The sequence below is a fragment of the Magnolia sinica genome, chromosome 13, assembly GCF_029962835.1.
Source record: "Magnolia sinica isolate HGM2019 chromosome 13, MsV1, whole genome shotgun sequence".
In the NCBI taxonomy this organism is placed as follows: domain Eukaryota; kingdom Viridiplantae; phylum Streptophyta; class Magnoliopsida; order Magnoliales; family Magnoliaceae; genus Magnolia; species Magnolia sinica.
In genome coordinates, this window is record NC_080585.1 from 22,945,593 (window position 1) to 23,017,681 (window position 72,089).

The 72,089-nt window shown below is 39.9% G+C and overlaps 2 protein-coding genes across 5 annotated transcripts; both read left to right on the forward strand.

Annotated features, from left to right (window-relative positions):
• Nucleotides 1-7,519: 7,519 nt before the first annotated feature.
• Nucleotides 7,520-21,858, forward strand: LOC131223234 (uncharacterized). 3 transcript variants are annotated; one of them, XM_058218568.1, is made up of 9 exons: nucleotides 7,524-7,960; nucleotides 8,075-10,181; nucleotides 10,260-10,358; nucleotides 10,805-10,957; nucleotides 11,726-11,889; nucleotides 13,804-13,951; nucleotides 14,612-14,737; nucleotides 14,837-14,924; nucleotides 21,302-21,858. In XM_058218568.1, the coding sequence occupies exons 1-9, from the start codon at nucleotides 7,569-7,571 to the stop codon at nucleotides 21,466-21,468; spliced, it is 3,444 nt and encodes a 1,147-aa protein (XP_058074551.1). In that variant the 5' UTR covers nucleotides 7,524-7,568; the 3' UTR covers nucleotides 21,469-21,858. The 3 variants fall into 3 exon arrangements, with proteins under 3 accessions (XP_058074550.1, XP_058074549.1, XP_058074551.1); XM_058218567.1 differs by having other exon boundaries at nucleotides 7,520-10,181; nucleotides 14,636-14,737; XM_058218566.1 differs by having other exon boundaries at nucleotides 7,522-10,181.
• A 3,364-nt stretch (nucleotides 21,859-25,222) lies between these two features.
• On the forward strand, nucleotides 25,223-53,938 carry LOC131223236 (uncharacterized). 2 transcript variants are annotated; one of them, XM_058218570.1, is made up of 12 exons: nucleotides 25,223-25,376; nucleotides 29,374-29,490; nucleotides 29,586-29,686; nucleotides 30,632-30,786; nucleotides 34,655-34,740; nucleotides 34,823-35,351; nucleotides 35,804-35,935; nucleotides 46,131-46,372; nucleotides 50,376-50,458; nucleotides 51,764-51,875; nucleotides 53,128-53,202; nucleotides 53,293-53,938. In XM_058218570.1, exons 1-12 carry the CDS (start codon nucleotides 25,287-25,289, stop codon nucleotides 53,479-53,481), a joined length of 1,911 nt encoding a protein of 636 aa, XP_058074553.1. In that variant the 5' UTR covers nucleotides 25,223-25,286; the 3' UTR covers nucleotides 53,482-53,938. The 2 variants fall into 2 exon arrangements, with proteins under 2 accessions (XP_058074553.1, XP_058074552.1); XM_058218569.1 differs by having other exon boundaries at nucleotides 25,224-25,376; nucleotides 29,374-29,478; nucleotides 29,571-29,686.
• Nucleotides 53,939-72,089: the final 18,151 nt, after the last annotated feature.

A 72,089-nucleotide genomic window follows, 5' to 3' on the forward strand; every position in this document is an offset into this window, starting at 1 on the left:
CAGATTAGGAGTTAACTTGAAGTTAGAGAGTATCTGAATTCTTTGGCTTTAACATATTCTGTGGGTTCTAGCCGACTGTGGGATTTTGAGCTAATTGGCTAGTGACCACTCCAAGTCTACTACATCACCAATCTAAATCAACCCATACTATATGCATCAACATACAAATTTTATATTCTATATTATTAATACCTATATATTATATAGTGTACGCTAGGGAATGTTGTATTTACAATAAGTTTTTTAAGTAAAAATAACGTTTTAAAATTTATTTTTTTATATCTTATTTCCTTTGTTTTCTTATTTTTATATTTTAGTGATTTTCTTTATCCTACTGTGAAAATGATCAAGGAATACTTTAAACTTATAAGAGGGGATGTTTGTATAAGGCTTGAGCTTCTTTCAGGAGACATGTGAATTTTATATTATGAGAGCTATGCCTTTATCCTTAATATATACCTTTGATCACACACGCGTGTGTGAGGTGGGTCGTGGCCGTGGCCATGTAATGTGCACGAGTGCCGCACCGTGCCACATCAAGTTGAGCCAGGTTCGAGTCTCAATTCGTTTTCATTCACAACAAAAGACGATCTCTCTATGCATTTTCAAAAACTCCATGGTGAATTGTTAGTTTTTATGCAATCGGGTTTGTCGTTAAGTCAACTCACTTCAGTTTCCGTCATGCACACTAGTTCAACCTTGTGTACGATGAGTCAACTGTTGAAATGAAATCGAGTTATAATCGTTGTATCCTATAAGCTAATTGTCTATTATTTTTGTTGCACTTAGAATGGGGTCTAAGGAGGGCAAATTTAATTTTAAACTGATTAACTTAGTTACACTTCAACTAAAACAAATAAATTTTCATACTTTATTTATTATTTATTATATATTTTATTCTTTTCATTTTTTTATAAATTTTAATTTTTATCTACTATTTTCAGCACCTATATACAACAGGAAAATGGACATGCTATTCGTGGTTAGCCTTGGTGTTCGAACACAGACGATAGATTTCAAGATCAAGCCTAACTCTCAGGGCCAAGTGCCTGTCACCCTGGCAAGGCCACGCAGCACAGCTCATTGCCACCTTAATTATATTTAGCCATTACTTGGTAAGTTGTAGTGTCTCATCCACCACGCACAATCTTTCTAAAAAAACGAACCAGTACGCGTGATGTATTTTTACAGCATCTGGACTGTTCAAGTTATGGGAGCTTTTGTGCATGGAACGTGGCCCAAAATTCACACGGTCTGATGATATAAACCATTTGATGAATTTCGTTGAGATAAGATTGCTGATCATTTTAATTTTAACGATCGATTTGATGATGGAGACCAATTTGGATGGTTAGGATCTTCTGATAGGTTTGATTTTGGGCCATGCTTGTCTATATTAGGCTCTGCATTTTGAATGGTATGGATTGATATCCATATATGCCACATCTCCGGAGCTTCAGACACCACAGCAAAGAAAATAGTGGTAAACAACCACCTTAATTAGTCTCGTGATAAGATATCGCATGCATTGTTGTGCAAAAAGCGTTAGGAAGGAATAAGCGTCTGTCCCGGACGCAGATTCCCACCGACACTACCCGCCACTGGACAGTGCTCTGTGGGCCCCACAATGATGTATATGTTTTATCTACGCCGTCCATCCATTTTGGATCATTATTTTAGGGCGCATAGCTAAATATGAAGCAGATCCGAATCTAAAGTGGACCACACCACAGGAAAACAGTGGTGATTGAATGCCCACCCATTAAAAACTTTCTAGGACCCAGTGTAATGTTTATTTTCCATCCAACCTGATGATTAGGTCAAAAATACTTGAATGAAAGGGGAAAAAACAAATATCAACTTGATCCAAAACATTTGTGGGCCCAAGAAGTTTTTAACGTGGGCGTTCAATCACCATTTTCCTGTGGTGTGGTCCACCTTAGATTTTGATCTTCCTCATTTTAAGTTCATCCCCTAAAAACGAGGTGAAAAAAATGTATGGATGGCTTGGATAAATCATATGGCAGAATCTGTTGAATGATCGGAACCATCCATATGGCAGAATCTGTTGAATGATCGGAACCATCCATATGGCAGAATCTGTTGAATGATCGGAACCATCCATGTGGCAGAATCTGTTGTATACGGGATGGTGATAAACTTGTGCTGAACCGATGATTGCTATCATAAACGAATTTAGAACAATGAAAATAAAATTTCAATGGTGGGCATTCAACTATCGTTACGTTCGTAAAGAAAATATAACAAATCCCACAAAATATGGGCAAAAGACTGTAGAGCTAGCTTCAGGTTGTTGGACCATGATAAACGGTTGTAATCGGTGGTAAATGGATGAACATGGGTAAAAGGGGCTGTTTAGTTGATGGTAAATAGTGGTAAATTGAAAGTCTCCCAAAGAGCCGAGAATCAAATACAAATGGTAAGAACGGTCAGATTTTTAAGTGGACCCACTTTTATGGCCCATCTGAAACTTAGATTTTCCTTATTTTCAACAAAAGTATAATTTTAATGTATTTATTATAATTATTATGTTAAATGTTGCATGTCCTGATTTAAGGTAGTAAAACTGATTTACTTGATGCATTCAGTTATAGATACCCAAAAACATTTTTTGTATTCCAAGCCCTGTTCTAGTTATCGGCATCCAAACACAAAAAAGAATATCAATTCACATCTATTCCATTTACCAAACGATTTGGATTCCAGTGTATTCCAATTATAAGCATCAAAATGAGCTCTCACATGCTAGGGAGATGATCGGGTCCAAGCATAACAACAAGAAAACTGTAGAGCCATGTCACACAGTGAATATGGCCGAGGGATATGCTGATCGTGTTCATCTATCTACTAGGCCCTAGTATAGATGGCCTATGTTTTAAAAATCAAACCATTTAAAAATTTATTTAAATAATCAATGATAGTGTGTGGTGCACATATGATTCACATAAGTTGGGATATGTGACAACCAAACAATATTGCACACAACATGTTACTAATTCAAACAAACCCACAAGCACCTTATATGCACAATTGGTGAGCTCGAACTATGTCAAGAATTGCATGTAATAAAATTAAAGGAAAAAATAAATGGTGAAAGAAATGCATTAATACTAGGGCTGATAGTTGGGCAGGTTGGGCCAAGTTGGTGCTCAATCCTAGCCCAACCCAAGGTTCCTACCCCTCAACCCTAACCCAACCTCGGGTTGGGAATTCTCAACCCAAGCCCAACCCATGCGGGCTCGGTTGGGTTGGCCAGGTTGGTCGGGTGGATATATGCTAATATTTTTGTTATAACATTAGTCTATTAGATTTTCAATACAAGTCTTATTTTTGGTACTTATGATTTCATTATATATATGCAATTATTTATCTTAAAGGAGTTCATTTTTTCTAAACAAACAAGCTAAAATATAAGACAACTACTCTTTTAAAAGTCGTATTGTGTAGCATGCAATCTATTTGGGAGAGAGAGAAATCTGGTGCATCTTGTTAGCTTGAGTCATCGAAAATGACGTGGAACAATGAAACCCGACAGCATTGGAATTTCTTATGCCTTCTACATAAACAATCCGCACTCAATTATAATTTATAAAGAACTTATATATCGATCGGGTTTGGGTTGGGTCAGGCAACCTGAGGCCTCAACCTAGGTTTTATTGGGTTAGTGTTTGTATAACCCAAACTCGAAGCCAAACCCAATACATCATGCCCAAGCTCAACCCAATGTCAGGTCAGTCACAGGTCAGTCACGGGTCAGTCGGGTTGAACCCGCCCAACTTTCAGCCCTAACTAATACACAATTAAAATTTACAAAATCTTACACTTAGGACATTCATGACAATCCTCAGTATGCAATATTTCATTTGATATCTTTTTAATGAGTTTGAAACTTTACTAGATATTTAATGGATATTGTAAAATATCTTAAATTATTCGGTTCATAGAAATATGTCATACATGGCCCACAATTCTAACGCAAAAAACATAATATTACTAAATAGCTAGATTCATGAGCAAAGCAGCAAGTAAAATCATTCATTTCTAAAAGAACTTGATCCTAAGTTTTGAAGGCTTTAAAGAAGTTATCAATGATGAGAATTCCCATCTCCACGTTTCCTTATGTTGTGGCTCGCTTAAGTTTTAAATCAACTTATATTTTATATCACATTCTAAGTAAGCTTGGGAAAATGATGGACTCATGTTGATGTCATGCATACATGAGGTGGGCCACATGGGACTTTTTGTTTGGAAGAGAACAAAGATGCATTGGAATAATATGATAGATAGAATTACTTGTGGTTTGTTTGGTAGGTGCTTAACATTGAGCTCCAAGAAATTTTATTCAAAAATTTAAATCATTAAAATTGGATTATGTTTGGTAGACACTTTTAACACTATGGGGGCCTTTGGATCATAAGTTAATTATGCCACAAATAGCTAATCTTAATTTCTACTTATTAAGGAGATTAGTATGTTTGGTAAATAAAACAGCTTCTCTTTTGTGTCATGCATGCTTCTCTTGGTACTTTATCATAATAGAAAAGCTAAAAATTTAACTAGAGTGATTAACTACTTTTAAGTAAAAAAGTTAAAATAATCATAAACCAAACTATTAATTTGAAATAAGTCACTTATCTACTTTTGTAAGTAAAAAAAAGTAACTTATCTGGTAGTATTCAAATGGTTTTAAATGTATTCTTTGAAGCTTAAATTTTCATGGGTTAAGGGGAAATTTTTTCTCAAGAATGCCACTCAGAAATGAAAGAAAGAAAGAAAACATGATGAACTGTGGACATCAAAAGAGGGCATGGCCTGATGAGCCATCTACTATCAAAGTGGGGCACCACAGGGTGGATGGCTCATAGGTGGGCACTACGTGATGAATGACCAACATTGAAGGTGAGGCCCACCTGATCGATAACCCACATGGATCCTTAACATCAAGGTGGACCCCACGTGATAGATATTGGACGCAAAAGGTAGGCCCCGCATGATGGACAACCCACAACAAAGGCAAGTGTTGCATGATGGACAGCCACTGTCAAGGCAGCCCCATGTGGGCCCCACATGATGTACGGTCCACATCAAAGTTAAGCTTCATGTGGACGGTCGGCATCCAAGGTGGGCCACACATGATAGACAGTCGTCGTAGAAGTTCAGCCCACATCAATGGTGAGCTCTACTGGACGGACCACCCACATCAATGAGAGGCCCACATGATGGACGTACAACATCCACGTAATGAACTATCAACATTAAGGTGGGGCCCACATGATGCACGGTACATATTAAGGTCGGCCCCACATGGTGGATAAACCACAGTGAGGTGGGCCCCACAAAAAGGATGGTCCACATCAAGGTGTGCCCACATGATGGATAGTCCATATCAAGGTTTGGCCCTGATCAATGATGGACGACTCACATCAAAGGTAAGCTTGCACGATGGAGGAGCACACGGTGGGGCCTTCTTGATGGACAATGAATAATTATCATGGGTCCCACAAGATGGAAGGCCTGAGCCAAAGTTGGGCATTGCATGAGTAGTCAACATCAAGGTCGGCCATGATGGATCGTCCACATAAAAGGTGGGACCCACATGATATGTGGTCCACATCAGAGGTGGGCCCCATACGATGGACAACCCACATAGATAATGGGCTTCAGGATGGCCAATCCGCTTCTAAATTGGGGCACACAAGATGGATGATTCACATCGAATGCAGGCCCACATGAAAGACAATTGACATTGAAGATGAGCCCCACATGATGAATGGTAGACATTAAAGGTGGGTCCACATGATGGATGGCTGACATCAAAGGTAGGCCTTTCATGATTTCATTCTGTATTATGGGGCGGCCCACATGGTAGACGATCCAAATCAAGAAGGATCCCACATAATGGACAATCCCCCTCATTGCTTCCAATAATGTATAGGCCACATCAAAGTATGGCCCCTGCATTATGGATAGTGGACATCAAAGATGGATCCCAATGATAGAAGGTCAATTGTTCATAAAGTGGGGTTTACCTTTGGTTGTTATTTTCGAGACGAAAGGAGTATGAGAAATGATTTAAAATGTTACATCGTCATGTGAGTAATTTATTTTAATAATGCATCACATTGCATGACTTTTTTCTTAACACTGGCGTCCAAACAATATTATAAAAAAATTTAGTCAACATTATTCAAACAACATTTATATAAACTCAAATTTTTGGTATTAAGTTTTCAAATTTGTTTTTCATATAACTTTGATTGAAAGTTTTCTTTTTTACCTTGTAAGTGTCTAGTAAACTGGCCCAATTATAACCTGCATTGTTGCATGTAAATAGGGGAGCACCCATGCATCCCTTTGCGTGCGTGTCATGGCACATAATCTGAATGATCCACGTGATGCACCCATTGAAACCTCATAAGCCTAACTTTCAACTGGATACAAAACTCTAGTAGGCCGTGGCAAAAGGAAATAATTTCCTTTCTTAATTTGCATTTCTCTTTACCATGGTCCAATAAAATTTTGGATCAGGCTAAAATTTGAGCCCATAAAATTTCTATGGATACCACATCACATGGACTATTCAAATCCTGTGCTTATGCCACACATGCAAAGGTGCACACCGGTGATCACATGAGACGGTGGGCTGGACCAGGTAAGCATTCCTCTCTCTCTCTCTCTCATATATATATATATATATATATATATATATATATATATATTAGCCAATACAACATTAACCAATGTAACAAATATTGTCGGTGTTTTGCTAAAATAGATTTTTAAAATAATGCAATATTAACTAAAAAATCAGTAAAAATCTTAAAGGCTTATTTATCGGCCACTCTTTTAAAAAATATTTTTAAAGCAAAGTTCTATAGAAAGTAAAATTTGAACACTTAATTCCAAATATTTATTTTCCTATAATATTGTTTAAATGTTTTCATTTAACAATTAATTTTATAAAATAATATTAATATAATACATTATTAACGTAAATTAATTTTTATAGTCACATCTCTTCTTCTTCTTTTTTTTTTTTTTTTACACTCTATTATTTTAAAATTGTCAATTAAAAGGTGGGGTCCACCTTTGATGTTGGTCATCCCAAGTGAGGCTACCTTTGATGTCCACCATCTATCGAGCCACCTTTGACGTGGAACATCCACCATTCGAGGCACCTTCAATGCAGGCCATCCATCATGTATGGCTCACATTTGATGTGGGCCGTCCATTATTCGGGACCTTTTAACACCGTGCATGATCATGGTCAAATTCTCCCGATGATATCTCGCCGAGATACTTGCAGTAAAGAAATAGCAAAAAATAGATTTATACACCGAATAAACCTGAAAGGGGTATTTTTGATATTAAAATCATATGGAAGGGTGTAGAGTAGCCCCTGTTTCCTTCTTTAGATTGCAAGCATTTAATAAGGGTATTATTGAAATTAAGTTAATACAAAAGGTCAAACGTAAAACCTTCTTCTCTTCGGCCCAATATAAACCCCGTTCTTCTCTCCTCCATACCTTACAATCTCTCTCTCCGCCATGAAAGAACCTTCCCATCCTTCCCGCTATAAAAAACAGCCGTCCGCACAGAAGCTCAAGGTTCTCTGCAGCTTCAATGGCGCCTTCCGTCACAGCCCGCCATCCGGGAAGCTACGGTACGTCGGCGGCGAGACTCGAATCATCTCCATCGACCGCGGCGTTAGAATCTCCCGCCTTCTATCGAAGATATCGGAGTTGTGCCCAAAGTACCCCTCCATTTCCCTCAAATACCAGCTTCCAGAGCCCGGCTGTGGCCGCGACAGAGACGTGCCTCCATTGATGTCGATCCTGTCCGACGAGGACTTGCGGTATATGATCGAAGAGCACGATAGGATGGCATCCGGAGGAAAGAACGTACGGCTACGGGTCTTTGTCATCTGCGACGATAATGGGTATGTTGGACCCAACCTATGCTCTTTTTCTTTTAATGTTTTTAATGCAGATAGCGGTTCATTGCTGCGGGATAATGCATTCAAGAATAATATCTCAATGACTCATGTGGACAGAAATCGTAATCTTGTGAATCGCTGTGGGTTAAATGGTTCTCAACCGAAAATTGAAACGACCCATGTTGTTGGAATTCCAAGTTCAGAGGATTCGTTTTGCCAAACGGCATACAGACCACAAATCTCGATGACCCACATGGCTGGAATTAAAACATCAGGCGAGTTCTTGGCATCAGATGCTTCTCCGTCCAAAATTACAAGTGCCCATGTTGCTAGAAATCAGAATTCTGATGATTCATTTAGACAAGCAGCATTCAGACCCCAGATCTTGATAACCCACATGAGCGGAATTCAGAATTTCGCTGATTCTTGTATCAAAAACCCATCAGGACCCCAAAACCCAATGACTTGTATGACTGGAATTCAAAATTTTGGTAGCATGCATCCATTGCCAGAGTTTCAGTTGGAGCCTTCATCAAGTAGATTGAGTGAAGGTTTAGTTCCTGAAGGCAGAACAGCCAAATTTCCAAACCAGATTTATAATTCAAAAAAATTGGGGCATGCACAGGTGGAAAATTTGAATAGGGACAATAGTATGCTCTGGAACGTTGGTCGTGGTCAGATAGGGACTTGCTTAGCGCCTGTTTCCTGCACTGGTCAGTTGGGTAGAAAGGTCTCTCCGTTCAAGTTTCTTGTTAGAACTGATGGGATTTTGAGCAACCCTCAATGTAGGGTCAGGAACCATCGAATTGGCGCAGGCAATATCAGACACTATCAGATTGGTCTATATGATGTTCGAGGTCATCGGCATGGCCCGCACGATGCTGGTAACCAGCGAGTTAACTGTTTGGATTCGAAGCCTTGTTATGGCAAGTGCAATGTTGGGCTCAGGCCAAGGTCAGACATTTTGAAAGTTGGTCAGATTAGATCGTTTCATGCCCGTACAGTAAAGGCATGGTATGGGGTACATGAGCATGATATGGAAGGATTTCGAAGGATGGCAGACACTAGCAAGGGGACTCCACTTCTGTTTAATAATGAAAATGGTAGAGGAATATTGAGAGAATGGGCCGGGCAGTTGACTGATGGGAGATGTCTAGTTGATCGTTTTTGTGTGCCGGGCAGTCTTCAAGAAACGGAATTTGGAAACTTGGATTTTCACGGACACAGGGGGCTGCACCATGGTTTTGTGGGGCCAAAAAGCAGTTCTTGTCATAAGGGTCTCTGTGCTTGCTCTCCTCATGTAGAGAACCTGGTTCCATGTGTTGGGGCTATGACAATTAAGGAGGATCTTCAATGCAATCAGAATCTTGCGAGGCATGAAACTGAATCACAGCCCATGTGCGGCAACCCTTTGAGTATTTCCCACCAGTTCTCAGAAGCATGTGAGAGTAGCTTCCATCATCCTGCAAGCAATGGACCTCATTGTCATGATTTAAATAGGGAACCTGGCCTCAATATAATCTCAAAGGGAGGCAATATTGATGCTGCTGTCATGAATCCATACTTGCCAATAAATTTACAACAAAATGCTATAAAGATCCCTACCTTTTCTATTGATGTGGGCCACAACACTGGGTCAGAATCAGTAAATGGCATAATATCTCCTCTATATAATCAGAATATTCAAGCAGGCCATGTATGCGAAACTCCTGAGGCAGTGATCATGGAGTTAAGCAACGATTGTTATGGCCACAATGATAAGTTGTCATTGGATCTTTCTGTTCACAACCTTTCATCGTTGTCATTAACGAAAGTTGCTGCCCCGATGCATGGTTCTTCTCTTGCTCCTAGTGATGATTTGGAATCCAATGGTGGGACGCGAATGTATGGTCAGAAAGCCACAAATGATACTGATATTTCAGGGTGCCATGATGCCTTACGGGGCCATGAAATGGGAACTCAGTCCAAGCAGTTGGATCTAATGGACAGCAGTCCCCTAGTTGAAAACTTGACTGAAGTTGGCACGCATATAAGGGAAGATTATTATTTAACTGGCCCGTCTGATGGTTCCTTCAAGGATGTCCCTGAGTTGGGGTTATCACAAAAATTATCAGGACAATCATACCCAGCTGCAGTTCATATGTCCTGTAGTGCAGTGAAAGATCTTTCTTGCAGCAAGGAGAATGAGCAAAAAGGGCTATCCAACTCAGGCATGGAAGAAAAGGTATTTTCATTACCAATTTTGGCATGCAAGTCCCTTGGCTTTATTTGGCATCACTTAACTAACAAGAGGTTTTGGCAGGTTCATGGAAAAGGATCTGGTTGCTGTTCTGAGGTAGTTGTTGAAGACAGTAGTGACTTTGCAAAGATCTATACTCATTTAGCTACTCAAGAGCTGCAGGTACTTAATTTTATGTAATTTTGGTCTCCACAAGCCATATTCTTTATGAGGAATTCTATTATCTGTGACCTGAGGAGATGCAAAGCATCCTCGGACCCTGTCTGTGCAAGTGGGGTCCATGGTTCATTGATGTGATGGGCTCCAGTATGGGTTGACCACGTTCCTAACTCTTTGATCAGTGGCCTGCACTGCAAATAGATTTTTTTTAATATGGCATTGCTTCCAATTTGCATTTGCACATTTAGATATAAAAAAATTTGGCTTCTCATCTGAACAGTTTGGATTACTGAACCATGGCACCCTGTTGCAGACCTGAGGTTCGAGATGCTATTCATATATGATCGAGGATCATTTATATTAGTTCCAAGGATGTGGGGCAATGTAACAAAAATGCATGTTGTCTTTGCTTTAGTAGCTAACTTTTGAACTTTTTATATTGTTTCCAGACCATTCAAAATTCAGATCTGGAAGAAATACGTGTGCTGGGATCAGGTACATATGGAACTGTTTCCTATGGAAAATGGAAGGGCTCTGATGTCGCCATCAAGCGGATCAAGCCAAGTTGCTTCGATGGAGGTGAAGTGGGGGATGATCGATTGGTGATTATTCTTTCTGCCCACCTTTCTAAACTTTGCAACTGATTCATTTTATATGTATTTGGTAGTTTGAGCAGTGGGATATTTTTTGTTCTTTACTAATTGATGATCATTCACCGGATATAACAATTATCCTCATCATCAATGTTCGACAACTTGGATTCAAATTGGCAATCGATCTTCTGATTTCTTATTGTCATTTGGCCAAGAGTGGAAAATACTTGCATGTTTAATAGAAATTGGTCAAGCCAGTCAACCTTTCTTCTATAGAGGAAACATATGAATTTGAATAAGCAGCCTGGGTCAAATTAACAATTTGTGTGAAGCCTTTTTTTTTTGGTCAAAATTATCATTTGGTGTGCCCCATGGTGGAGGGAGATGCCCCAAAAATCTCCACCATCAGATGGTCCTAACCATCCGACTGCGCTTCCATTACTTGTAGTTGTCCCCCCTTTTCTTTATAGTGAGGATCATCTGAGAGGAGAGATATCATGGAATGCAACCATGATGTGGCCCACCAGATCAATGGCGTAGAGTACCATATGATGTTCCCCACCTGTACCATTTCTAGGTCGAGTGAAAAGGAAAAAGACGTTTCTTTAGTCATGCATCACGCACTACTTCTTTATAAGATCAGAGTTTGGACTTCACTCAGAACCTGATGACTGATTTGTGCGTGCGTGTGTGTGTGTGTGTGTGTGTGTGTGTGTGTGTGTGTGTGTGTTTGTATTCTCATTATATCTGAACTTTATCTGTTTTATTGCCTTGTAGGTTGCGGACTTCTGGAAGGAAGCTCACCTACTAGGCCAGCTTCACCATCCAAATGTGTTGGCATTCTACGGAGTTGTCAAGGATGGACCCGTGACAAATTTAGCAACTGTCACAGAGTACATGGTGAATGGTTCCCTTAAACAAGTTCTACAGAGGAAAGATCGGTAAGGTTTCTTACTATTTGTTTTTCCCTTGAAAGTAGTGAATAATTGCCAAAGGAAATTTAGTAAATTCGTCTCTAATGCTTTCCCCCTTTTACTTGCTGAAGACTTCTAAAAATTTTGTACACTGCATGCCATTTTCTGACTCCTAGTTTAGTTTGTCAACCCAGGAGACTTATTTATCAGGTATTTACGTTATCGGGTCCCAATGCATCTAGATGCATACTGTATCATGATGTCTCCAGTCTGTTCAGGCATGGTCCATAGTTGAAGATCTAGACTGTTGATCTGGCTGAAGCCGCGGAACACACGATGGATGGGGATTTCCCAGTCTCTTGAAGGTTGGAAGATCCTAAATTCCTAACCTGTTGATCTCTGGCCTATGAATAGATTGCTAAGAAAAAGCAAAACAACGCTCAAAGAAAAAGAGAAGGCCAAAGATCCTAGAATCTTCAAAACTGGAAACTTTTTGGGGCACCCCCTGTCCAAGTTGGATCTCATTTGATCAATGTTTTGGATCGCCAAACCATGAGGCCCACCTGTACAGAATGGACACATTACAGATAATTCCTCTCTGCTGATACAATCCAAAGAAGATACTGATACAGGACATGGCTGGACATTTCTTTAGCTGTATCTCATATATGTATAGATCACGTTGCATTGTCATTATGGATCATGTTCTTAGATTTTTTTATCGTCTATGTTTTTCGGGGGTGGCAATGGGTTGGTCAACCCATGGGTCAATTGGACCAGCCAAAACCTTGCTTAGAAGTGGGTTGGATTAGGTCGGGTCAGGTTGCAGGTCGGACTCGGGCCAAAAAGTTAGCCAATTTAGATTAACGCGTTTGGGCTCGGCTTTAGGTCAGTCCGATCTGACCTGGCCCATATAATCAGTGGGCCAGGCCAAATGACCCAACACAACCTAATCCATAACCCTTCATATATATATATGTGTGTGTGTGTGTGTGTGTGTGTGTGGAAATGGTTCTATGCGGTCGACCTCATGGAAACTTCCCATGAGGTCGAGCTGTGTGGGCCCCACTGTGATGCGTGTTGAACATGCATTTGATGGGTCCCCTTTAAATTATGGGATATCCCCCACCTGAAATTTGGATGCGTCTGAAACTTGGTCTGACCCCTCATCCAAGTGGGACAGACATAATTGATGGGCTGGATTTGTGAACCACATCTTGGTGCGCCCAATAAATTATTATGAATGTTTTAATGGGAGGGTAACCCCTCTCAAGTTTTGTATGTGGAGTGGCCCACACGAGTCATGGATTGACTTGATTTTTAAGCCTGAGGCCCACCATGGAATGGTGCATCTGAGTGATGGGGTAGATGTTCGACATGCATCATGGTGGGGCCCACACAGCTCGACCTCATGGGAGCTTCCCATGAGGTCAACCGCATAGAACCATTTCCCATATATATATATATATATACCTTGACCACTTAGACATTTTAGCCATTCACTTACTGCATGTACCACAACAAATGTTGTTGGCTTTGTGTCTATTTTCTTCTTTGATTGAAAATTACTAATGAATGTTTAAGAATTCATGTGAGTCCATGGTTTAGGAATCCAAACCATTGGTTTGTTTAATCCACCATGGATGGGCTATGAGTGTGTGATGGCCAAGAAGGCAAGATGGGCCAAGAAGCCTAAGAGGTTGCAGTTAGTATATGGGTTGGGTTGGGCTGGTTAGGTGAGCCCAACTCGACTGCAATTAAATGGGTCGGGTCGGGTTCGGGCTCAGGCTCTAGAAATTTTAAGTGGGTTGGAATAAGGCCAGATTTCTTGACCCATTTATTAAATGGTCAGGCTTGGGCTGACGGTGACCTGGACTGAACCCGATCCATTGCCAGGCCTAATGTTTTCTTTCTAACCCTTGCAAGCTTTGGATTTGACAGAACTATTGATCGCCGTAAGAGGCTAATTATAGCAATGGATGCAGCATTTGGAATGGAGTACCTTCATGAGAAAAATGTTGTCCATTTCGATCTGAAGTCTCATAACTTCTTGGTGAATATGAGGGACCCACAGCGACCAGTATGTAAGGTAATTACAGTGGTGAGATCCAGTCAGCTCACATAATTGACGCTAGAATATCTTCTCTCAGTTCCAGATTCCTGTACTCATCTGCATCAATGCTGCAAATTTGCAGTGCTTCCTCAAACCAATGGACAACTTCCTTCTATAAGAATGATTACGTTTTGCATTCGCCGACGTTGTCAGATGGTGGAAACTCATCCTCTGTAGCATGTGTAGTATACATGTAGGTCAATCCAGACCATGCAATATTGGAGGGCCTCTTGTGTATGGAGCATAGCCTGAACATTACGCTGATTGGATGATCTTAAGCATCCAAATGGCAGCCTCTGAGAGGATGGATAAAAATAACTTTGTCAGCAGTCCAGATTCTATAACTGAGATCTAATGGTGTTAAGATCTTCCACTCACCATAATGGTCAGGTTATGCTCTGTCATGATTGGCCTGTGATCTGGGTTTTATGGATTTCCATACAGGTTTGCCATATGTGCAGTGGATGAGTCACCACCATCTAGAAAATGGTGGTGAATCCAGACAGTGGTTTATCCCCTTTTTCATTCTTTAATCATAATTATTTTGGGCATGGCTGCAAATATCAATATAAGCCCTACATTATTCTTCACTAGACTAATTTATATTTGACATTTCAAATTTCTCATCTTCTTCAGATTGGTGATTTGGGCCTGTCGAAGGTGAAACGAAAGACCTTAGTATCTGGTGGGGTTCGAGGAACCATACCATGGATGGCTCCTGAGCTTTTGACTGCAGATAAAAGCAGCATGGTAACCGAAAAGGTTGTATTTTTCACCTACATATTTAGAACATTTATGCTGTAACTTTTTCTCGTTATTGTTACTGGTTAGAACAAGAGCTCACACTTCCCTTTTCTGTAGGTCGATGTTTACTCATTTGGGATAGTCATGTGGGAACTTTTAACTGGAGAAGAACCTTACGGAGACATGCGTTCTGAGGAAATAATAGGTATACTTTTATTATGGAGGTGGTTATTTCTTTTGTTGCATGTGCCTTTCATTAGATGTAATGATATAACAGCAAGTGATGCTGGAGGAATTATTGGGATCAGAATTCAGATGCATCAGGACGTGAATAGTGCCCAATACACCAGTTCTATTCTAGCAGGTTGGATCAACTGTGGATGGGGGATGTCCGAAAATGATTCCGGATTAGAATGTTGCAACTCTTTGACCAGTGGCCTACAAATGGATGGTTAAGAAAAATAATACAGGAACAATCCAGGAAAGAGGCTAATGCTTGGATTGCTGGGGATTTCCAGTCCTCAATATTGTTGAAGCATCCCCATCCCCAGTGGGTTCCATCAAACCAACGTCTCAATCATTAAACCATGAGCCATACTTGTATGGAATTGGAGCATCCAGACACTATTTACATCCTGATGTACCATGACATGATAACTCATCTTGATGCCATTGTCTCTCACATGAAGAACAATTCCATATGTGAGGCTCAAATGAGGTGTCTCTTAGATTGCGTTTTTGCATGTTGTATCTAACCAGTTTTTCCTATTGGGATATCATCTTTAAATGGAGGAAGATGATATTGGTATTGGTATAGCTCTATGTGAGGAAGATGATATTGGTATTGGAATAGCTCTATGTCCACCTGGGGAGGCTTAAATTAGCTTGTCAATGGGTACCCAGACCTTCGGGTACCCGCTGGACCGGACCCGATAAAGCAACTGGATCAGGTTCGGATCTCATCTTTTGGGACCCGATTAAATCTTGGTCTAGTTGGGTTCAGGTTGGGTCCAGTTAGTTTTAATATTATATTTAAATATGCATTGTTCATTATAGCAATGGAGTAAGGTTTCCCCACCCATAGGCATGTAAGGGAGCCATTTACACAGCATGCATGTGTCCAAGTGGCAAATGCATGTGTGATCTAAAACCATCCATTAAGGGGCCCGACCATGTAAATGCTCTTATATGACCCAAACCAACTGGAAACTTGGACCTAAAGATCCAATGGGTAACAGACCAGATCTGATCCAGGTCTGGGTCTTCAAGAATGAGACCTGGATACAGCATGAGCTGAACGACCTGGCCTGTTAAAAGCCCTAAAAGAGATGCATGTTTGTTATTTAGTGGGTTGCATGTTATGTTTTTTTTTTTTTTTTTTTTTTTGGTTTCTTCCTTTTAACCATTTGACTTTGGAGCAAGAGAGCACTTGTATAGCTCTAGATCCAACACTGGTTGTATGTTTAGAGTGTACTTGCAGGAATCTTCTGGAGTACCATACCCACTGTGGAATCATTCGATTCCTATATGATTTGGTTAAACGTAAGCCTTTTCTCTACTTCAGCACTCAATAGCAGTTGTTGATCTTTATGAGTAGAAGGTTGGCAAACATGTCTTTCAAGGATGATGCCTTTCTCCAGGAGCTATATGGTTTTAAGCGTGTGATTCCTAAGAATTGTGTAATAGGAATATCATTAAGTTAATGGATTATATGGTGGCATGGGCTGGGTTTGGGCCAGGCCTGAAGATGCCCAAGCCCAAGATGTGGCAAAATGGGCAAGCTTGAATGAGGAGGTGCGTCCTTTAATAGCTTCCTTGTCTTCTTTATCTCCCAACATTGCAAAGCATTTTCTTCGTTCTTCTTCTCTGCTACCAAAGAAAGGAGAAAGACGATAAGGGTTGTGCTTAGGCATATCCAAGTTGTTAAGTTGAGATGGAGAGGAACACCATCAAGTCAGGGGTGGGCCTTTACCTCTAAGCTTTTATAAAGAAGGGCAGGGGCATTGTTGTCTTTTAATCATTTTTCTTGAAGTTGGATCGCTTGCAGTTTAAACCATAGGTTAACTATTGGACTAGATTGACTTGCAGCTTGTAGGATGAAGGGTAGTTCATAGACTAGCATATAGATATTGTTAGTGGATGGCAATGACTTAGTGTAGAGTTTTATGATTGCCTCATTGCATATCCTATTTAATTTGACACTTGATGCATTAGCAGTTTTGTCTTGGCATTGTACGCCTGTGAACAATTTGTGAGAACACACACTCACTTTGGGGGGGGGGGGGTGTTGGTGCGAGAAAAAGTGTTCACCACCTCGGGTGGGCCTACCATGATGTGTTTCTCAAATCCACCTCGACCCCCAGGTGTGTAACCCAATTTTAGGCCCAAGTCTTAAAAACCAGCCCCATCTGTGATTCAGGTGGGCCATACCAAGGGAAATAGTTGGGAGGGGAATGGCTGCCCTTGATTTTTGATGGGGCCCTCTGTGATGTCTATGTGAAATCCACTCTGACCATTACATGTGTCATCCCACGTTAGGCCCAAGGCTAAAGAATCAGGCTAACCTATGATTTAGGTGGGCCACACCAAAGGAAATAGTTGTGAGGGAGACGTCCATCATTGATTTTTTACGGGGCCCACCATGATGATTATGTGAAATCTACTCAAAACATTAGATGCCACACCAAAATTTAGGCCTGGGACCAAAAAATCTGGCCTATTTGTAAATTGGGTGGGCCACACCAAGGGAAACAGTTTGTAGGGTGGGCGTCACCTTGTACACTGTTTCAAATCATGTGGTTCACCTAAATCATGGATGGGACTGGTTTTTGATCCATATGCCTAAAATTTGGTCACGCACCTAGTGGTTGGAGCGAATTTGGGAGAGGATGCCCACCCTTGGTTTTTTACAGGGCCTATCAAGATGTGTTTGTGAAATCCACTCCAACCATTAGATGAGTCATTGCACATTGGCCTTGGGCCCAAAAGTTAGGTTGTTCCATGATTCAGATGGACCACACCAAGGGAAACAGTTTGGAGGGTGGGTGTTTTTTGGTCTGGTGCCCTAGAGAACCAATGTGTACCCTAAATCCACTGGCCATATGGATGTGATAAGGTAGTTTATGTTGTAGATCATGATGACCAAATGTCCTTGGTGGAAAAGATATGGTGCCTTAACAAATGGTGTTATCTTAATCACATATATGTATGGGTTGAGTAGAAGAGTTGTTCTTAGAGATGTTCTTAGGAGCTTGACACATGGTCATTGACCAGGGAGAGTTGTTGCCCATGGATGCAATACCCTGATGTACTATAGTTGTCACAGGTACCTAGGACACACCTGCTACCTAGGACACACTTGCAGATATCATATTATGAGATGTACAATCATTCTCTATGAGGGGACTTACTTGGATTAAGATGGGAAGTCTCCACCATCGGGACCAACTTGGTGTTAATGTGCCTTTTTTACCCTTACTCCATAGCAGTGTATGTGTGCCCTAGATATGGTATCTAGGGTTAGACCTTTGGGCAGTTACATTGGTAGGATTGAGATCAAGTTAGCAATCTTGGGCCCATTAGCCTAAACTATATAATCGTTGTGATCAAGGACTTGATGGTGTATAAAAGATGATCAATTCGTAGCTAACAATGTGTAAGGATCACAATCCCTTTAGGGCCCGTTTGGCCGGGCGGATTGGAAGGGATTGGATGGTATTGGAAGGGATTGGAAGTTAAATCCCGGGATTGGCCGGGCGTGCCAAACAGATCGGGTGATCTGATCCCGGGATATAGCAATCCCATGGATCTTAAGACAATCCACTGACAACACCATCATTACCTTTAAATCCCATCCAATCCACCCTAATCCGTTCAAATTTGTCTGGGACGTGTTTGGTTCGAGGGATTGGAAGGGATGGGAAGGTTTAATCCCGGGATTGGCTAGGCGTGCCAAACAGACTCGATATAGCAAACCCGGGACATAGCAATCCCATGGATCTTAAGACAATCCACTGACAACACCATCATTACCTTGAAATCCATGCCATCCACCCTAATGCCATTCAATCCCTTCCAATCCACCCGGCCAAACGGGCCCTTAGTTCTTCTTATAAGGTCCATTTAGGGACCATTGAAAATAGACGTAGTGGGGTACTTCTACCATTAGTCGTTGATTTTTGCACAGGCCAATAAGAGATCCATTGGGTTTACCTAGGGACATGTTTATGGTTAGATCTATTTAAATTGGAACTTGTCAAGTGGTTTTATTCCTCGGCCCAACACTTAAAATGTTTTTCATGATTTTTTTAAGGTTTTCGACCGTTGGTGTTTCTTTAATTGTTAAAATGTTTTCGATCACACTTGATGATGATCTGATGGCCCAAGTCCAATGGTCCACTATTTGATCAACGTAGGATATTGATCTCTGGTGGATGGTTATGACAGAAGTAGGATTAGATCATGAATATATGTCCCCAAACATCAATCAGGATGGTTCACTCAATAGTGCCATTGGATGAAAACCATGGTGCAAGAATCATACCATTCGTATGATCCTAACGCTTTTAATGGGGCCAACTTGTTACAACCATCCATTGTTTAGGAGCCACATATCACATGGTTTGAATCATCAGACCAAAGTGCTGCTTTGGAATCAGAAGCAATACAAAGTGGGATCTATCAAATAGATGTTTCAAGATGTTGATTGGACCTATTATTTTCTCTGCTCAATCTTGACCGTTCAATTTCAATAAATTCATTGGATGTCGAGGATCATCTGATTGATGTGATTTTTGCACCATGGCTTGTTCCTAGTTGGATGAATGAATGGAAGTCATCACTTGTGTCATTTAAAAGCTTCGTGAATGTTGCATATACAATATTGTAATATTTTGTGAAATTAGGTAAACTATGGTATAGAAATCAGAAACGATGTATTCATAACGTACCCATGCCCACTTGTAAAGCACAGTATATGGACACATATATGACATTATATTATTAGGTGTAAATTATGTAAGCTAAGGTTTGGAATTTGAAAAATGATGAATTTGTATCACCCCAATATCTGATACTTGCAAGTTGCAACTATTAATTATGAAATCTGTTGTCTGTTCTCATTCTATATCCATCTCTTGCCTATCATAGGTCCTTAACTAACAAATGGAAAATTGATGTTTCACCACCATGCTATTAGTGTTTAAACTAATGATAAAGGCACAAGATATATTTGTTTCAGATTCTTTTCTTTCATAACAGAGATAAGACCTTCCTAAAAGGAAGCAGTCTGCTGTATATTCCTGCCCTCGTATATTTTCTGCATGAATTCTTGTTCTTGGAGATATGCTTTGCATATTATCAATTTATTTCTTCCATATTGCACCACATTTCGAATCCACATAATGTTTGCTGATCCTCATTTATGATTTGAATATTTGAATGAAGTTTCTCCACATTCACATACCTTCTAGTTTAACATATGCACATCTTTCAAAAATTTATAAAATTAATCTGAAATTCAATCCCTAGGCCTAAAGCCCTAATCTTTTATAAAGAAGGGCAGGGGCATCATTGTATTTTTAGCAAATTTCTTAAATCTGAATAGCTTATAAGAGCCCAACAGGCGTAGGATGCTGGCTGGAGGCCAGCCCTATTATCCCTTGGTCCTGAGGAGGAGACCCAGGCCCCATCCCTTACATCCAAGGCCGCCAAAAGTTGGACTGGAGCTGTCGAGTGGGTCAGGCACCTGGTCCATTGTGACAGTTAGTGGAATATCATGGTATATGTATGATATTATCTTTTCTTCTAGGGAGAGATTCATGGGCCAACATGCAGTTCAAACCATGGGGTAATTTTTGGATTAGAGTGACTTGCGGGATCAAAATCCCACCCTGCCCCAAGTGAGCTGGTCGAAATGAAAATTCCATTTTGTTATTCTATTAATAAAATACAAAAGCTGTCTTATTTGTTATTTGTTGTATGCCATTCTTTGGGTTGTTTAGGAATAAGGATTCCTTAGGAAATTGATTTCCTGTCCATAGATATGGCTTCTTTTTTTTCTTTTCTTTTTTTTTCTTTTTTTTCTTTTTTAAATGTAAAACTGCAAGTGAATCTTAATGATTCTAATCATAAATTGGGATTAATAAATTACGAGAAAATTAAGAATTTTATGAATCTGATAAAAGGATGCTTAAAAGTGACTGTGTGTGTGTCTGTGAATGTAATTTCGATGTACTGACCATTCTAAGCATCGTGCAAATGAAATATTGTAAAAAGTTACATCATTCTATTACCTCACCCTTCGACTCATAAGTAACTTAAAACCACCAATATCCAAATATATATATATATATATATATATATATATTGCATGCATGTTTTTTGTGGCAGTTTATTGCACTCACACACTGTTTACTTAGGCTAGGTTTCAAGTTGATTTGGGGAAGATTTGAATGATGGCCATGTGCACCAAATAAAATGAGTTAATGGAAAAAATAAATAAATAAAAAGAATGAGTGTTCATGTCATGCGTATGGTATGGTTTGCCACTTAGTTCATGATATTTATTTCCAATGTTCTCAGCTGGTATAATCAAGGGGGATTTGCGGCCGGAGATTCCTAGCTGGTGCGACCCAACATGGAGGTCATTGATGGAGAGGTGTTGGTCCTCTGATCCCAACTTGAGGCCATCCTTCTCAGAGATTGCCAAGGAGCTGCGTGCCATGTCGGCGTCTATGAACATCAAATAACACGCTGAGGAGAGACCAAGAGGTTGGTTGTCAGTAGGGACGAGTTCAATCAGATACTAAGCCGGGTTACTACCCTTGTAAATATTCTTAAAGAAAGAAAGAAAGAAAGAAAAAAAAAATCATAAGGCATGCCGGGATGTGCTGGATCTGCCGTCCGGTGTGTTGGGTTTGCTCCGAAGATTTTGATTGTGTTCAAAAGGTTGGTAATGCCGATTTAGTTGCAGAGTATGTGGGTAGTTTTTTTTTTTAATTTTTTTTCTCTCTCTAATACTTTTGCTCGATGGGATTCAAAGATGAGGTTTTTACAAAGTGATTGGGATTAGTGAGTGTATATAACTCAGGAAATGAGAAGAAATTTTTGTTGTTTGTGGAAGCATGCCTTGAGATTAAGCTTTTGCTGTTTATGTGGATGCATGCCTTTCTTCAGACCTTTTTTAGTGTACAGTTCTGTTCTGTTATACAGCAGTCTGGGCAAAGACAATGGCAGTTTATTGGGGCCACCAGTTCATTTGGCCCTACAAATGGATGCAGAATATACTCTGAAAATCTCATCATCCTAACCATTGATTGAACAACCTTTTTGAGGATTGTAACTGGACAGTTAAATATTAAAATTAAAAAAAAAGTCCAAGTAATTGTCTGACATTCAATGGCAGGAAAAAGCCAACGGGTGGTTAGGATCACCCTACTAGTCATGTTCCACAAATGGAGCTCGGGGACCCTGCTCTCGGGATGTGACTTGGGCAATATATATATATATATATATATATAGAGAGAGAGAGAGAGAGAGAGAGAGAGAGAGAGAGAGAGAGAGAGTAATGGTCTCTTGCGAACCATCCCGGAGGATACCTTGGTGCAGACCAATTCCCACCGCAGGAGACCTTTGTGCAGGCGCGTATTGGGTACTGACAGGTTGAATGGTGAGACTGCTACTGAATTTGTGGCCCCACCATGATATATGTTTTGTATCCACGCCATCCATCCACCTGAAGAGATCATTTTAGGGTAATATCCAAAGAATGATATCCCAAAAATCAGCCATATAGGGAACTTAGGTGGACCATACCATCTAAAATCATGTGAAGACATGCTTAAAACATATAAAGGCACTTGGTGGGGCCCACTTGAAATTTGGATGCATCTGAAACTTGGTCTAACCCCTCATCCAAGTGGGACACACATGGGCTGAATTTGTAAACCACATCTCGGGGGCCCAACAAATGATTATGAATGTTTTAATGGAGGGAAACCCCTCTCAACTTTTGTATGTGGATTGGCCCACACAAGTCACGGATCGACTTGATTTTTAAGCCCTAGGCCCACCATGGAATGATGCATCTGACTGATGGGGTAGATGTTTGACATGCATCACGGTGGGCCCACACAGCTCGATCTCATGGGAAGTTCCCATGTGCTCGACAGCATAGAGCCTTTTCCCATATATATATATATATGAAGCAGTATCTGAAAATTCATTATTAAGGGAAAAATATTTTCCAGTTGTTGCAACAAATGCTGGAAAATGAAGACGGCAGCTGGATTTTGGGTTCGTTGTTTTTTAGCTTGTCCCTTGATATCAAATAACGAGGTGGTGGGAAAAAATTTGTGCGCCTATCCTATAATGCTAGGGGTGTCAATGGGCCGAGCTCTGTCCAAGCGCAACCTCTATTCTTTAATTTATGCCTGTAACGGGCTTAAGTAGTCTAGCCCAAGCCCAGCCCGAATACATATACGGTCCCGGCCCAAACTCAGCCCGAGCCCATGATGTTTGAGAGCCTGTCAGATCTCACCGACTCGTAGTGAGTCTCACTCAGATGGTTTCCGTGTTCGTGGGGCCCACTGTGATGTTTGAGAGATATCCACCCCATTCACAAGTTTGGCCTTGTGATTTTACCCGATGGAATGAAAGATGAGGAAGATCAAGCGCTCAAGTGGGCCACTAAACAATAAAAAAAATGGACCGTTAAAAGCCACCGTCCAACTTTTGCCTGTTGTGGGACCCAACTATTTATCCTATCAGCGTCTGTTTTGGGTCCACACCCTAAAATTAGATGGCCAGACTACTAAAGGGGTCAGATTTATCAGAAGCAGCATGAAAGTGGGCCTCACCAAGATTTGATAATGACTGACGCTTGTCAAATCTTTGACACCACATCATATTTCATCAGGAAATGGTTGTTGTGATCACGGGGCCACCGTATTGTTTGAGAAAAATCCGAGCCGTCTATTTCCCTCATATGATTTTAGGGGTTGGGCGTAAAAATGATCCAGATCCAAAATTAGGTCGGCCAGACGGTAGGCAACAGTGCATATTGAATGCAGGCCCTTCATACCATCATCGGGCCACAAAAAAAAATTAGATCAAAGGAAAAATCCAATGGTTACATTTAGCCCACTAGGAATGACCTTATGAACGGTTGGGAATGCCATTTTATTGGTTTGGATGGCCTAAAAACATTAAAAATGGACCTTTGGGACATCAGAGTGGCTGGGTCTGGACTCCTGTCCTTTGGTCATGGGCTAGATCTGGATCTTCTTCAGCTCAGCCTAGCCCATTTACACTAACTCAGACTCACATTCTCGTTTGGTGATCACGTAAGGGCCAGTGATTGGATGGCTGGGATCATCTAATCAGTGTGATCTGGTTCTATCGTAGTGGGATCTACTGGATGAACAATCTGATTTATTTACTATAGTGACTGGGTGGATTTAAGTTCTTTTAGGACACAAATCTGATTAGGATCTGGTTCAAAGTGCTGTGGACATCTCACGAATTGAAAGGTCATAAGACATGAATCCAAGGGTCCAGGTTTGTCCTGGACCATAGCGTCTGCTAGGGTCCATTACTCAAAATTCAGTCTAGTCACTTAGGTGGATGGATCTATGACTGTGGGGCCCACCTTGATGTATGTTCCTTATATCGACGCCGTCCATCCGTTTTGAAAGCTTATTTTAGGTCATGGTATAAAAATTAAAGCAGATATAAATCTCACTGGACCACACCACAAGAACCTACGGTGATTGAATACCCACCATTAAAAACATTTCGGGGGCCACCGGAATTGTTTAGCTTCCATCCAAACTGTTGATGAGGTCAAAAATACCTGTATTAAGTCACCAAACAAATATCAGCTTGATCCAAAACTTTTGTGGCCCATAAGACGTTTTTAATGGTCAATAACCACCGTTTCCTATGGTGTGGTCCACATGAGACGTGAATCTGCTTCATTTTTGGTATCATGTCATAAAATAATCTTTCAAAAAGGATGGATGGAAGGGATGTAAGTTATATACATCAAGGTAAGCCCTACAGTCAGGGATCCACCAAAGCCAGGCATGTCTGGTCACTTCATCCGGTGAAATCCACCCAGTGTATTGGTGGAACGCATTGGAGTCCGAAGCAGGTGTGCCCTACCTGAAAAAATGGATTGGCTTGATTAATGGGCTGGGGCATTTTTCATAGGCCCACCTAATTACTGGCCCAAGTATTTCACGCGTGTGCAAATTGGCATGTGTGGGCGGTTGACCACTTCAGTTTCCCTCCTCGCCCGAACCGCCAAGCTCAGAACTCAGCAGATGTCCGGTCCAGCGAGTTGACTCATTCGATTCAAGAAGGGTGTCGTCGTAATTATTTGAAAAATGGGGGCTCTTTGCGGAAACGTGAAGAGTTACAACTTACAACCCCTCCAAAACCCTGGTTTTGGCTTCTCAGCTCTCTCTCTTTCCGCAAAGAGCTGCAACTTACAACCCCTCCAAAACCCTGGTTTTGGCTTCTCAGCTCTCTCTCTCTCTCTCTCTCTCTCTCTCTCTCGGCAGACATGGGGAGAGAGAAAATCAAATCTCTCCTCTCTTGCTTCACTCCAGAAGGAGATTTTCTGGCCATTTTATCTCCAGATGGAAACATCAAAGTGAGTTTTCAATCTTCTAAATTAAATTTGTTTTTTTCTCTTTCTTTTTGTCACGCAGTTCAATTCATATGAAATGGATTATTTTCTCTTTTCCTTTCGAATTTCTTGGATTTTTAGTTGGGTGTGACTTGAATGTCCCAACTTCCCAAATCGATGTTGGAAACTTTATTCTATTTTGATTTAAATTAGGGAAGGTGCAAAATGGTTCTTTTTCTCTTTTCGAATGAAAGTTCCTGAAAAATTCTGTGGTGCTCCAAATTGGTAAAATGGGATCTCGAGTAGGTTGAGAGATGGGAGTTGCAGCTGACATGCACCAGCATCGATGGTGTGTGTGATATCAAAATCGCTCATTAGGTGGGCCCTACTGTGTAGACTTTCTATCCCCCAAATCAGGCAATCTGCTTATCAGGTGGATGAAAAATGCACAAAATAAATGAATGGTTGGAAAAAAAAAAAAAAAAGTTGACTACTAGTCCACATTCAACTAACGTGTGTGGCCCACCAGATGATTGGACCTGTCTGAATCTCATATCAAGGCATCTGCACTATGACCAGGGGCTTGGACATCGCCCATGTGCCATGTGACCCTTGGAAAGTGCAGTTGTGTGATTGCACTTCATATTTCTTGATATACATACTTAGTGGCCCAAGCAACAGGAAAATGGACATTGACAAATCACAGGCTCACATGCTACTTGGTGCTGGAGATAGTGGCAGGGGTGCTAACACATCTTGTATCAAATTCAAATATCTGTTATTCTAATCTTGTGGTAGGGTATGGATATGGATGTGCTTACAAATGTTTAGGAAAAAATAAAATAAAAAATTGCGGGGCTCACTAAAAGGTTTCGAATTATTCCCTAAGAAATCTCAACATGTTATCTTAATCCATTATCAATTGTCCGTTTGAAATGGGACTAAAGTGGGGTCATAAGTGATTGGGATTTTAGCTATCAATTAGATGGGCATACTTTTCCAAAAATCATTCTAAATTTACAATATTAATCATCTAATTTCCCTTTGAATTTCGACTGCTGACCCATTTATTTTTAGTGGTTTCATGGTCCTGAATATTGGTATTGGAGGGCATATTGGCCCAGCAGCAAACTGATATGATGCGGGCGTGTTGTAAAGCATTTCTTATCCATATCAGCCTGTATCGGAATGTATTGGTCAAAATTGTTTTAAGCCCAAAAAGAAGTGTGAAGATATCAATAAAATGGGAGACAGATTCAAGAATCTATCTTCTTCTTCTTTTTCGTGGATTAAGACCCATTACATTGAAATACCAAAAAAAATAAAAAATAAAAAGTTGAAAACATGAAAAGAGGTGATGGCCTTCCTGATCTTCCAACTTTCTTATAATGGTCCATTTCTCTTTGATTTGTTGAATCTTATTAACAACTTTTGTTTTGAGCCCCAAAATAGGCCAATATCTTGTCTAACTGTTTGTCTAAGTTTCCTCCATGGTTGAAATAGCCAAAAAATAAATAAAAATAGAGAGAGAAATTTTTAAAAGAAAAAAAAGCGAGGCTATAAGGCCTGATACAGATTGATACAATCCATTCATCTGGATACAGGCTGATGCGGACCCATATGTACAATATCAAGTCGATGCATATATGATATGGCTGATCGGCTGATATCATATGTATATTCCAAACCATGAGCAGTCTATTTGATGTCCAGCAGTTGGATGGTTAGGATCGTTCAATTTATATTTTAGGCTATGCTCCGTGATGGAGCAATATGAAGAGATTAAACTAAATGTGCAAAGATAGGAATTCTGAATACATGTCACCTTTGAAGTTCAATTCCTCTCGTAGTTACCAACAAAACTTAGTTGCAGTGTCCTACTAGATGTTGCTCTCACTTCGAATCACACTTTGGACTCCACATTTGCACTCCCGCTTCTGCTTCCTAGCTGTTTATAATAGATAACATTTTGAAATAGCTGTTTCCATGCTTCCACCTTTAAGTCAAATTGGATGGGATATTTGGCCAAAAACTTTAATTCGCCAGCAGGTGGGGTCCATTACCAGACCCAGCTTGATGATCCAGTGGTCCTGCATCACTCAATCCACAGTGGACATCAATTTGGACGGTGTGCATGGACATGCATGTTTGCCACATTTATGGAAAGAGTTACCATTTAGTAAATGCAAACTACATTCTTATCCTTGATTATACTTAAATTTGAAGGAAATTATGAGAGGAACATTGTTCTAGCTTGCTCTAAGGTATATGTTTTGTCTGGTTGTTCCAGCAATCAGTCAAACGTAGCTTTCTTGTAATGAATAGAAAAAAAAAAATTGGTCTTTTCGAGGTCTTTTCTTTCTCTGATTGATAATGATCTTGTTGGAACCCCTGTTTTCGATGCAAAAATTCACTGCATTTCTTTTGCTTTTGATGAGTATGGATGTGGTACAGATTGAAACCACGTGTGTCTCGACTGATGGCCATGAATAGTGCTCAGATTGTCATTTTTTATTCACTAACATCTCTAAGGAAAGGTCTTGCCAGCATGTGTGATGGCGTATGAAATATGGGCCTGACCCTAGGACAAAGTAGTTCCAGTAATGTTGATATCTTGGTAAATCAATTGACATGCACATTAGTAAGCTGAAAACAATAAAGATTAAATAAAAGGTAGACAAGCACGTTGGAAACATGATTACAGTCATGGTTAGCAGCTTCATAGTGTGATTCGCCTGGAGATGGAATAGGTACATCCCACTCCGACTCATTCTGTTTGGGCTGGATTTTGTTCTGATGACTTGTTCCAGTCCTGACTGAAACCAATACGACTTGGGTGAACCTGTGTGCTATCAGACTATATTCTGTACCACGATTGGAATGACACTATATACTTTTCAATAGTCGATGATTTTATTTTTTTTTTTCTATTTTTTTTAAAAATTGTCAGTGACTTGGATAGTCAGCCTTACCATCTAGGCAGATTCCTGGTAGGTGCATCCATATTACTATAGAGAATCATAGAACAAAGTCTGGATTGGAAAAAATTTAGAAGGGCAGCTAGTTGCAATTCGTTGAAACTTGGAATAATTTAGGAGATCCTTAGAAATTTCAAAGAGAATTTTGGAGAAAGAATTTCAAAGAAAAAAAAAAAACTCTTCTTTGATTTTTTTTTATTTTTATTTTTAATTTTTCTAGTTGCTTCTCCCTTTTTCTCCTTCGCACTGTGAAGCTCCGCCTAAGGTAGTAGCTTTTGCTTGGTCGGTTGGAAGGAATAGGATACAAATAATCGACAAACTTAAGAAAAGGATGATGGTCCCCCCAACATAGTGGTATGCGTATGCGGAGTGAGGAACGGCTGTCTACCTTTTTATTCATTTCCCTTTTGCTAAGAAGCGTGGGAGAGGTTCTTTGTATCCTTTAGTGTGGCGTGGGTAATTCTGGGATCTATAGTTGATTTTCTTCTAGTTGGTTTGGGGCAGCGTAGGGAAAGGGGGTAATGTGGTTTAGAGGCTTGCTCTCCTACTAGTGAGTTTGTGGCCTTATAGGGGGAAGGAATAAATGATGCTTTCGAAATCAGGGTGGTTCAGTGTCGGAAGTGTTTAGATGGGCTATGTTGGATGTTATGGGGTGAGCCTCATGTATTGAGTCCTTAGCTGATTGGTTGCAACTAGATAAGACGTTAACTGAAATGGATTGCCCCGTGCATACGCTACAAAAGCAGGAGTAACAGCTTCAAGTTATGAGAGGCACTGGCCCAACCATTTGGGGGAGTTTTCACTGACCATAAGATGTTTGCCACTTTCAAGACGTGATATTTCAGGTTTGACTGAACCATAAGAAATTCCTTGTATGGATGTTCCTGCTCCTTGCATATTGAAGCTAACTGCTCTTTGAAGGTTTCCAGTCAGTTCAAAATCTTCTGGAAGACAATTGCGTGTCCGATAAATTAAGTAGAACTTTGGATTTTTATTTTTATTTTTAAAATTTTAATGCAGAAAGTGTGCCATGTAAATTGCAGGTGTGGAATACCGTTAGTGGAAATCTCTTGGGTGAATGGAGGGACTCATATGGGGATTCGGCTGGTAGTTACTCTTGCATTGCATGCACCTTCATCAGAAAGAAAGTAATCGCTTCACTTAAGGAATTAGATTATTGCTGGATTGCATATGTTGTGTGTAATGTTATGTCGTGTCTGACTATGTTGTTATCTTTCAGCGAAAAACAGAACACGGAGCATTCTTGCTTGCTCTTGGCACAAATGCTGGTGATGTTTTAGTGATAAATATTCTAACTGGTGAGAAGAACTGGATATCTGTTGGATGCCACCTTGGGTATGTAGATTTGTTTGCCATGTGAGATGCAGATAGTAATTATATATATTGAATTCTTTTTCCTGGCTATTATTTATTGAGTATTTCAAATGCGATGTAATTTGGAAATGGACATGTGCTGGGGTGGAACAAGGTAGCTTCAGGATGCTTATAACCTGCATATTTATACAAATATAATATTATTATTATTTTTTAATAGGTAACATGGGCTTGAACCCATGACCCCAATGTTGAAACGTGCACTGTCTACCACTGAGGCACGTGAATATATCAAAATATCTTTTTTAATAGGTAACATGGGCTTGAACCCATCACCCCAATGTTGAAACGCACACTGTCTACCACTGAGGCACGTGAATATCCCAAAATATCAGAGAATAATATTAAAATATCGAAAGAAGATGGACATCAAAAGTTGGACATTGTATTTCAAGAGGTGTAATATGTGATGTAAATCTATCAACTATATTAAAACATAAAATAAATACATAAATTATTGAAGTTCCCAAAATAATGAAATTGAGAAAATAGAAGCATTTAAAATAGGAAAATGATAAAGGGCAACCTTAACCTTGCAAAAGCATGCTGACATGCATGTCTACGTTGATATTGACATGGGCAGAAAAGGTTAAGGTTCTGTGTCCTATACCATTTTAGTCTATCAGTGGAATGAAACATGAGTATGACTACATGACTATAATCATATAACAAAAGGTAAAATGCTTGGTATCTTTGAAGTGAGCTTCACTATGCCTTGACGAACCTGCCTCTTTCATTCCTTGACTTAAATTCCAATTTCGAAAGTTATAATTTACATGAAAAAGCTTTAGTACCATAGCTTGTTAGCAACTGCTTACCATCCTATGAATAATTTGTAGTTTGGCAAAAGCTAGTTGCATTTCAGCTTGTCAGATGACTATATCTTCATTTCCCTTCTTTACCCAGGGGAACCACAGCAGTTTCATTTGCAAAGAAAGGCCGTTCTCTCCATACCACTGGTGCCGATGGAATGGTGTCTGAGCTTGACTCCCGAACTGGAGAACTTGTAGGAAAATTCAAGGCTTCAAAGAAGTGCATTTCTTCACTAGCGCTTTCATATGGTGATTATATCTTGGCTTCCATTTAGATCAACACCTTGGCTTTAATAAAATGTTGCAGGAAGATGCAGTACCAATGGCCATTAGTATTATGTGTTTGTTACTAGTTAGTAATGCACACATCATTGTTCATCATATACTCTGTGTAGGGTGTGCCTTGCAATTGCTCTCTATGACCCTACTTGTTTTTTTTTTTTTTTATTTACTGAAAGGTGATAAAATTTAGGGAATTTTACAAAAAAATAAATACCTAATTAATATGGAATTTTTATTCCGGTACCTTTTTCAAAAAGGTTTTCAAAAAGCTTCCTCATTAATCGATATAATTATCATTCCACTATCTTCTGTTACATTTCATTAACAGCCAAATGGGTGGGCCTACGGGCAAATGGGTCGGCTGTTTGGGTGAGCCTCACCGTGATATTTATGTAATTCCACCCTGACCACCATGTACATCACCTCATGTTAGGTCAAGGGTCCAAAAATCACCCCCATCCGTGATTTAGTTGGACCGCATGATTGGAAATAATGTACGGGGCAATGATCGCCCTTCAAATTGTTTCCTGTGGTATGGCCCACCTGAATCATGTATGGGCCTTATGTTTAGGCCCCATGCCTAAATTTTGGTGTGGCATCTAATGGTTGGAGTGGATTTCATGTACTCATCATGGTGGGCCTTGTAAAAATCAAGGGTGGACGCCTCTCTGCTAACTGTTTTCTTTGGTATGGCCCACCTAAATTACAAGTCGGCCCTTTTTTTTGCTCTAGGCCTCAACTAAGATTACACATCCAATGGTCGGAGTGGATTTTGCATAGTCATCAAGGTGGGCCCCACTAAAAATCAAGTCTCAGTGTTCCTCTCCAATTGTATAGATAGTTTATTTAGGAAAAAAAGGGAATCATATGGGACGTGGCTCTTATTTTGACGAGGCCCACAGTGATGTTTGTGTAATATCCACTCCATCCATTAGATACTTAGTCCCATATTAGGCCCAAATACAAAACATCAAGCTGACATGTAATTGTAGTGAGCCACACTAAAGGAAATAGTTAGGAGAGAGATGTCCACCCTTGATTCTTACAGGGCTACCGTGATAACTATATGAAATCTACTCCAACCATTAGATTCCATACAAAGGATTAGGCCGGTGGCCCCAAAAATCATATCCATCCGTGATTTATGTGGGCCACACTAATGGAAACAATTTGGAGGGCGAGTGTTGTTCTGTACATTGGTTCCAATCATGTGGTCCACTTGAATCATAAACGGAGATGATGTTTGGGCCCTTGGCCTAACATGGGGTGATGCACCTAGTGGTCGAGGTAGATTTTATATAAACATTACAGTGGGACCCGAGCCACTGACCCATTTTCTCCCACGGTGGTCGACCGAAGGTAGTGTAGTGATGATTACATTGATTAATGAGGTAACTTTTTGAAAAATGTAGCAGAATGTAAATTCTATATTAATTAGGTATTTTTTGTAGAATTCCCTAAAATTTATTGAACGGCCCAAAGGGCCAAACAATATACAAATCCAAAAGGGTGGAACTATACAAGCTCAATCATGAGCAAAAGAGAAACCAACAACCAAAAGAATTCAGAAGGCCCACTCCTCAACAAGCATCATCGTTTTTCTAAACACTTCAAGGGGACCGATCTGGTTTTGAAAACACCAGTTGTTCCTCTCACCCCAAAGGCCCACTAAAAGAGCCAACCACCACTCCAACCTTCCATTTTTTCCAACACCAATATACCACCTCCATACCATGCAAGAAAGAAACCATCCTTGGATCCTGGCATCACCCAAGAATCTTTAAAGGTTCCGAGAAAGCCTTTCCGTACCAACTTGGCATCGAGCAATGAACAAAAGGTGGTCTACTGACTCCGTGTCATTCATGCGCATATGACATATATAAGGAAGAACCATAGCCCTTTTTCAAAGGTTGTTAATGGAGGAACAAAAAGTTGGTGTACTGACTCTGCATCTACAACCCTACTTTGCTTGAGTCTTGAATGTTTACCCTTTGGGGTGTGTATGTAATCGTTGGGCGGGGGTCAGTACTAAGCTTAGGTGATGGGCAATTTATTGTAAAACTTTTGCCAATCTACCTCTTAAGAACCAACCACAAATTGTTGGGATAAAGGCTCAAATGCATGCACACACTCTGGTGGACCGCTCATGCACAGAAGCGATGGTTGGTTGAAAAACTTGACTAATGATCCACATATGTTGTGCACTTGCAGCCTGTCCATTGACCATACATGCTTGATTTTTGGGCTGCAGTACATTCACGGGAGCCTACTTGATGAACCTGGGTATGAGTCACACACACACATGCTGCATTGGTGGGTAGGGGAGAGTATGGTTCTTAGTTGCATGCAATGTTTTAAATATCGACGATATCGGATGAGATATCCACGATATATCTTGTATCCCACCTGTGCGATACGAAACGCACGGGTAATGCCGATATATCCCACATATTCGATGCGATGAGCACTTTCAATTTTTGATCCCCTTTTCTTTTGTTGAAATTATGTTAAATCAGTGTCAAATGGTTACAAATTCATTGGTTCTTCATGCTTTGCATAAAAAAATCATGGAATTAGAGCTTTGATTTCGATATCTATTGGTTCTTCGTGTTCTCCATGTTTTTTTTTTTTGAAATAGTCCTTCAACGACCTGTCAATTGAGACTAATTTCGAAGTATTTAGGAGTATTTCATCACATATACTCTAATTTTGAAATTTAAGCGCAGGTGGTCTGATTTGGAGAAATTTGAGGAAAATTCCAAATTTCCCCAATATCTCCTAAATTGCTTGCAGTGCTGCACTCCAAACATGAAATCAAGCATATATGAAGGCTGATCTATTGATTTGTTAACTTTGTCAATTTTCAGAAAATAAAAATCATTTTTAATTAAAATTTATTTTTTTAAAAATTATTTTTTTGAAATTTCCCATCAACCAGTTGTCCATTAAGACTAATTACAAAGTATTTAAGAGTGTTTGATGAAATGATCATCACATACACTCTAAATGTTATGCATTTAATTTGAATATAGTTACATTAGTTCAGTCAGACAGTGCATAGCTTAGGACCCTATACAAAGGAAACCTATTATGTGCACTTCTTTTTTGAGCTGTTGTGATTTAAAAGTGTGTATTAAAGTCTTTTTAAACAATCCCTGAATTTTCATTGAAAATTTTAATCATTTCCCCCATGTTTCCCTAAAGGTGCGATAAGTTACCCGGTACAAATGATATATCTCGTGCGATAACTGATATGTATCTATGTCCCAAGGATGCGATAGATATCGCGATACCGATATTTTGAACACTGGTTGCATGATTCTACTAACTAGGTGTCACTCCCACTTCGAACATGCACTCCCCTCACTTCCTAGCGATTCTTCTCTTTTTCTTTTTTTTTCTTTTTTTGTTTTTCTTTTCTTTTCTTCTCTCTCTCTCTCTCTCTCTCTCTCTCTCTCTCTCTCTCTAGCCATTCATTCTTTCTAACATTTCAAAATAGACACTTTCCTATTCCCGCACCCACATTAGTCGCCACTCCACTCCGTGCAAGTATAGTATGACCATGATCCGAAATCCTACTCTTCCTGGTAGCCATAGGTTTCAATCATGCACATTTTCTTGGATCTTGCAAGCACTAATATTTTATATTATTGTATCCATTAATATTATCATATAGTAGTATCAGCATGTAAGCTATTTATTTACGTCTCTGTGCCCAGTACTGATGCATGTTCATGTCAATGTAACATAGTTGGAAATGAAGTCACCTTTATTGTTTGTGGCTCATGTTTATTTTGTTAACCCATTGCTTCTTGCTTCTACCATGTCATGTCAGATGAGAAGCTCTTAGCTGTGGGAAGTGATAAGATACGGGTGTTCAGCTTGGAAAACAAAAGGGAGCTTCAGAAGTTTTCTGCTGATGTTGTGCATTATCTTTGTTCTCTTCTGATTGGATGGCTTCTTTACCATTATGTACATTTCTCAAGCCATTTTTCTGTAACAGGGTCCCATACAGCATATTGCTGTCATGGATGGTGGAAAGGCTGTTGTGTCATCTGGGCTTGGTGAGAAACAACTTCAAGTGTGGGAGTGCAATCAGGAGAACAGAACCAGAATCTCTATGGCTGTCCTTTCCATGCGAAAACCACCAGTGATGATGGAATGCAAAAGCTCCTTTGAGGATGAAGGTGTGGTAGTGCTATCAGTTTCAGAGGCTGGTACTGCTTACATATGGGATTTGAGGACCACTCCAAATCAGGGGGTTACTCCAACTAGAATCTTGGTGAAATCTGTCAGAACAGAAATGGACCAGCAAAAAAGTGCCAAGAAGAACCGCATTCCTGTAATTGCTGCAAGGTTACGTGATATAGAAAAGGGTGCTCGGATTTCCGTCATTGTCGCCTATGGTTCCCCCATTAATCCACAGTTTAATATTTTAGAAGTGACCTATCCTGGAGAGGAAGTTTTCATAACTGCTGTTGATGAAACTTCAGTTCCTGGAACGGCTGTGAATCCTCAAGAAAATGGGGAAGGTATGACTTTCGGATTTGTTTCCCTGCTTGGTGGATTACAAATTTACAATAATTAAGATTTAAGACACTTACCTGATAATGTACGCAGCACCATTCACACACGTTGTTGCTGTATATGAACATGTATACCCGATACACATCATCGTCATCAGACTCATCACGCACCTTCATGCTCAGCAGTTTGCATGGCAACTGGCTGGTTCCAAGAGCCCAGGTAAAAGAGGACAGTGGAAGTCTGATTGGCAGCTGGTCATAAATTATTTGCAATCTACCACCTAATGGCAATCCCAGCTGCTGGGAGAAAGGCTAAGATGATGATGATGATGCCTGGTACATCCACCTGTTATTACTGCTTGCTTGAGCAAAATGCGATTTTTGTTGCAATGCTGCCTTTTTCTATTTTCACTCTCATGATGATGATGGTGGTGGTTGTATACTTTTGTTGGTGGCAGGCAATACTGGCATGGGTCTACATTCTCCCAAATCAGAAGGAACAGATCCCCCAAGCCAAAAGAAAAGAGAGAAAAAGAAGCGAGCACTGTCTGATACAGATCCTGTCAGTCCCAGGAATAATGTTGATGCTGGTAAGCAGGATTCAGTAAAAGATTCGTTTCTTTGAAGCTGTTCCCATGTTATTAAGATTTCAATAAAACATCTAATTATACTGTCTGCACCATGAGCCTGCAACAACCGTCAAGGAACTAAACCACCCATGCATATATTTAACTCAAACATGCATGCATTTGCTGGTGTCATCCATAGGCAAGGGGCTTTGACATGGTGAACCTAGAACTCCGTACATGGTGATGTGTCTTGTATCCGGCCCACTTTTTCAGGCCTGACTATAAACCTCTACTATTATGTCATTCCACTCCATCAAGGATGCATACTCTCTAGAAAATTATAAGAATACCGATGCACATCTATTGCATGATACACAATAATTGGAATCAACATATGTAATAGACTATTAGATATTGCTTGATTGTAATCAAACTATGTAATAGTCTATTACATTGCTTTTGTGGGAGTTTTGTGCTCTCATTGCCAGTTGCAAGCCTGGATGGAGGGTTGCATCAGGTTGGCAGCTGGTGTCAGACATGTGCCATAACTTCCATCATGAATCCGAACAATATGACATAACTTCTCATCGAATTTAATCCAAGGACATACATTGAACCTGCTGCCTCAAAGAAAAAGTGTTTTTGCCTCCAACCGAATGTTGCAAGGCATGTGCCCTGATGAGAATATTATGACGCAGCTGAAGTGATGGCTTCTCACCTCCATCCGCATCACTGTTTTAAACAGCAAATAGCATGTAGCATAACATTTACCCCTTTGAAACGTGAGGCGTAAACTACATACGCTACACGCAAGTTCTAAAATTTTAATCAAGGTACTTGGTCCCACCAATGGCATGATATTCTGTACCAAATTAGACATTAATAATGAAATTTAACAGAATTTCCTGATATTTGGTGCAAGAAAATGCAACCTAAAGTAATAGGAAATGACAATGATTAAGTATAAACATAAAGAAAGAGCAATGATACTGATATAATATTCTTATTTATATTATTTTACTAAAAGGATTAAAAAGGTTAACTAATTTTTATCGGAAATGGAAAAATGTAACAAATCATTGGAAACATCATGTGAGCTACATAGCGCGTAGCATAGTCTACATAACATGTAGCATATGCAAATTATCATGTAGCGTGGGCTATATGCGACTTAAACTATATGCGACTTAAACTATTTTCATGAGCTATGTAGCATTAAGGCTATGCTACACTATGCGACATAAGCTACACGCTACATAGCGTGGCTATTTAAAACACCGATCCACATCAATAGCTACAGAGTGCTACTCATCATCTTCAACTTTCTCCATTCTAACTTGGTTCGATGATCTTCAACCCATCCCTTGAACTTAGCTTCGATCTCACCTCTAAGCAATACCCTCTTCTTTTGCCTCGCCTTCAATCTTGCATGTTGAACTTCTAGCCCTAGTATGGACCTACAATCTCATCGATTCAAATGTTCCAAAGGAGACCAGCAAATGACCTAAAAGTGAGCCACAAGTTAGCGGGGCGTCATCAAGGATCGCAAGACACATGCACCTAGACAACCCAACTTGACTCAGTTAGATATCAATCATCCGATGTCCGTTTAGGGTGTGTGACCACTTGTTTTGAAGGTATCGATGAGTACTTTCAAATGAATGGTTCACTTTGTAGATTGATCATAAAAGGCAAGGCGAAAGTGGGTCGCAATCCAATTGTCCAGCAAGGTCCAACGTTGAATGCCTAAACATTCAAAACAGGTGGCCCACCCACAATTTCGAAGTGGCCAGGGGTGTGGGGTCCAACCCACATTAGCCCAAACTAGGGCCTTATCTTCAAACATGTCACACGTGCCAAGTGGGCCCCACAAAATTTAAGTGGGCCCACATGGTGATGCACATTCACACGCACCCAAATGCGCCAACTTTGACAGGATGGATTTCCAAATCCAGGAATGTGATCGACATGAAAGGAAAACTGGTGCAGTTCCCATCATCAAAACACGTCGATGGAATTTCTCAACATATATTAGAAACCGACGGTTATTGCGGTATGGGCTCGCTCTAATACCACCTATTAGGTTCCTGCCATATACGCACAACGAAATTGTATACCAAAACAATTTGATCAAGGAACCCATCTCGGAATACCCCAATCGTAGTAATATTAAGTTTCTAAGCAATAACCCATGAATGGTTATAATCGTACTTGGACACAATGTGTAAAGATGATGTCTCCGATGTGAATTTGTCGATGCCGATCTCCTAAATTAAGGAGTTTCTCCCTGATCTATCGTAGATGAAGGGAGCCTAAGAAAAGAGCATGCCAATCCTCAAGTAGGGGCCGAGGACGCATGACAATCATCCACCCAGGTGGACCACAAAGAGAAGTAGGACATCTTCAAGTTCTCTCTCCTCTCTACAATTCCCATTTGCAATAGGGTTTATAAATAAGGAATTATAGTTTCGAGAGATGCACTCAGCATGGTGCTCCTCCACCCTGTAGACTTCGATGTACCCTACTGTGAAAGAAGTCCATCAATCCACTTTGTCGTGCACATGGCCTTGATCTAATCCCTCCACTATCAAGGAGAGAGTTGTGTTCTATGGATATCAATATCCAGATGAACCATTACAATCACAGATACTTAGGACACATCTCTAGACATCCATCTTTAAGATGTGTTGTCATCCTGTGTGAGGGGATTGACTTGGGTCAAGATGGAAGGTCTTCACCATTAGAAACCAACTTAGAGTTGGTCATGCCTTTTGCCCTTATCCTGCACGGGATTGTGAGTGGGTCATGGATATGGGATTCTGGTGTGGACCCTTGAATACTCACATTGTCAGATCGAAGTTCAAGTCAACATTCTCGGGGCCCATTAGGCTGGACTGTGATTGTGTGATCAAGGACTTGAGTGTGCACATTAATTAATCAATCCTTAGACTCGTGGACGTGTAAGGGTCTTGTATCTTGATTGGGTGACTTTGGTTCACTTTACAAGGTTTCTTAGAGGCCACTGAAAGTGGGTGATGTTGGGTACGTGCATCAAGATTCATTGATTCTTACATTGGCTAACAAGGGATCCACCGGTTTTACCATGGGATTTATTTAGAGCTAGATCAAATTACATCAGAAAGTCAATAAGTGGTTTTTCCATCGGGTCAAGCACTTAAAAGGTTTTAATAAGCTTTTGAAAGGTTTTCAATTGTCGAAATTTTGTTTTAGTTGTTAAAACTGCTTTGATTGTACATGCTGATATTGTGATGACCTTGATTTGATGGTCCACTTTATAATCGGCATGGGATCTAGATCAAAGGTGGATGGCCTTAATGGTGGAGGGATTAGATTATAGTTTTATGCATGATAGATGCGGATTGACAAACTTCCTTCACAGTACGATACAACGAAGTTTGTAGGGTGGAGGAGCACCATACTGAGTACACCTCCTAAAACCTTAACTTCTTATTTATAGATCCTATTGTATAGGGGAATTGTAGAGGAGAGAGAGCTTGGATAACCCCCCCCCCCCTAAAAGATGTCCAAACCTTCTCAAAAGGTGAGAGAAAACTGAGAGGGAAAATTCTTTCCATCTACTTCTCTCTGTGGTCCACTTGGGTGGGCGGTTAACATGCATCCTCGGCCCTTACCAGAGGATTGGTGTGTTCTCCTTGGGCTCACTTCATGTACGATAGATCGGAGAGATATTTCTTGGTTTAGGAGATCAGTATCGATGGATTCACATAGCGGATACCATCATCTCATACATCATATCCAAGTACAATCATTTACCATTTATGTCTTATTATTGTTTAGAAATCTGATATTACTATGATCGAGGTATTCTGAGATGAGTCCTTTGATTATATTATTTTGTGCACAATTTCACTCCGTGTGTACACTAGGGACCCAACAGGCGGTATTAGAATAGGCCCGTACTGCAACAACTGTCAATTTTTATATCTGTCTAAAAATTTCGTCGACATGTTTTGACGATGGGAACCAGCCAGATCGTAGTTATTTAAACAAGGCTCGATCGGATTTCATTTCGTGTCAATCGGATTCTTGGATTTGGAGATCTAGCTTGTCAAAGTTGTCCCATTTAAGCATGTTCTTACTGGATCCTAATTTTGAATGGTTTGGATGATCTCGTTCTTGTTGTCTATTTGCGATGATTTTTACACATGATATGTTATGCTTATTGCCCCGCTTTATTATGTCCTTGTATTGCATTGATGGGTCGTGGATGGGTCGTGGATGCATGGTGATGATTTTATTTTCCCATTTTGACGTTTCTCATCTTTTCGATGAGATGGACTACTATTCATGGTTCTTTAGACATGGGGATGGTCACATTCATCGTTAATCCCATGTGGGCCACGTTAGTAGGCCCAGCGTCATCTACCTAGGCATGATCTTGTGAGATCTACACCGTTAATTCATGGACCATTGGATTCTATGCATGAACACTTCTTTGGAGTTGAGAGATGAGACTTGGACCGACGTTATGGGGCGAGGGAAATAGATTGAGTAGACCAAATCAGGCCCACCGTTCGACCACTACATAGGGAACCATGGGGTGTCGTACGTCACCACTCTCTCCCTCCCCTCTTACGCAACTACCATGTGGGTTTCTCAATTCCTACTTGTTGCCTTGATTCTCTCTTCTCCTCATCCTATTCGCCATTTCCTTATTAAGAGGTGGTATTTGATTGGAGTTAGGATTTTTTATTTCCTATTTGTGTTTTGCTCTGGATATTTCCTATTTAATGGGATTTTCATTGGGCCCACTTGATTTAGATACATCCAGTTCATTTTTATTGTGCACGTGAATGGGCGCCACCATATGGGCCCACTTAAAATGTTTTGTGGGGCCCACTTTGAACTTGTGGTGTGTGGGAACATGAGGTCCGAGATTTGGCTGTGGGGTGGACCTCACATCCCTGGCGGGCCCTACCTTTTTTAACGTCCAGGCGCTGGACATTGTGGGACAATTGCATTACAACTCACTTTTGACTCACCTTTTGCAATCTGATCTACAAAGTTAACCTTTCATGTAAAAGTACTCATCGATACCTTCGAAATGAGTGATCACACGCCCTGAATGGACATCGGATGGCTGAGATCTAGCTGAATCAAGTTGGGTTGTAATGCAGGGGCATTTTCACACTGGGCTCGAGTGGGGTCGCCTGTTGGATGCAGGGGCACGCTCGAGGTGGGTGACCCATGTGATTTGGGGCCCACGGGGGAGGTCTCGTGTTCGAGACTCCTTACCAGGGGTGATTAATGTGCATTTCACACCGGGCTCGAGTGGGGTAGCTCGTGGGATGCAGGGACACACTTGGGGTGGGCGGCCCATGTGATTTGGGGCCCACGAAGGGGGTTCGGCCGAGGTCCTAACCCATGAGATGTGGGGCCTGGGCTATAAGATTTACGGATTAATTCGCCATACTCTAACAGTTCGAGCTTTTAGAGCAAGTGGTTAATTGTCCTACATCAGGTTATCCATGCACATGTGCCTTTTGATCCTTGATGACACCACTGACTTGTGGCCCACTTTTGAGCCGTTTGATGGTCCCCTTTGGGACATTTGAATTGGTGAGATTGTAGTGTTAGGTGTTATGTGGGTCTTTTTTTTCTTTTTTTCTTTTTTTGAGAGAAACATGAATTTTTATTAAAGGAGCCATTGTAAGGCAGTGAAAGAATACAACCCGGCATTTAGACAAAAAGGGTGGAAAGATCCACACATTTGGCTGCTTCAACATAAGCAGCCCATTCCACCACCATACATTTGACTTTGCAAATTATCCCATCCACAGATGAGGAATTGTTGTCGAAAGTACGACTATTCCCCTCTTTCCAAATGAGCCAAATGATTCCCATAGCCACTAACCTCCAAACCGCATTCATAGCCTTACCCAAACGGATCCCATGCAATGCCCATAAAAGATCCGCAGCTGATTTTGGCATACCCCAATAAACCACGAACAAAAGAAGAAAGTGATCCCACATCAAAGACGTGAAAGGGCAATGGTTGAAAAGGTGATCTATTGACTCCGCATCTTTCATGCACATCAAACAAATGTTCAGGAGAAATAGAGATCTCTTTTGCAACTTATCAATGGTTGGGATCCTCTTTCTTCCCAAGAGCCACACGAATGCCGCTACACGAGGAGGGGCGCCATAAGACCAATGATGAAATTGGAAGGATCCCCCACTTGAAGGCTTGGACAACAAATTGTAGAACGATTTGACCGAGAAAGTACCTGAACTCTGCTCCCTCCAAACCGTGGAATATTCAACTAGCACCAAGGGCACAACGACATTGAGGCGCTGAAGTAAAGTTGTTAATTCCCGAAGCTCTTCTTATGTTAGATTTCTTCTACATGGAGGGGACCACACTACTGTACCTCCCATAAATGAATAGCAATCGTCCATATGAATGAAGCGATTGGGACCTAAGTTAGCAATTATGGGATCGAGCTCAAACAATGGACGATCCCCGCACCAAGCGTCCACCCAAAAACAAATGTAGTTTCCTTTGCCGAACGAGAAGGACACCCCTTCACGAAATCTTTGTTCTATCGAAGCAATCGCCCTCCATACGGTAGACACTCTGTAGAGAGAAGAAGTCTTGATGCTCCACTCGCCAGGCTGCGAGCCATACTTGCAGACTAGAAGTTCCCTCTACAACTTTCCGGTCTCTACTCCGAATCTCCAATGCCTCCCCCTCCCCCGACCGGCTTATAAACCTAATCTCATTTAAGCAAATTGAATTTCCTATTTTCATTTGAACATTTTCAGAGAAAGTCTCTTCTCAATTTATCTATTCTATCCAACACCGATTGGGAGCACTTGAAAAGAGACAAGAAGTAAACTAGCATGTTTGATAAAACATTTTTGATCAGAGATATCCTCCCTCCTAATGAAAGATCGCTTCCCTTCAAAGAAGAAAGCTTGCTTTCAACTCTTTCAAAAGCCTTGTCCCACAAGTGTTTCGCCGGTTTCCCAAAACATGGTGGAAGGCCAAGATAAGAAGAGGAAACTCGCCCGCTTTGCACTCAAATACTTCGGCAAGCTCCACTAAATGGTCACGTTCCACATCAATCCCAAGGAGTTCCAATTTGGGCACATTAACATTTAGGCTCGACGCTGCTTCAAAACAAACCACAACTTTACTAAGATTATCAATTAAAGTCCTATCTGCATCACAAAAAAGAATTGTATCGTCCGTATATTGATGATGAGAAACTTGCATCCCCGCATTTGCCACTCTAAAACCAGCAAGCAACCCATTCTCCTCTGCTCTTTGAAGGATTCTACTAAAGGCCTCCCCCACCACGACAAAAAGATAAGGAGATAGAGGGTCCCCTTGTCTGATTCCGCGAGAATATTTAAAGAACCCATTCAAAGTTCCATTTATCAAGTTGGAGAAGAAAAAAAAGGCGATCGAAAACAAGCTTGTATACACTCTCCCTCCCCCCCCCCCACACACACACACACATCTGCATCCAATCCATCAAAGCATGTAATCTAGAAATTCACAATCAAAGTGATCGTAAGCCTTATGAAGATCCAGCTTACAAACCACCTTGCTAGCCTTATGAAGATCCAGCTTACAAACCACCTTGCTACTCCGCTCCCCTGTGTCTAGAGTCAATACATTCATTAGTAATAAGGGCTGAATCTAAAATCTGCCTACCTGCTATAAAGGCACTTCGGTTTTCCGAGATAACTTGGGAAAGCACTCTTCTGAACCTTTTAAAAATAAATAAATAAATAAAGATGACGAAATTTTATTAAAGCTCATGAGAAGCGAGAAAAAGCAAACAAAGAAAGCCAACAACAACTTAAGACAAAGTGTCAGAGGGCACACCCTTTATATACATGGCCCACTCCAACACCATACCCTTAACCCTCAAAATAACTTGATCCCGAGACTCACAGGCATTTCGAAAACATTTCCCATTTCTAGACCCCCAAATGGCCTAGAAAACTACCAAGATGGTAAGCCTCCACACTGCTTTACCGGCCTTCCCCATACCTCCCCCACTCCAGGCCCAAAGTAAATCTTCTATTGACTTTGGCATCACCCAAGCACTATCAAAGGCCTGTGAAAAATAGTGCCACACACTAGCAGCAAAGGAGCAATGAATAAATAGATGGTCTATCGTTTCCTCATTATCCTTGCACATCAAGCACACATTCGGAAGAGGTAATGCCCTTTGCTGGAGGTTGTTGATAATTAGGATTCTTTTTCTACCACGAGCCAAGTGAAAACTACAACCCTAGGAGGGGCTTTGTAGAACTAGTGGTGGAAGGGATGATCGGTAGTAGGACCATGTCTCCAGCTAGAGATCATGTGACAAAGTAACTTGACAGAAAACTGCCCAGACTTACAACAGTTCCAGACCATTCGATCCTCACTCTGAAAGTTAGGAGTATTGTTCTTTAGATGATCCATCAGGGTGACCAAGTCGGTGATCTCCTCATCTGTCATGTTCCTGCGGCTAGGAGGGGTCCAACATTTTGGTTCCCCGTTAGAAGAGAAACAATGCGCCACTACAACAAAACGATTGGGAGCCAATCGAGCAAGTCTAGGGAATAGATCATGTAAAGCCCTATCCCTACACCATCTGTCTATGCAGAATCTTATACGATTCCCACTTCCCAACGCGAAAGAGATACCAGCCTAAACAAAATGTTCTGTATTTGCTATAGCCTTCCAAACCCTGGAAGCTCTATGCCCCCCATCTTGAGTACCATATTTAGAAGCGATTAAATCTCTCCATTTGTTACCCTCTTCTAACCCAAACCTCCATATCCATTTTCCTCGCAACGCGCCCCCCCCTTTAATTGGCCTACAAACCCTGCCCCTTCTGAATCTTGATGATAGAACTTTGGCAAAGTCCGCCGAAACGTGGGTCTGTTGCCCCAATTAGAGTTCAGACCGTGAAATTATTGCACGAACAAGATCAACTCTCTAGTGACCAAGCAATGGCCTACATTGGGTTGGCCATATCTCAAGATCTAGAGATCAGATTCTGAACCCAATACCTACCTACTTTTGAACTCGAGAACTGTTAATTATAGATGAATTAGAGTGAACCTATTTAATGGGCTACAACTTACATGATATGCATTCAACAATGGTATCATTGGGAAAAATACTATTTATAATTTATGATGAATCTTGCTATAATGGATCCTTGCATACCCCTATCTTGAGAATTTGGGTTATAGGTCTCATCATACCTAAACAATAGTGATGCCTGTACCTCTGTTACATAGTGAAGGTGGGCTCCTTGACGTCGTCTGCACCTCCAATATACTGTTAAATCAAAATTTTCCTTTTGCCTGCTGTCAAGGACAATATATATCTGGTTTGTGCTGGCATGAGAAATCTTTTCTCGGCAAAGAGGGAAGCAAGCTTGGGACAGACGGAGGGGAAGCAAGCTTTTCAATTATATAGGCCCATGATATGGTCAGACTTTCTAATGTTATGCCTCTCACCCCTTGATTCAGGTCTTGGTAGAGTGTCAACTTTGCAAAGTTTTACATGGTCGAGTTCTTAAACATTTTACACTAGTGATGTCTGGGAATGATACACTGACACTGAAATTTGGAATCGGGATGAGAAGTCCTTTTTCCTACCAAAGAATTAAGTTCTTCAATGCATCCTTTCTTATGTTATTGTCAATACATAGCTCATATTTGAATTGATTTGAATCTTACAACCCTTTCTATGTTAGTGTCATTTTATCTTCATTGACTTTATTAGATCTTGTTTCTTGATGCAAACATCTTCCAAGGAGCAGCAGCAAGGTTCTGATGCTTCAGGTCATGTATACTGTCTGATGTGCCTAGTCTGAGCAAGCGAGCCCCATGGCTTGGTTATACAGAAAATTAATCTTTTGGACCCTCACTGTGGATGGAAGATTCCCAAAAAAACTACCATATTGGAAGATTTTAACCGTTCGATCAATGGCTACAAATATGGATGGTAAAGAAAATTCCATCCACGGTGCAGCGTATCAGATCAATGGTCTGCATCACCATGGGATCACTTGTATGGATTGGACAGATGAGGACAAGTGGACGCATAGATGCATTAGGACCCTATAATTTCCCTTTATTAGAAAATTTTGATGGAATAAAGCAAGTACCGTAGGGGCACCCTCTTGATTATTAACCTTTTCGTTTACTTGGACAGGTCATCTAGAGATTAGAGATGGGTTTGACATCGACTATGATATGAATGAGCCGACCATGGGTGAGAAGCTAGCAAATCTGAATTTAGTTGATGATGCAACAGCAAAGAGCCCTAAAAAGGAGGATTTATCTTCCAATGCGAAGCCCCCAAGTGCAGATTCAGTTCACGTGTTGCTTAGGCAAGCACTACATGCTGATGATCATGTGCTTTTGTTAGACTGCTTGTACACACGAGATGAAAAGGTTCATTTCTTGCTTTAATTTTTTGGTTTGCCATTAGATTAAGTGTTTCTCTATGTAAGGGAGATGCTTTGTTGAGCACTTAGATCAGACTGTTCCCATTCATGCTCATTAGGATAAGTTATTAAGTGCTAGTGGATTAGGATTGTAGTATCTTTATATACCAAGTCCATGCAAGTGGGGCCCATGGTTTGATGATCCAAAGTCATAAATATGATGAGCCCTGGATTGAGGATGCCCCTAAAATCTTCCACTACGTGGGATCCCAACTGTATAATCTTCTCTCTATTCTAGATCTTCTCTGTAGATTTTGACCTGTCTATTTGTAGGCTACTGCGCAAGGGTCAGGATCTGTGATGGTTTTGGTGAATCCCTCATCCACAGTAGTAACACCCATAAGATCGATGGTCTAGATCACCAAACCATGGGCTTGAATTGTATAGATTAATGATGCACGCTTTCTTGGCCCAATTCAAGGGGAAAGCCAGCCCATGAATCAGGCCAAACTTGGAAATCCATCCCATTATTTCCAGCCCAAATGCATTCGTGATGCATGGCTTTGGGACCGTGTTGCATGCATAGGAAGGGGGAGAGAATTTGAAATTGAAGCATGCCTTGAGAATGTCTTTGGCATGATTTTGATTTTGATTTTTTTTTTTTTTTTTTTTTTTTTTTTTTTGAAATATGTAGTAATGCACTGGGACTCATAGTTGTCGCAACCTATTTGTAGGAAATGATTAAGTTTAATTATGAGGGGTTGGTGTATTTTCTCTATGTAAAGACCTATAGAAGAGAATCCAACAGAAGAAAGAGTTGAGTGATTCCTCATAGGTTGTGTGTGAATCCAACTCATACTGGTCAGAGTGATTCACAGTTCAGCTGCACCACTTTGTGGTTGCAGAAATTTCCAGTTCTGACAGATCCATTGCTTGCAACATTTTTGGCACTTCTAGTTAATGAATGATTTTTATAATGTTTTCGATAATTGGTCATTAGGTTTATTTTCGTCAGTTTCAAGCATCTGGTTGAATTGTATAGATTAATGATGCATGCTTTCTTGGCCCAATTCAAGGGGAAAGCCAGCCCATAAATCAGGCCAAACTTGGAAATCCATCCCATTATTTCCAGCCCAAATGCATTCGTGATGCATGCATAGGAAGGGGGAGAGAATTTGAAATTGAAGCATGCCTTGAGAATGTCTTTGGCATGATTTTGATTTTGATTTTTTTTTTTTTTTTTTTTTTTTTTTTTTAAATATGTAGTAATGCACTGGGACTCATAGTTGTTGCAACCTATTTGTAGGAAATGATTAAGTTTAATTATGAGGGGTTGTGTATTTTCTCTATGTAAGGACCTATTTTTGCAATGAGAAGAGAATCCAACAGAAGAAAGAGTTGAGTGATTCCTCTTAGGTTGTGTGTGAATCCAACTCATACTGGTCAGAGTGATTCACAGTTCATCTGCACCACTTTGTGGTTGCAGAAATTTCCAGTTCTGACAGATCCATTGCTTGCAACATTTTTGGCGCTTCTAGTTAATGAATGATTTTTATAATGTTTTCGATAATTGGTCATTAGGTTTATTTTCATCCTATGAAATTTCATTCCATTCTAATTTCTAGAAAAAAAAATATTACAATTCTTGAAGTACCAGATGCTTGAAACTGACGATTTTCTGGACAGTTTTCAAACGTTCAAAAATCAGCCTTATTCGAATTTGGCTTTTATTCTCTCTTCTTTTTTTTTTTCTTTTTCTTTTTTGAAACTAGAATCATCAAGATTCATTTTGGCTTTTGAATCACCTCAATCAGAGTTGTATTCAAGAAGATATACTTTTTAAAGTCAGTGTATTTAAGTTGTCCATTGCAGTCCATTGCAACTGCATTGGGCTGCATCAATTAGGCATATAAGGGCTTTACACACAGTACCATTGTATCAAGGCATAATACTTCCTCTTATGAATGAATCTTTGTATGTCTTTATTCTCATTTCTTATTATTGTAACGTGTTTATGTTTATCTAGATGTCAATAAAAATGTTTTTCTCTTTCATACTTACATGAACCAATATTAATATCATGTTGTCTTTCGTTTCTTAAAAACAACTTTAGGCGTATTCAGATATCATATTTCTTGTGATCAACATGTTTAATGCCATATCTATAGCTGATGCTGAGACATGTCTTATCCATCTGGAGCTCTAATGTTAATATAAGCCACATTCCAAAATAGCTGGTACAAGGTGTAGATATGATCATCATCACCGGCACCAACACCAACACCATAATAATCTTTGTCGCAGCATCTTGCCACTTGGGATCGACTTTTCAAATCTTGTTTCGCCAATCATTCCTAAACCCTATCCTTGGCAAGGTAACAAGCCTCCCTATCTTTTCTCACCACTTCAAGTCCTTTGAGGTCTTCACCTTGTGCTCCTTGCAGGCCCTCCAACCCTAATCAAAGTTCCCCACTATATTGCTGGTGTATGTGTCCTACTTTGTAGCACATGACCAAGCCATCTCAATATTGTTCCTCATCATTTTATCTCCCATTGGACCTACTCCTTGGCTACTTTTAATGAACTCATTCTTGATTCTATCCTTTGTAGTCTTTCCACACATCCATCTCAACATCTCCATCCATGCAGTGTTCATTATTTGCCATGCTTCCGTATTGCCCAACATGTGCTCAATATGGCACAAGCAATTTAAGAACAATCATATGAGAGATTCTATCCTCTCTCTCAGAAAAGAACAGCATACTTAGCTTACAAAGATGCTGTTTCGATCTTCTTCTTCTTTTTTATTGTCAATTGGACACACATGTTGACATGGCTATTAGGTAAAGAACCTTAATTTTTCCTTGTAATTTTTTCTGTTTTCTGTCATTTATATAGGTCTTCTCTAATTACTTGGAATAATTTTAGCACTATCAATTATCTTTCAATGAGGTTGGATATTCCCACAAGCACCTCTACACGTGTCAGACGACATCTGATTCATGCATAAGGTGGGCCTTGCTGTGAAGATGGTCTGGCACAAAATCAGGCTGGTCCACTCAGGTGGGTTGGATGTGTACATTGGATGGAGAACGTTGGCAGCTTTCTTTAAACCATTCATTGATTTCGTGCAGAGGAGGCCTACCTGATGAGTGACTGACCTTAATTTTTGCCCCAAGTCTCCTGTGGAACCCTTGTCATTCGTGGACAGATGTCTATCACATGAACCAGGGTGTGTTCTGCCTGTAAAGGTATCTTGCGGGGCTAGCTGCTAGCTCCATTCTTCAACATGTCATATAACACTATGGATGTGTTTGTGCATTACTAGGGTTGCTAAACTCCTCATGCCCATGCTAAATACCAACACTTGTCCACATTTTATGTGGGGACTTCGATGACCATTTATATCAGCTCCTAAAATAAACATTTGTGCAACATTTCCATACTAAAATTGGGATGCAATATGGAGCAAAAAAAAAGTGAACCCAGAACCAAAGAATGAGGAATTTACATGTTATGGTCTTTGGGAGTCCATTCCCTTCTCTAACCAAGCCACTCAACAAGTAGAATAGAACCAAACAATCTTAGACCAATTAGAAGTAGATTAAAACAATATTTGGCTAATAAAATTATCAAATGATTCTTAACTAATTTGATTGCTGACCAAGCTAACTTATAAACTAGCTTTGATCGGATGAATAAATAAATCTGATCATGGAGACCTTTTCGAACTCATGTAGTAGCCAATTTTACTCATGGTGGATCCCATACGATTGTGTCATTGAAATAACCTATTTTTCATCATAGCCCTATACCTTACTGGTAATTTGGTCATAATATCTTCCATACTCCTGTATGAATCATGTAATTTGGACATTGTTTGGCACACACAATAAGTGACAAAATTGCTCCTGCATCAGATAGTCATATCAATGAAATTTTTTTTTTTCTACATGTTTATGTTGATATTGTTGGTCTCCTAATCAAGATGATATGATACTGACATGCAGGTTATTGCAAATTCAACCTCAATGTTAAATCCATCAGATGTCCTCAAGTTTTTGAACTCCCTCGTATCCATGATCCAATCAAGGTAAAGTCTCAGTGATCTAATTTTCTTTGCTGCCATTGCATACTCTTAAACTCAGAAATTAATATTTTTTAACTTGGCTAGCTTAAATGAAAAACTTCCAAGTCCATAGAAAATGGTTGGATCATGCGTCAGCTCGTGATACTCATTACAAAATGGGAAGTTGGACTTGCTACACAAACCACAGCCAAAAAATTAGGTTAAGAGGTTTGCTAAGCTGATGTGTGTGTGTGAGGAACCCCTTCTGGATGGCACCGTATGTGCCAGTTTGGTGGATGGGATGAGCTCCAAGCCATCCATCAGGTGCGTCCACCATTTAGGTTCAATGGATAAAAAATCTTGGTGGTGAACTTTGTCAGGCATACCTCAATTTTAGAAATAAGTGAATGGCTTAGAAAAACTTGGCCATGTTTTCCGTCCATCCATTTATTTCGTAAAACTATGGCCCACTTCATAAGTGCAACAGCCAGGTTTTTTTGACAGTTTCTATGAAATTGGAGACACATGATGGACGGCTTGGATCTCAGACCTTTGTGCTGTGCTGGCACATATGATGGTCATGTAAATGCGCTGCCTCAGACATGCGTGTCGGCTTAGCAAAGCTAGCTTAAAAATATCTTTTTACATAGATGAGAAATCAGAAACGAAGAACTAAACTTGTTTCGAGTCTCGAACCATTTTGTGCAAATTTATTGTTTCATCCTTCATCGGTTTTGTTTTTAGCTATGAAGAGCAATGCTAGACCATCATGTGTGTACTTCTTCTTTTTCACTCTACCTGACCTGCTTCTTATATACATTGAAATTGTAGCAGATCATGTAGGATCTACCTTGGCTGGGCAATACCACAAAGTTCGACCCTGGTTGGACATTTGTTACCAATTGAGGAATTTTTGGGAACACAAACGGATGGTTGCAACCAAACTTGGACCATCCATTTCCTAAAAATAGCCTACAATCCTCTGGTCAGGGTTTGTCCAATTGGTGTGAATTTTGGTATAAGCCACATCCAATGTAGCCCTACCCATTGATTGGTTTGAATCTCATCTATGTTTACCAGTATGCAAAAAGTGAATTGCTGAACAAAAGGAAATGACCTAAGTTCTAGGTTTTCTCATGAAGAGTTGCCGTCGTTAAATGCATGTGGATGTAGACCTAAAGTAAATACTGCAATTTGAGCTGATTGATTTTACTACACTAAATCTTAGAATTGTGAGCTTATCCTGGCACAGTAAAACAGTTCCCTTGCAATAAACTAAAACTTTGAATATTGAACCCCGCTCGGGTTTATATCGGACTTTTTCAACAGGGGTGCAGTATTGGTTTGCGCAATTCCATGGCTAAGAAGCTTACTTCTTCAACATGCTGGTGGTATAATGTCCCAGGAATCTTCCCTACGTGCCCTCAACTCCCTATACCAGGTCAGAGTCGACACTTTCCTACTCCCCTAGCTTTCAATTTGAGATTCTAATCTGCCTCAGGATTTCTTTTCTCTGTGATAAATTGCTTGATCTGTCCAAAGATAAAAGAATGGGACAAATGCTCCCAACAATTTAGTTGAATTTGTGAACAAAGGATGTTTAAATGATGATAGGGAGGAAGTCATCAAGCTTTCTCAGGACCCGTGTACAGTAGTAAAAGGCAACTTGAACTGAGGGGAGTTGATAGCCATTGAAGTTGGGATGGACTTTTTTTTTAACCCAAGTAGGTGGAACACTAATTGTCGAAGGTGATTCTTCTTTGGCAATTGCGTGGGCCATGGGAAAATACACTCCATGGAAATTAGCTTTCATCCTAAGTGCCTTAAAAAATTAACGGATGGTTTCTATTAAGGGATTTCTATGGCAAATTTCTGTAGGAATTCAGATTTTACCAAACAATGCCTTCACGAATGGAAATTCCGGGATAGTGCTTTTGGAGGGGAGCAATTACCAAAATGTCCTCATTTTCCCCCCTTTAAAAGTGGTGAAGTCAAGAATTGTAGGGCCCACAACTTATGTCACATCCAACTGCTGGACATCCAACTCTTCCAGCAGATGCACCCCATCATGATGATCAAATGAACCAAAAATCCGGCGGGTCCAATCATATGGTGGGCCACATGCTCACACCGTAAAAAATATATATAAACTGCCCAAAAGCATCCAAATTCATGTGGAGCCTATTTTGACGATTCGATTGGCCAGATTTTGGTTCATGTGATCATCGTGGTGGGATTCATGCATTGGACAGGTTGGATTTTGGATGTCATACATGGGTCCTATAATTCTCGATCACTTTCTAAAGAAAAAATAAATAAATATAAGAGGCATTTTGGTAATTGCTCCCTTCAAAAAGCACCGCCTGGTTATTTTGATTCCTGAAGACAATCTGGTAAAATCTTAATTCTTGAAGAATTTTACAGTAAAAATCCATTATTAATCATGTTTAAGAGGCGAATTTTATTGTGGATTCTCCAGTGAAGGAATCCACATCTTCTCTGTGCATGGGTGACTCTTATCCTTTGACTTGATGGATTGCAATCAGACCCTTTCCTTCAATTTCCAATCATATGGTTTACTACTATCCATTAAAATAAAAATAAAAATGCTTAATCCTATGCTTGCCAGCTTTGTGCCATGATTCCTGCATGAGAATCTTTGCATGGTAATTTTCTTTTTCTTTTTCTCTCAGCTCATCGAATCTCGGGTTTCAACCTTTGGGTCGGCTCTCCAACTATCCAGTTGCTTAGACTACCATTTTGCAGGGGTGAGTACCTGGGTCTTTTTAAAATGGGGTGTTGGGGGATTTCCTAACCTTTCCATCAAAGTGTGACTTACATGGACCTTTCCACTACAGATTTCTGTTGATGTTGATGATGAGAAGAGCACACTTCTGCCCATCATCTACGAGGACAAGGATGAAAGCGATGAGGAATCAGAATCGGAAGATGCAATGGAGACCGACGAAGAGAGTGAAGAACTCGAACACCTCGGTTACGCTCTTGATGGGTCTGATTTTGATGGAAATGAAAGCATGAGCGATTGATCGATGATTGTTGAAGGATCCTTGATCTGGTTTTTCATCCTTCTTTGGTAGGAAGAATGGATTTTTTTGCCAAGGTGACAGTCTAGCTGTCAGCATGGCATGCGAGCCTTGCCATGGTTATTGACCAATGGCCTTATGCCACATGGCAAGTGATCAGTGTTGTATCGGAGCATGTAGTGAAATTTTGACTTGACATTATGACCAAAAATGTGGGCTTCATATTAAAGCCTTTATTGTTCCGTTGGTGCTCGTGTTTCGACTCTGGCTGGGCTTCAGAGACCTGACTTTTGACTCAGGAGAGAAATTGGAAAAACCCTTGTAAAGGATCAGATTTTGGAATCTGTACCCAATTTGACCTGGACTGAGTCAAGTTGAGTCGAGGCGACTCAGTCAAATGTCTGAGTTCTGAGGCTGCTCGCCTATTTCTTGAAAATTGGTAATGCAGATTTTTTGCCCATTTTTTCTCTTTTGGGTGTTGACGGTTGTTGTCTTTGCTTTCCAGTGTCCTTTATGAGGGTTGTAATTGTCTACAACACCTGCAGGTAAAGGGTGAAATCCCACTAAGGCGTGAGTGTGGGTTGTGTGTGCGTGTGTTAAAAAAAAAGAAGAAAAAAACACCTGCAGGTAAAGCAGCTGTGCTCGACGGGGTCACCATGACGTATATTTAAAGCCACTCTGGTTCATAAGGTGATAACCCTATTTGAACCATATATGCAAAATATCAACCTGATAGAAAACTACAAAGAGCCACACCCATGGGAACATTGCAAAATTGCTCCTAAAACCTCATTATTTCCTCTCTTTTGGTGGAAGGAGAGTGTGTCCAATAAAAATCGTATTTGTAATTCATTCGTGTTGTTGTGTTGGAGTTCTAACTCTTATCACACCACTACGATGTAACTCTGAGGCACAAAAACCTGGATCAACCCTAGGTATTAGAAGTATTAATCTTCATACGGTGTAAATTGATAAATCACCCAATTTTTAGTCAAATTGAAAAAAAAAAAAAAAAAAAACTTAGTCAAACTGAGACGGCTTCTCTGCTAAGGAAATTAACATAATTTAAGGCATCTTGTACAACAATTAGAGCTATACACGAACCGAGTTAGCTCGGTTAGCTCGCTTGACTCAACTCGAAAAAGCTCGATTCGACTCGGTTCGAAATTGAGTTTGAGCTGAGTTGAGTTGATTTTTTTAGCTTGAAAACATTTCGAGCAGAGTTCGAGCTTGCCTGAGCTCGACTTGACTCAAATCGAACCCCAACTCAAATTGAACCAGTTCGGTGACTCAGTTATTTAGATATTAATGTTGCTTTGCAAGTGTTTGATGAAATGACCCAGCGAAGTGTCCGCTAGTAGTGAGGAAGTTATGGATATGAAACAAATACCCTTGTATCTTGATTTTTATGTTGCCTACTGGGTGTTTGATGAAATACCTATAAATCAATGTTTCTGCTTTACATTTCGTGAGAAATTAAAGGTATACTCCATGTGTTTGAGAAAATGTCGTAGAAGCTGTACACCTCTAACAACAATATCCACATTGATTTATATTCTACGAAGTCACCTTGAAGACCTTCTATGCGAGTTCTACTTTGTAATCACCTTGAAAACCTTTCGTACAACTTCCACTTTGAGCATACATCGCTTCCTGCATTCTCCACCTAAAACGCAACTTCATCTATACCCTTATACAATGGTACTCAATCTCATCAATGGCTAGAGAGATTGGTCAAGCCCAAGTAATACTTGAACTTCTCTGTAGTTATCGATTTTGTCAACATGTTTATGACATTTTGGTCTGTGTGAATCTTCTGAAACGGAATCTTTCCTAAAGTAATGACTTCTCATATCTTATGAAACCTCACGTCAATGTTCTTGGTTCTCGCGTAATACACCTTATTCATTGCCTAATGGATAACACTTCGACTATCGCAATGCAACCGAATTGTCTCTTACTTCGTCCCAAATTCTCCTATCAAACCTTTCAACTATAATGCCTCATTTGACACCTCTGTCGCAACCATATATTCTGCATCACTTGTAAACAACACTATCATAAACTGTAGCATAGATCTCCAACATACCGGTCTGCCGACTAATGTGAAAACATTTTCTGTAGTGGACCTAATGTTGTCAAGATCACTTGCATAATCTGAATCAACGTAACTTACAACTTCACCTAAAGATCCATGTCCCTCGAATATGATCACAATGCTGATTGTGCCCCTGAGATACCTGAGAATCCACTTGAAAGCATTGCAATGCTCCTTTTTTGAATTCACCATATATCTATTGACCGCACTAACTACCTGGGAGATATTTGGCTTCGTGCAAACTATTGCATACATGAGATTCCCCACTACACTCGCATACGACACCTGTGACATGCCTAAAATCTCCTCTTCTTTACTTACACACAACATGGCTAACACCTTAAAGTGACCTACTGGAGGTGTGCTAACTGGCTTAGAACCTCTCTTGCACATTTTACACATATTCTTTCTGAGATAGTCACGGCTTTCTAAATTGTCACCGTGTATCTCCATACCTAGGATCTTCTTCATAACGCGAAGATACTTCATGTCAAATTCTTTACTTGACAGAGACTTAAGCAAGCGTATCACTTTATTATCATTTGCAGCAATTAACATATCAACAACGTAAAACATCAATAGAATATAAGATACGTCCTCAAGAACCATGTAATATACGCAACAAGCGTACTCACACCTGATATACTCAATCTCCACCATGTACAAATCAAATCGCTTGTACCACTACCTCAAAGATTGTTTCAGCCCATATAATGACTTCTTCAACTTATACACATGGCCTTCATTATCAAGCTTCTTTGATCCTTCAAACTGCTGTGTAAATGACTTCATTCAAATTCCCATGAAAGAATGTCGACTTCACATCGAACTACTCCAATTTCAAATTGGATTCCGTTATCATAACCAGTAGCACCCTAATTAATGTATGTTTTGCAACTAAATAAAAAATTTCATTATAATATACTCATTCCATCTGCAAGTACCCATTTACTACAAGTCATGTCTTTAATTTCTTGCCTTCTTTCTCTGTTAATGCTTCCCTTTTCCTAAACACCCATTTACATTCTATAATCCTTTGACCTTTTGGAAGTTCCACCAACTCCCATGTTTGATTCTTATGTAGAGATTTCATCTCATTCGCAATGACCGACATCCACTTGTCACTATCATTTTCAAATTTTGCCTCTTGAAAGATGGAGGGATCTCCACTCCCTATGAACAATGAAAAATACACCATGTCCTCGAACTCTTACTAGCTATACTCTCATTCGTATCCTATTGATCATTTCGGTCAGTTTCTTACTCCTGTTGAATATCACATTCAGTAACTAACTCAACCAGTTCCACCTGCACTGACAATTTCCCAGCCTCACAATATTTTTCTAACTTCTCTTATAGCACGCATAAGATCTGTAAGGATATTTCAAGCATGTGTTGCGGAATAACAGTTGGCACTAGTTGGATAATACACGTCAGTATAGCCAAGCAATAAAAGATGAAACGTGGTTGAGGGAAAAGCGATGCTGAAGCGGTTACTAGGATAGGTGTCCAAGAAGAGTTGGTAAGGCCGAAGTGGTTCAAAGCAAGTGTTGTAACCGATCGAACATGGGAAGAAGCATCTAGATTACTATTTCAAGGAAATTTATAAATAGCAAAGGAGTTAAACAATGCAAAGTGTCTCATACCAATTCAATCAAATAAATCAAATTTATCAATTATCCTTCTTGTTTCTTAGCATAATCAATCTTTTACGTTCCTCAACGTAACTAATAGCCTAATCGTACATTAGGAGTAGCGGTAATACTTAGTTGTAATCCAAAGTCTACGTTCATACGCTAGACAATCTCCACTGAAATACAAGCAATTCTTCTTTCAGAAAGGTCCCTTGCAATCAACTATAAGTGTTTGTTTTCCGTTCGATTCTGTACCTGAAAGTCCTTTATTATGGAAGCAATGTATAACCCATTCTCACAGGACCGAACTTTACCCTCCAATAATCATATAATCATCTTAAACAACATCTTACAAGTGGCTGAATAAGCGACCTGTCTTCTTAAATCTCGGTCATATACAGTAAATTCTGACATATCTGCCTATCTTAGCACTTGGGGTTAAAGTTATTTGGTTGGAATCGAGATGCACTATCGGTTGTGGTACGCCCGTGCACACGTGACCAAATTTTGAAACCGAAAGGATTCGATGGTCCGGAAGCTTGGGAGTTTTCTCTTTGCGATCCTTATATGTGGTCGTCTTTCTCAACCAGATATCCCCAGTAGCAGCTGTCACACAGGTCCGGTTTGAGCATACCAAAGGTTGTTGCTTTTGCATGGTTGACAGCTAGAAATCAGATCCTGACGGTCGATAAATCTCCGGAAGAAGGGCCTGGTGATGCCTAATGTGTGTTTGTTATGCTACAGGAAGTGAAATTTGTTAACCATTTATTCCTTCGAAGCCCTTTCTTCTAGCTCATATGATTCAGGATCCTCACCCTTGCAGATCTTTCTTGGGTGATGCTCCCTCCTTCGCCGGCCTTTTCTGCTCTAGCCACGTTAGTTTCAAAGGGAAGCTTGGTATGAAGAAGTGGAGATTAGCCCCTCTAGCTGCTCTATGAGCTATTTTAAGAGAAAGGAATAGTCGTTGCTTCTATAACAAGAGTACGTTTTTGAGAGATGGGATGTCCTAAGGCTATTTTTTTGGGCGGCCTGATGGGTTTGGTGAAAGATGCATACCATGGTGTGTTGAAGGAGAAGACTGACGCATCATCCATCAGGAACATAGTTTATCCTTATCTCTAGCTCATCTTATCTCTTGTTCATTTCCTTTTTAAAACCAGGATGGTATTGTCTTTTTATTTAGTATAAATATTATAGAGATTGAGGCATTATGCACCTCTCTCTTTTCTCTCCCCATATGAACTATCAACGTGGTGTCCTCACACAAAACCATGGTTGGTATTTGATCCCTATTGCTCCTTGTGATTTGGCCCAACAGATGGACGGTATAGATCTTGTACTTGTCTCCCCTTTTGAGTTGAATGCTTCGTGAAATAATAAATAATAAATAAATACGTGATACCACCCAAAGGTGTTCAGTAGGACAACAGAGATGAGTGATTGCATTCATCACGGCCCACTTCTTTGGATACAGTCCACTGTTTTTCGTTTCTGATAAGTGGGGCTCATGTTTTAGTAATCCAGACCATTCGTCTACTAGGTCCCGCCGTGGATGGAAATTTCTTATAAAAATACTGGCCGTTTATCAGATAATCCCTTAATTGAAAACTCCGATATGGTGTATGTAATGGGGACACGTACCGGCTAATCCCATTCACAAATCTCGTTCTTGGCAATTTTCTGCGAGATTTTCAAATTCTGAGGTTTTTCTGGGATATCATCGGGAAAATCTCACTGAAAATGTAAAAATAAAATTTTATTAATTAAAATTAATAAATTATTTTAAAATTTTAAATATTTATGATGATTATTTAACATTTTACATTTGTGATTGGTTGCAACAAATTTCACGAGGTTTCGTGATTAATCAGTTTAAGTTGATGCAAATTTTCATGATATTTCATGAGATTTGATGCAATCAAAAACACCCTTTTCATGATACTTCACGAGATTTTATGCAACCAAAAATACCCCTAATTGTAAATATCATGACAATTTCGCGGTAAATCTTTGAAAGTTAAAAACTTGTTAATTGAGGATCATTTTGTATTAACACAGTAATATTGCCTAATTAATATTTCACAAAAATATCATATGAATTTTAGGGTTTGTTTGGGAGAATGGATTTCAAACCCTAGTTTTCAAACCCTGAATTTAAAATTTTAGATTTCCAGTTGTTGTTTAGTAGCTTGGATCTCAAAAGCTTGAAATTCAAAAATCATGTTTGGCAATTTGAATTTTAACTTTAAAGATTTTTATAATGATTTTGTGTATATTTTTAAGATGATGAATATAGTAAACAAATTGTTCAAACATTTTATCACCATATACTTATGTCACATGTATAAAAAAAAAAACCATTGTATTAAACAAATTATAAAATAGACTTGGCTTCAAAATAAATCAATTTCAAGCATTAGATGTTACACAAAAGTGAGTTCACTAATTACATAATTATAACAAAATTCTAAATTTCTTTAGAGTGGTCGTCAATTTATTTTTTTAATGGTATAAGGTCACATAATGATTATATATACTTGATTTTTGTAGCATCCCATAATCATAATGTAATGTTAAATGAAAATATTCAATGATGTGAATAAGTATGAAAGAGAGTGCTTATAACAATTAGAGGGGTCAAAAATCTTCAATTCTACTTTTTTTCTAGGCTGTTAAATAAAGACCCTTTCTATATATTTGAAATCTAATTGAAATTGAAATCCAAGATTTTTAAGAGTGCTAACTCATGACCCAATTTTCAAATCCCATATTTGATTACCAATTGTCTTAGAGGTGCCAAATCACACCTTAAGATCTCAACTATATTTGAGAGAGAGATCTCAACTATATTTGTGAGAGAGAGAGCCATGCAACATGTGGGGGAGAAAAAGAGTGAACCTTGCAACACATGTGCCACCATAGCGTCCATGTGTATGTTGGGCATTCATTTACCCAAACATTATACACCATTTGATGGTAGCTTGGATGTGGTGTTAGTTTGGATTTGACGGACGGACATCGCCATTTTTTTCCTACAATTAATCAAGTGAGGAGCGCAAGTTTTGGAAAAGGATGGATGGCCTTTCTATCAAAGGAGTTACTTCCTTCAATGCAAGTAGTCCACCATCTTGACCGTTCTTTGCATAGTACACCAACAACTTGAGCGACGAAAGCTATGAGAGGCCTAACTTGTAAGTTCTATTTCATGTTATGACATCATCCTAAGACAAGACAGATCTAAAATTCGACCATGCCACAATAACAAAAAAGTTGGGATGGGCCATGCACCGTTGAAACTACTCTCTCTCTCTCTCTCTCTCTCTCTCTCTCTCTCTAAAAGTTGGGTCGAGTGAACAATCACGGATACAAGACAACACATGTTAATTAATGATCCTATTTTGTTAAACATGCTATATCGGGCGTGCCAAAGTCGTGTTTGACTCAAGTTTGATTGAACACTTGCTACTCCAAGCGCTAAATCAATCGGATACTCAGACCTATGAAGGTTGATCTGACTATTTAGCCACCAATGTATAGTAATCAAGTAATTTAGAAAGGGGGAGTTAATTAGTCCTATGAAATCTTTTTGCTTTGAATTAAGATTTTTTTTTCAACAATAATATTCGCAATTCTAAGTTTCTCCGTAATATAAAAATGAATAAATAGAATTAAAAATAAAAGTTGATTGTCAATTTTATTGATTTAAATTAAGATAAGCATGATTAACAACAATAAAATGAAAATAGGTTGAGAAATTAAAAGATAATTATTTACGATCATTCATGCAAACAAACCATTGTATACAACTCTAGTCTATTCCGATATTGACAGGTGCTATATGGCATAAAAAATATAAAAATAAATAAAAATAAAATTGGGCTGCAAGATATACACCAATAAGATTTGGTCTATCATTCATCTATAGTGCCCACATGTAACGGTCCAAAACAAGATTTCATCTATCATTTATATATAATTTATATATAGTGTAAACACATAGCAACATTTCATTGGGCTGACAGGTCTCAATGCAATCCACGTGCGTAGAGTAGAGCCCTTACTTTGACGGGAATAAAATAATAAAAATACCCTGTGCATTATACTACTCTTAAAAAGTCACACGTTTACGTGACTTTTGGAAATAGTAACTAAAACCACCTTTTGCTGTGAGTCATGTCAGAATATACGTGGCTTTGTTTGGTAGGGACGCGCCTTGGGATGAGGTCGGTGGATGCCTAACTATGGGCACACCATGATATATTTAGTTTAAATCCATGCGGTCCATCCGTTTTGAAAGCTCTAAAAAGTCACGATTCTAAAAATGAAGTAAATCAAAATGTTATGTGGACCAAACCACAGTAATGATTGAATACCCACCATTAAAAACTTCAAAGGGGCGTTGGAATGTTTATTTCCCATCCAACCTGTTGATAAGGTAACAAAGACCTGGATGAAGAGGCCACACAAATTTCAGCTTGATCCAATTTTTTGTGGCCTACAAGAAGTTTTTATCAATTAATCACCATTGTTTCCTATAGTGTGGTCCACCAGAGATTTGTATATACTTCATTTTTTGGATCATGCACTAAAATGACATGTAAAAACTGACGGACTGACGGACGGCGTGGATGTAAAATACATATATCATGGTAGGCCCCACAGTCAGGGATCCAAGAAAGCACCTACGTTTAGCAGACACTTAAAGATGAACTTATTTCATTTTAATTAGCAGTAATTATATATAATGAGTTCATCGTAACATTAGATTCTCCATATTTTTTGCAGGTTGTGCAGATTTAAAGGATCCGCAACCAATGGCTTTGCACAATAGATCAGGGTATTCAATTCTGACTGGTGGGACCCATGGTTTAATCTAAATCATTGGTTTGTGTCCCACTTTTAGATGGACCATGCCTCAAAAATCTCCTATATTGGAGGACACGAATTGGGTTCTATCGCATGCTTGGCACAAACAGGGGCTCCCGAGGGGCCACTATTATTTATGGGTTTTATCCACACCGTCCATCTATTTTTCCATATCATTTTAGACTATAATTTGAAAAATGAGACAGATTCAAGGATCAAATGAACCACACGGTGTGGATTAGATTCCTGCTGTTGAAAACTGCTTGGGGGCCACAGAAGTTTTGAATCAGGCTGATATTTTTGTTTCCCCTCCATCCAGGTCGATGTGACCTAATGATTGGTTGGATGGAAAATAAACATCACGGTGGGCCCTAGGAAGTTTTCAATGGTGGACGTCATTATCACCACTGATTATTGTGATGTGGTCCACTTGAGCCTTGTATCTGCATCGATTTTGGGCTTATGGTAAAAAAATGATATGAAAAAATGGATGGACGGTGTGGATAAAACACATACATCACAATGGGCCCCTCAAAGCCCATGCATGTGCCAAGCTGGATGCAGTCCGGGGTAGTTCCCAATCCACGTCCTACGTTGGTGGACCAAGCAGCCAATCTTGCGACTTTTAAGTGAATGTGGACTATTTCTGTATTTCTTCTTCTAATCATCTATTGGCAGGCACCCATAGAAAGGCTGCAGCTATTCTATTTTGGTACATGTCCAAACATAGTGGGACCCAACACCCTTCATAGGTGGTGGATCTGATCGGTACAATCAGTGGACCGAGCTACAATACAATTTTATCAGATCGATAATCATTTTTTTTTTAATAATAATGGTTATTTAGAGCAACGGCCCAAGGGGAAAAAAAAAAGTCCCACATATGGATTGGGTAAAAATAAGGAATCCGTGCAATTTGTGCATGGTCATGGAAATTTAAAATTTAAAAAAAAAACAAAAAACAAAAAAAAAAAAAGAAAAGTAGACAGATGGAATGGTTAGAAAGACGGAATCCATGCAATATGCTAGAAAGTCACTCTGTTTTTTAAGATCATGTTAGGACATAAGCCCAAAAATGAAGTAAATCCATAACTTACGTGGGTAACATAATAAAAAATGGTGACATTTGAACATTCATCATTGAAACATTTATACGGCCATAGAAGTTTTGGATCAGGTTAATATTTTTATGTTTCTTATGTTTACAAGTTATTCTAACCGCATCACCGCATAAACAATTTAAATAGGATGTGAACATCACAATAGACTCAAGGACGTTTCTGCAGTAGGCATATCTTCTTTCACTTTTTTCTTGTCATGTAGCCTTAGTTTTAAATCTACTACATTTTTGGGCTCATGTTCTAACATGAACATGATCTCATAAAATAGATAGACAAGATAGATTTCTCACAAACATCAAAGTGGCCCTACTTATCAAGTAATTCACATCTGAGTAATCAAGAGTAGATTAAGGGGACATTTGAATCTTAAGTTACTTAAGTTATTTATGCACCTTATTTTGTTTCTAATTATTAAGTTGAAACGATAAAATAATATAAAGTGTTTTTTTTTTAAGTTACTTATAATTAATTTTAAACCAAACTTACTTATTTCAAATAAGATGCTTATCTACCTTTTATAAGTAGAAAAGTAACTTATTTGGTGGTATCCAAATGGGCCCTAAGTGAGGCCCTTAAGCCACGTCCTTGATTATGACATCTACATTCTTGAGATGGATGGTGGTGTTGTCGAAATCTGATGAACATATATGATTAGTTGTGGGGGTGCATCCATCGATGGACCTGTAAAGAAATAGGAAATTGTAGACAGTAGGGGTGATGATGATGGCCATGAACCCTCTGATGCCTAAGTTAAGCTAGTTGACTTAAATCAAAAGCTTGAGTTTGGATTTTTCTTTTTTCTTTTTTAGATTACTTCTCCTTGTTTAGGGTGGTTGTATTTATAAGGTCCTTAGACGGTTCTAAAACCATCGTATTTTCATAGGATATAATAGAAGGTCCCTATTTAGCTAGGAATCTACTCCCGAGAATGTCGTTGAGCTTGTTTCAGTCGACGTGATCTTCTGTCAAGATCACTATAAATCCTTCTTTTATAGGTCTGGGGCAGGATTCCCTATGGATTTCTCGTTATACATTTGGTCGCAGCTGACCTAGTCAGCTCAGGATGTTGGAGAGTTCATGGCCCAATCTCCTTGCCTTACAGGTCCTTTGTCCGTATTTGTAAATGTATTAGCTGAGATGACTCTTCCCCTACCAAGCTATGTCTTCTAAAAGCCTAGCTCGAGTGCTCATCTCTTCGTTGAGAGAGTTATTTGTTCTGTGACGCAGGGGAGGACGTGAGGTCAAGCACCGTCTTCCTTAAGAGGATAACTATTCTGAATCCATGGAACTTCTCCGGACTCCTCACAGAGACTTCTCGAATCCACGAGGAAAGAAAGCAGAAAATAGAAATAAATTCTAATAAATTCGAAATTGATTAATGAATGAATAAAAATAAGTTCACAACCCTTTAAATAGGGGTACCAAGCAATGGAAAAGAAATCAGAATCAAACTACAACTAAAACTCCTAGAATTCGTGACTTACTATAAATAGTAGACTTACTATTTATAAACAATCGTGATGTCTACTAGTGCGCAAGGTTTTCGGCCAAAAATAGTAAGTGTCCTATTTGGCTTCACCAAACCGTTCTCCTAATTATTCTAAGCTCTTTTCACGTTGGGCGCAACTCCTAAAGCCCGACGGATGAAGAGTTATAATCAAACTAAAACTTATTATTTATAGTAAAAATGAAATTAAAACAAGGAAATGATCGTTGATCCAGGGGTTTTTCGTAAATCCGGCTTGCGCAACCCGGCATAGCGGGGTTGGTTAGCTAAAGTAGCTCGTTCTACCCCAAAATCATATATTTTACGTTAGATAACTCATTCTGAATTGCGAGATACGCTCGATCTAAGGTCTGACGGTCCGGATCACTTCTGTCCTCGACCAAGCCTTTTCTAATCTATCTTGGCCATGAAACTGTCCGCAACCTGCTCTACATCATTCTGTCTTCGAGCTTTGTCTCTAACAGCTCGAGCCAGAAACCTGTCTTGGTCCTCTGGTTGCCTCAGCTTCGAGGCACTTCCACCGTGGTTGGTTGTTCTTCCCGTATGATGGACTAGTTCGATTTTGCCCACAATAGTTGTCCCCATTTTCGAGCTCGGCTTGTATGAGCTTAGAAAGTAAGATCTCAAGCTAGTCTGAAAGTGCAGAAATTTAAATTTAAATTTTAAGCAGCCCGATCTTTTTTTAATTTTAAATTGAGCCTGAATTTGTCGTTTGCTGGTAAAGGCGAAAACTAAAAAGTCGTCACCTGACAAAGAAGTCAAAAATGCGTGATTACTGATGTGGAATGATTGTCATTTGGAGTTTGGACAAATCACGGGTAGACAGCTTTCACCCAAGCAGTCATGCTTTTGCCTAGGTGAATCCCTTGCTGCCACATGAAAGGTCGTACTAGTCGAAGCATCACCTCATGTTGTCTTGCTAACATGTGGCACTATGCAGGAGTAAATATGTTGTTAGGGGAGTTATATAAATACTTTGATCCCCCTCCTCCCATTCATTTGTTTGTTTTAAGAAACCTGAGCTCTACCGACCTGCTCCAACCTCGCCTCGACCAAACGGTTTTTTACTTTTCGGTGTCTGTCGATTCTAAGTCACCATGCCAGAGCATTTTTCCGATACTTCAGAGCTTCTCTTATCTCTCTCCTTTCTTCTTTTTTACTTTTTTCTTTTTTTCAATGTCTTTTGGGGAGTACTCCAGGGCGACTACAATCTCCAACCGCTTTCAGGAGGAGTTGGACAATGGCGTGTCCGACTCTCAATCTCAGCCCTTCGCTAAGTCTTCCGAGTTCAATCCCATGGGGCTTCCCCCCTTCTGTTGATCTGGTCACCGGAGACCTCTTTCTCTGACCAGGGTGGCGCCACTAGCCGAGGTGGCCCCTTGGTCCTCTGGTGATCTTGTTCACACTATCAACACCTTTATGTTGAGGCTGAGTGTAGCCGACCTGCACTCCCTCGTATTAGAGTTCTCAATTCCCAGCTCGGTGGGACTTCGTCTCTCCCAAGCTCGGGAAGTTCCTAGTCGACCTCCCAAGGAGGAGGTCGCCTTATACTCCACATTATTTTCTTGCGGCCTTCGCCTACCTCTCCACCCCCTGGTGAGAGAGGTCTTATGTCATCTTTAGGTCGCCCCTGGGCAACCAAACCCAAACATTTAGCGGGCTATCTTTGGTTGCCCCATCTTATAGCAGTTAGTCGAAAATTCCAAGCTCACAGTGAATGAGCTTCTTTAGTTGTACTAAACTAAGAGCAGACCAAGCTCACACAATTGGTTTATTTTTCTTCCTGCTCGGAGAAGGGTCAGACCATTATAACCAACAACATGTCCGCCAATAAGGGGTTGAATGACAAATGGTTTTCCACGTCAAAAGAGTGGGAGGCTTCATTGGTGGAGCTAGAGGGTTTGCATTCTTAAATCCCAACATCCTTCACCCTCTGCGTTAGAAACACATTGGGCTGCTCTATTTTTTATTTTTTATTTTTTATTTTTATTTTTTTGTTGCACGCCATACTCTTCTCTACAACTTTTCCCCCATCACAACCCAGTCTCACCATATACCATCAGCACCGGATCAAGATCGCCCGGAACAAACTACTAATCAGCGGGACCACAAGAAGCAGGTAACCACTACACTTCTTCAACACGGCGATCTCTCAGCACATGGCTTAATTAAATCTCACCACATCAGCCACCGCCTCACACCTAATCCACTCCTGGGTCACGGCAATTTTCCATCTGAGGTCACTCGCAATCACCTCTCAAAAGCATCGTTGAACGCCGATCAAGGACGCATACCGCGTCCGCCGACCTGCTGGAGGGAGCCCTTCCAGCATAAAACCCCGTGGCCCACCGTAAGGTCCGTCTGACATCCATTCAGTACCATCATTTTCTTCCGCTTATTTAGAGTGTGGTAAAAATAAATAAAAAGACCTATAGTAAAATATTATCGGACCATTGTGATATTTCTATGCCATCTAATCCATTCATAAGTTGATTCACACCCGAATGAAGGGAAAACACACATCAGCTCCATGTATTCAATTCCAGCCTTTTCTTGTGGTGTGGCCCACCTGAGTTTTGGATCTGCTTCATATTTGACATCACTGTGTAACATGAGCTGGAGAAACACATGTGGGTGGATACAATACTCAAGGAAGCGGACTGCGTGATGTGCCAGACAACACCAAGCTCGGGTGTGTTGACATGGCAAAGCTCCATGACCCCACTATGATGCATGTGTTGTCCACATGGTCAACCATTTTGTAAGATTCCTTTTGGAATGAGCTCAAAATGAGCCAAATCAAAACCTCAAGTGGACCACACCACAAAAAAACATAGGGGACAATGACGTTGAAGGTTGGAACCTTCTGAAAGCCCACCAGGATATTTATTAGCTATCCAACTTGATCATAAAGTCACACGGACCTGAATAATCGAAAAACACAAATATCAACTTGATCCAAAACATATGTGATCCCCAAAATTTCAATTGTAGACATTCAATCGCCCACTTGAGAATTGCATTGGATCATGTTGCCGAATAATCTCACAAAATAGATGAAGAACAGATATAACACATATATCATGGGCCCACATAACTTGGACACGTCAACACATCACCCAAGTTGGTGCCCACCACGCAATCCGCATCCTGTAATCCACCAATCCGGGAGTCGATTAGGTGAGACCTGGATCCACGGAAGTGAGTGGGAACCTTAATGTGTAGCCGATTATGATGTATGTGACTACATCCACGCCATCCATCCCTATTTAAAGCTCATTTTAGGGCATGATCCAAAAACGGAGCTCAAAATTCCCTATGGACCATAGTACAGGAAACCATGGTAATTGACCATTGAAAACTTCTCATGGGCCACAAAATCTTTGGATCAAGATGATATTTGTGTGGTCTCTTGGTCTAGGTGTCTGTGACCTTATCAACGGTTTGGATGGAAAATAAACATTGTGGTGGAATTCATAAAGTTTTTAACGATGATTATTCAATCATGAATGTTTCCTATGGTGTGGTCCACCTAAGATTACATTCAGCTTCATTTTTTGCATCATGCCCTAAGATAAGCTTTCAAAATAGTTGGACGGTGTGGATTTAAGGCACATACATCACTGTAAACCCACATTCAAAGGTACTACCCACCTCGGTGGATCCGGTGTCTCACTTAAACGGCTCTCCTGTCAATGGGCCGGGCTTGAGTTTAGTCTCAGCTCGAACTTTGAACTGCTTTGGCCGGGCCTTCTCCATTCAAAATTCCGATTTTTGCACGCCGAGCCCGGCCCATTGCCACCCTACCTCTCCACCAATCCTGTAATAGATAATCAAATAGATTTAGATTTTACGCATCTTAACTAAAACAATTTAATTTGAATTACTTGCATTTATAGTAATGCAATTTATAAATAATTTTTAAATGAATACTCATCATCAATCACACTGCCAAATTGTCAAATTCTTATTGTTTTCCCAACCACCCACTCATTCTCTAAAAGAGGAATGGCCGGTGTGCACCACGCAGTACAAGCTCCACCAAGACATGGGTAGAGACTGATGGTCCTGTCAGGAGATCTGTGGCCCACTATGATGTATGTATATTATCCGCATTTTATATCCATTTGGAAATATCATTTTAGAACATCAGCTTTTAAGAAAAAAGAGGCAGATTAAAGGCTCAAGTACACCACACCAGAAGAAACAGTGGGTATTGAAAGTTTACCATTGAAAATTTCTCTGGGGTCACAAATCGATCTGATATCTATGTTTTCCCTTCATATGTGACCTTATAAACGCATCGGCAGTAGGAATTCAATTGCCACTGCTTTTTGTGGTGCAGACCACTTGAGCCTTCTATCTGCCTCCTTGGGCTGTGCCCTAAAATGATCTGGGCATGGATAAAACATATATAGCACGGTGGGCCCCACAGATTCCATCACAGTACCGTCTGGCTGTAGCTAGGTCCTGGTGGTCCGCTCCCTCTTCACGGTGGACGTGGCAAGCGTAGTAATCAAAGTGGGCCATCGTGTCTATACAAATCCCAAAAGATCAACGGAAGTGGGGTGTCGCAGCCATCCAATTAGCAGTGGTCCATATTCAAACCTTGAAAGTCATAGCAAGTGGATGGTCAGATTTGTCCCAGATCAACGATCCTGATCACCCAATGCTTGACGCTGACCCCCTGGTGAGGAACTTCATGGTGCTTTTATGGAGCTGGAATTGCATGCCAGGTCTGACCTAACGAGTTGACCGGCATGATTTCGGGCTAAGCCATCTATGACGTGAGTGCACCGCACCGTGCAGGCTACAAAACGATGTTTGCTAAACCACGTCACCATCTACCGCTATGGGATACATAGGGACTTTGGCAATTGGATCCGAGAATTTCTCAATGATCCAAGCCGTTTATACTATGGGCCGTACCTTGGATGGAGGATACCCAAGAGAACTCTTGGATTTATAGGGACGTGGATTGTGTAGTGAGGAAACTCTGTGGGTCTACCGTGATATATTTGTCATCATCCACCCTGTCCATTCATTTTTCCAGCTCATTTCTGGACATGACACCAAAATTGAAGCATATCCAAAACTCAATTGAACCACATCACACAAAACATAAGGGATGGTGACTTAGCCATCCAAACCTTCCTGGATATTCTCACATTTTTGTGTTTTGTATGTTTAAACGGGCCAATCACGAATAGATCAAACGATACAAAAAGTGTCATGTAACAGTCCAAGTGTAAATGAAATTCAAAAAGAGAAGTTAGATACATACACATGCATTAACATCAAGTGTCAAAGTTATATTAAAGTAGGGCTACCAACACAAATACTAAAGCCCCACCAAAAGTAACCTCTAAAAATGTAAAATACTAATGATAAAAGGACTCTAGTAATTTCTTATCCAAGGGCCCAATGATAGAAGGATTATAGTAAATTTCTGTATACACTACTAGAATAGCAATATGTCTACTTGCTCTCTTCTACCCATGCTTATGTGGACAAGAACGGTTAATTATCTAAATCTCTAATGATGCGGAATGTTATACAAGTCCGCCGTGTCTAAAAAATCTATAAAAGTAGCAATTAAATAAGAGATTTGGGACCTCGCCACACAATTAATCTCTGTACAACATAAATTAATCTCTACAACGTAAACCTGTTTAGCTTAGATCCACTACACATTGTTGTAGTATGTTTTAGGAGTAAATTTAAATATTTACGATTATCGAGTTCTTACTTGGTAGATCACACTAGTCATATACTACAAACCGTACACCTTGGTTATTTTTTGTTTACATGAGTAAATTTAAATATCTATGACTATTGTTGTCAAATATTACCGATTACCGAATCCTTAGTAGATCACACTAATCATGTATTGCATAATGTACACTTGGGTTATTTTTTCACACGAGTAGTAATAAATAGTTATTTTTATTTCTCTACTCAATCTACTTTTGTTTCGCTAATTATATTGTTTATCTTATTTAATTAATGAAATTAGCAATTCTACCTTAATTTTAGATCTTATTCATTTATCACCGTGTTGCTAGTAAACACAAAATACTAGCAAGGCTAAAAGAAAAGTTTTTAACTCAAGGTAAAATTTTTCATTTTAAATGTCTAACCCTCTCCTTATAAATTGACTAATAATTATAACATTGGTGGCTAAATAGTCATATCAATCTTTATAAGTTTGTTCCTAATCTAGTTAATTTAATTTTAATCTGGCTAGTTTGAAAAATAAGTCATAAACATTTAATTTATTTGAGTGAAATATAACTTTGGCATAGCCGATACTATTCCAATTACATATGTTTGAACGAATTCAAGCCATTCATAATATACGCGATTACGAATCCAAATTGAACAACAACATTATGGTCCATTAAAACTTTGGATATGCTTCAATTTTGAGTCCATGACTTAAGTGAACTGATAAATGGGTGGACAGTGTAGAGTGTGGTGAGTTACTCCATGTAATTTATATATTCAAACTCTTTGATTTTCAAAGTTTAAAGGCATGATACATATTTAAATAAAAAGAACCACATGATCAAATTGTTACAACATTCCAAGACTTTATCTTGGAATAGCCCTATGCCTAGACTATCATACAAATGGTTTAGACCATTGAAAGATGATCTTATATCAACTTGGTTGCTTGGATCATAGTACAGACGGTTTGGATCATTGAAAGATGATCTCATATCTACGGCTGCAATCCCACATACCCTGTAGCCATAGGTCAGGTTGTTCTAGTTCAAGGTGTACACAAACCGAACTAGCTTGGTTAGCTCGCTCGACTCGACTCGACTCGACTCGAAAAAGCTCTATTCGGCTTAATTCGAAGTTGAGTTCGAGCTGAGTTGAACTGACTTTTTGAACTCGAAAATGAGTTCAAGTCGAGTTCGAGCTGGCCCCAACTCAATTCGAGTCTAGCTCGAACTCGACTCGGATCGAACCCAGCTCAAATCCAACTCGTATCGAACCAGTTTGGTGACTCAATTATTTTGATATTAATGTTGCTCATCAAGTATTTAATACAATGACTTAAAGAAGTTTGGCTAGTGGGAAGGAAGGCATGTATATGAAGCCAACAACCCTTTTTTTTCTAATGTTACTTAAAAGGTGTTAAATAAAATACTTATGAAACTATTGTTGTTGTCTCAAATACAGTGAGATTTTGAAGGTATAGTTCAGGTGCTTATAAAAATGTTGCAATGGTGAACTTGGCTTGAATAGGCCCAAGCCGAGCTAGCTAGTTAGGCTTTAGGATTGAGCTGAGCTGAGTTCGAGCTATGTTAACAAGTGGTTGAGCTGAGTCGAGCTAATGCCAACTCGACTCGGTTCGACCCGATGTACACCCCTAG

Bases quoted from the DNA above. Each gene is read 5' to 3' on its own strand.
- LOC131223236 (XM_058218569.1), top strand. From the start codon at position 25,287: ATGGGGAGAGAGAAAATCAAATCTCTCCTCTCTTGCTTCACTCCAGAA. The intron at 30,787-34,654 runs GTGATTATATCT...ATGTCATGTCAG, and splicing joins TTCACTAGCGCTTTCATATG to ATGAGAAGCTCTTAGCTGTG. The intron at 46,373-50,375 runs GTTCATTTCTTG...ACTGACATGCAG, and splicing joins TGTACACACGAGATGAAAAG to GTTATTGCAAATTCAACCTC.
- LOC131223234 (XM_058218566.1), top strand. From the start codon at position 7,569: ATGAAAGAACCTTCCCATCCTTCCCGCTATAAAAAACAGCCGTCCGCA. The intron at 10,359-10,804 runs GTACTTAATTTT...TATTGTTTCCAG, and splicing joins TAGCTACTCAAGAGCTGCAG to ACCATTCAAAATTCAGATCT. The intron at 11,890-13,803 runs GTAAGGTTTCTT...TGGATTTGACAG, and splicing joins GTTCTACAGAGGAAAGATCG to AACTATTGATCGCCGTAAGA.